Source organism: Corylus avellana, chromosome 4 (assembly GCF_965113065.1).
Source record: "Corylus avellana chromosome 4, dhCorAvel1.hap1.2, whole genome shotgun sequence".
NCBI classification, from domain to species: domain Eukaryota; kingdom Viridiplantae; phylum Streptophyta; class Magnoliopsida; order Fagales; family Betulaceae; genus Corylus; species Corylus avellana.
In genome coordinates, this window is record NC_142493.1 from 8,001,327 (window position 1) to 8,073,415 (window position 72,089).

The following is a 72,089-nucleotide window of genomic DNA, read 5'->3' on the forward strand; positions in this document are numbered from 1 at the left end:
ACTAGGAAAAATAAAAAACATTTATGCACAAGCAGATTATGGCTCTTACAATTCTTGTACACCTTTTGAACCCTAAGTTTGAGGAAATGTTAGGGTACAACTAGTATTACTATATTGTATTTTTGATGATCAACTGGAATGGATAGAGTGGATTGTGATGTTGAATGTAGTTGAGATGGAGTTTCTGTATTGAATGATACTAAAAATGCATGGTTTGAGCTATTCGAGATACTAAGTCTCCAATTACAAAGAAAAAAAAAAAACTTGATTAATCTTTTTCAATGATCTTAATATGGACTGACCTAGTGGCGGAACTAAAATTTATGGTGTGAGGAGATGGATTTTTTTTTTTTTTGGTTGGGGAGATACAGACTTATATAATACAAAAGCACATAAATATATATAATCTCTTTATATGTGTGTTTGTGCATGTTTATATATAATAAAAGCATAGAAGTCTTACATTTAATCTCATGGCATCCAAAACACACATTAATAGTATAAATAACTAATAAAATAAATTAAACACGATCTATAGGAAAAAAAGTACATTGCAGTGTATACTCTTTTTTCTAACAATTTGCTCAAGCTCCAAATAACAACAATGCTTAGAGTCAAGCCAAATAATGGTAACTGATTGTTGGTTAAAAGCCATTCAAAGAACCCAAATCATTTAACGTTTTCTTTTATATACTCAATCATAGTCCCAAACCAAATTGAGCTTCTGGTTATAAGCGAACTAGAATATGAAGGGAAACAAAATGAATGGGGCATTTTAGGTTTTTTATGTTGAAAGAGGCGGTAAACTAGAAAAAATAATTAAAAGGAGACGCAAATTTTTATTTTTTATTTTTTTTGGGGGGTTGGGGGGCGCAAAACTTAAAAAAAAAAAAAAAAGAATTAAAATGGGACACAAATATTATTTTCGGGTGACAAAAATATTATTTTGGAAGGACAAATTTATAAAATTGGTATATTTTAAGCAAATTTGTAAAAATTTTGGGGAGATTCACCCCTGGACTGACCCTTCTTTATGTTTGATCTCTTATACCATTTTGTATTCTCTCCACCTCTCTATAAATAGAGACTCTTTGCATTATAAGATTATCAGTAAATAAGAGCAACGCATCATTCATTTGGACATCCATACTTTTTTTGTTGTTGAGAAAACCATTCCAGTCTCATTAAAAGGAGGAGCACGAGCATAAACGCCTTTACAACTCAGAGCAAAGCTCATAAAGAATCATAGTTGAAGCTACAATGTTACATGTTATAGATGCATACAAAATAATCTAACATTTAAGACCTATCTATGACAAATCTTTCCCTAACTCATTACTAATATTCAGTTATAACAATAGATCTGTTCCAGACATACTCCACTCAATGCATAGGTAGCTCATTTTCCTCGGCAAGGGTGCATAAGCCCCCAACCAAAACTCTTCTTCCTAAACTCGCAAGCCAGGAAATTATTCACATCCTCAACTCAAAAAGGTTAGGACCATAAAATCAGGAAAACAGAAAATACAGAAAAAGAAAAGAAAAGAAAAAAAAAAAAACACAAATGCCCACAAACACCACCAGAGGCAGCCAGAAAATTCAGGCCAGAGCGCGAAACAACCACACGGAGCACTTGCGAGTCACGATTTGACGCTGGAATCAGAAGCCATTGGAAGCAGGTGGGCCCGGAGCGCGCGGTGGAGGGCCCGTGTCGAGGAGGGCTGACAAAGGAACCTAGATTGAGCATAATGGAGTCCGATCCAAGAGCCCCATCAACCCCGGCAAAGGACACAGCACCAGGAGGACAGTACACCGGCGCGGAGGACCAAGAACCCCAAAAAAAAGAGAAGAAGAAAACCAAAAAAAAAAAGTGGGGGAGGGGGTGAAAGAATCGGGGGGCGGGGGGGAAGAAGAGGGAAAGGGAGTGGGGGGAAAGGGAGAACTCAAGTTCTCGGACATCCATGCTCATTATGAAGAAAAACTTAAAGAAATGGTGTCAACTTGGTTTTGTATGAGAGGTAAAAGTTGAAATACAAGAAGTATATGCAACTCTAAAACATCCGAAAAAAGAATTAAAAAAGAAATTTTGCTATTAGCTAATAGGCAATAGTTAGCAACGTCACAGCAAAAATAAGTAGCAACAACAGAAATTAACCGGTTCGTGTTAATTGTTTGTGTTCTGCAGAAGCCATAAGATTCTGTAGTACTTTTCTTTCATGTGATATATTATATACAGTACACTTTTTCAGTCATTCGTCTAGTTTGTTCAATCATGGTGGTTAATCGAGGAGTTGGGCTATCTCATCATCATCATCTCCGATCACACACGCATTGGAGAATGAACCTTGAGGTGGTACTGATGCCCTCAAAGAGCAGAAAAGATCACTATTTCAGCATCGCAGAGGAAACAGCCCCAAAGCCTTCTTAAACAGCATAGAGCCCCAAAGCCTACAAAAGCCACCAATAGTTGAGAGAGAGATGGAGAATGAAACAAAGTGAACAAGTTGAAGGAAACAATATTTTTCCTGTTGTGGCGAAACAGAGGGGTTGTCTAAACTTTGGAGCTTTGGCAATAAAAAGTACAAGGAATAATTAAATGATATTGCTTTCTACATTTTCCTAGGCGATGAGATAATAAAGTGAAAATGGTTTTTTATGGGCTATCTTGGTATGCTTTCCAGATCTCTGGACAGAAATTATATGATATGTTTGTGCCCTCTTACACTACTCCTGTCCCCCCGGAAGTACTCCATTGTAAAATGATATATTGTAAAATATATGATATATTGTAAAATAGTAATGTTATGCAACTTTTTATTTTTTTATTTTTTATAATTGGTGTGATTTTTAAAATCATCATAAATCAAAATTTAATAATAACTAATTTTAAATCCAATAATGATTTTAAAATTTACATCAATTTTGAGACGATGAAAAGATCATCCTTACTATTACTTATATAGCCATGTCGCCTTCCTCTGCCATAGTATCCGCCGCCGATGCCATTGTTAAGTGATTTTATTTATTATCTTTTTTTATTTTTCCTATATTTTTCTATTCTATGTATTTCTATTTTTTGGCTACTTTTTTGTCCCAACTTTTATTATTATTATTATTATTATTTTTTTTTTTTTCTTGCCAGAGTTTTCACTCTCTATCCATCACTGATGGTCGTGTGTGGTTGTCTCAGCCTACTACTGAAGGTCATGTCGATAACCCTTCAGTGTTTTGTTTCGTTTATGAAACTTTGTCTACTTCAACTGCCTTTGTTGGCGGTATCAGTTACTTGGAAAGGACTCGTCAGTTATTTGACAAATTCTCAACTGTTCTCAAGAAGGCTTTGCCCCCTTTGTTTTTTATTGTAACTAGATAGCGCGAGATTCTTCATTATAATTTAATTTTAAAATTTAAATATATCATTTTTCATTATAAGTTAAAAAGACGTATAAAAATATATCTCACCTCTTTAAATAAAAAAAAAATTAAAATCTTTGTTCCTATAAGTATATATGATTTAAAATGAATAATATAAAGAAAAAATTTTGCAAGAATAATACATGGATTATAATATAGTTAACGCAATTAAGGATGCTAATTAATGACATGTGGATTATAGTGAAATATAATTAACGCAATTAATGACCGGTCTTTTAAGAAAAACCGGTTATATATATATATATATGACCTTTTTTTTTGGAGAATCCTAAACGTATTAATATACATATTATTATTTTTTTTTTAAAGGAATATTGAGATATTTATTAAGTCAAAAAGATCCGAAAGGATCACACAAGAAGAAGAGGTTGCTCCCTCCTTACAATATCACGTATACTTGGTGGGGTATCCCCCAACCAAGTAGAGAAAGTGACATGGGTGGTAGCCAATTTTACAAGCATATGCGCAGCATTATTGGCGTCCCTCAAAACATGTAAAAATCTAGCATTCTCCAAACCACGTAACTCTAACTATATACCTTCTATGAACTGTCCAAAGCTACTAAAACACTGCCCTTTTATGTCAATAGCTTCAATAACTTGCATGGCGTCCCCTTCAAGAAAGATATTATCAAAGCCCATTTCTTTGCTAAACAACATGGCATTCAGGGCTGCCATGGCTTCTGCCGTGGTGGGATCTGCTATATATTCATTAGTTACACTGCGTGCGGCTTGGACTTTCCCCCTCGAGTCCCTGGCGATAATACCCAGCCCCATTCTTTGCTTATTCACGTTTATTGCCGCATCTTAGTTCATCTTAATCATGTTTGCTGGTGGGGGTTGCCACTTTGCAATATTACGTTTTAAACAATGAGACTCTTCCACTGCAACGCCGTTGGTCACTTGATGAAACTCTTCCAGTGCATTCTGTACCTCTCGCAGGAGCTAAGTTGGATGGAGAAAAGGGCCTCCATGAACTACAGTGTTCCTGCGCTGCCAGATGTGTGTAGCAGTTACCGCAAAAATCTCCATTTGAATTCTATCACAGCGAGCTAACAAATTCTCAAAAATAGTGGAGAATCTGCCACTCATTCCTCCAGCTTTTTGCAATTTTATCGGACCACTACCCCACACATCAGTTGATGACGGGCAACTCCACAAAATGTGTTCCACCGTGTCATCTTCAGCTTCACAAATAGGACACAAGGTACTTTGGACTACTCCTTTTTTTGAGAGATTAACCTTGGTAGGGAGAAGATTATTAAGGGCTCTCTATAAAAACATCTTGACTACATTCGGGACCTTCAAGTGCCAGCAATTGTTCCATGCAAAACTACTTGTTGGTTTAGATCCCCCACTTCACATATTGGACATAGTTTCCATCTCTAGATGATAAGTACTTCGGACGGAGAAAACGTCATTTTTAGTACATCAACAAATAAGTCTATCTTTTGTTCTAACCGGGCTAATTGGAATGCTTTTAATCACCTTTGCTTCTTCCTCAAGGAAAATTTCATAAACAAGATTGGCCTTCCATTGTTGTGAGTTTGGATCAATAAGCTCAGATACCTGGGCTTGCCTCTCTAAAAGTATTCTCGGAGATTGGACCACATACGTGGTTGGGTTTGGGATCCATCTATCTCCCCATACGCAAATATCACTCCCCTCTCCAATCCTCCACATTAGTCCATTTTGGAGAATCGGTTGTGCAACCATGATGCTCCTCCAAACAAAGGATGGCCGGTTTCCCAACTTGGCCTCCAAGATAGAGCTAGAGGGATAGTACTTAGCTTTGAGAATTTTTCTTGCCAAAGAATCCGGGCATTGTAGCAATCGCCAAATTTGTTTTGCTACAAGAGCTTTGTTAAAAAACCTCCAAATCGCGAAATCCCAAATCTCCCTTTGCTTTGGATACCCCCATTCTTTCCCAGCTCATCCAATGTATTATAGATATATTCTCCTTTTGGCCCCACCAGAAACGTTGCTCATCCCTTGTATCTCCTTACACAAAACTATAGGGAGTTGAAAAACGCTCATGCAATAGGTGGGTATTGCTTGCGCCACTGCCTTGATTAAGATCTCCTTTCCATCTTGTGATAAGAACTTCGTCTTCCAATTTTTAAGACAATTCCATTCTCTATCCTTGATGCATTTAAAAGCCTCTGTCCGTGACTTGCCTACGAGAGTCGGTAGTCCCAAATACTTATCATAACTTTGGGTCGCTTGGAGACCCGAGAGCTGAGAGATTTCCAATCGTTTTTTCGAGCTAGTATTGCGACTGAAAAAAGATGAATGTCTTATCCTTATTTAGCTTTTGGCCCGAGGCAGCTTCATATCTTTCTAGAAGCTTCATTAACCTCCTCCATTCCACCGAGTTCGCCTTGCTAAAAACCAAGTTGTCGTCTACAAAGAAAAGGTGGCTCAACCTAGGGCCTTTTTTAGAAGTGGGCACCTCAGGTAACACCCCCTTCCTTTCTGCTTGGGCCAAATGAGAACTAAGTGCTTCCGCACACAGCAGGAAAAAGTATGGGGAACGGGGATCGCCCTGATGGATCCCTTGTGAAGTTTTGATATATCCAATTGGCTGTCCATTCACCAAGACAACATAAGATACGGAGCAGACACATTCCATAATCAATTTTACCCATTTCTCCGGAAATTCCATTTTCGCATGACGACTTCTAAAATCACCCACTCCACTCTGTCATTGGCCTTGCTCATGTCTAGCTTTATCCCCATGTAGCCCACTTTACTCCACATTCTAGTGTGCATGGAATGTAGAGTTTCATAAGCCGGCATAATATTATCAGAAATTAGTCTACTTGGGATAAAGGCACTTTGATTGTCTATAATAACATGTGGAAGAACCATCTTGAGCCGATTCGCCAATACTTTGGATATGATTTTATAAATGACATCACAGAGGCTAATAGACCTAAAATCAGAGACACAACTAGGAACTGGTTTTTTTGGGATTAGTGCAATATGCGTAACATTAATTTTCTCCTCTATCTTAGAACCATTAAGAAAGTGTAAAACTGCACGACATACCTCCGGACCCACCGTGGCCCAATTTTGTTGATAAAACCCAGCCAAGAAGCCATCCAGTCTTTGAGCTTTGATGGGTCCCATCTGCATCAGTGATCTATGCACTTCCTCCTCCGAAAAATCAGTAACCAGTTGCCGTTTCATCTCCTCTGTGAGTCTGCCTTCAACTGCATTTAAACACTCATCTATGTTATGGGGAGTATCCGTAGTGAAGAGTGTTTGGTAGTAGGTGACAAAGGCTTCCTCAATGGTGACCTAAGATGCACACGTACACCCTTCTTCGTCAATAATAGTCTCAATACTATTACAGCATTGGCGTTGGTTTGCACAAGCGTAAAAAAATTTTGTATTATGGTCTCCATCTCGAAGCCAATCTTCCTTCGCTCCTTGACGCCATTTGAGGTCTTCTTGTTCCATCAGCACATGCAATTCTTCTTTAAGGGCCCTCTCAACGTGCACATTCTTGGGGTTTGCCTCCACTTGGATTTTCTCCAATTCTTTTGTTTTCTCCTGAATATACCCTTCTGTTGGTTGCTTCTTCTTTTTGACCCATTGTTGGATGACCTTCTGGCAGCTATTTAATTTGTCCTTGAAAACTGACCACGGGTCCCCACATAATCTTCTCCCTTTCCATGAGTCTTGGACAACCTTAGTAAAATCCCCACACTTCGTCCACCCTGCTTAAAAACGAAATTGTCTACATTTACGCCCAGTTGTAGCTCCATTCTTGTTTCAAGGAATGAGAAGTGGATGGTGGTCGGAGCTGCAACATGCCATAACATCTACTCCCAAATCATTCCGAATTGCACTCCATTCCGTATTGGCCATAGCCCTATCCAATCGATCTTGGGTATAATCTACATCATAACGCCCATTATTCCATGTGAATTTTGATCCCTTGAAACCCAAATCATAGAGTTGACTATCTTCCAAAGCTCTTTGAAAATTTTCCATTTGCCATATAGGACGATAATCAGTGCCCTTTATTTCAAACAAAACTACAACTTCATTAAAATCCCCCACACATAGCCATGGAAGAGGTTTTAAATGGGAAAGGTGCCTTAACAACGCCCAAGATTCCTTTCTTTTTTCCATTTCGGGGTTGCCATAGAATCACGTTACTTTCTAAATGGGACCCGTCTCACTACCAAAAACAATTGTGTTAATGTGCCGTCGACTAAAGTTTTGAATGTCAACGTGAAAACCAGCCCTCCAAAATAAAAGCAAACCTCCACTGTGCCCCACACAATCAACTCCAAACATATATTAAAAGCCCAGTTTTATATGTAAAAAGTCACAATTTTTATTAAGCATTTTCGTTTCCATTATAAAAACCAAATAGGGTTTCTTATCCTTCACAATGTGGTAAAGGTCACGAACTGTCTTAGGGTTCCTAAGCGCTTGGCTGTTCCAACTCAAAAGACTCATTGAGAATGGCGGGGCTGCATCATAGCTGCCACCATATCGAAAATCTCATTCCCAGATAAGTCCTCCATAGTTTTTACCCGTTTCCTGCTTGAGTTGTCTTCATTCCCATGACTTGGAGCCTCAGTCCCTACCCTTGGTTTTGCCAACTTCGTGCCAATATCGCAGCCCCGTCTCTTTCTCCCCACTTGGGTAATAGGTTGGGTAATAGGCCCATTAAGTAAAGAAGCTGTCCCAGGGACTTTAGTACTAGCTCGGCCTAGAGACGCACCAGTAGAGTTTGCAAGCAACTTCCTCCCAATTGACTTGAATTCAGTCACGTGCCTAATGCTTGGTGATGTGGCTTCACCCAGACCCATCTTCTTAATGGTTCCCTCCTTATTTCCCTCCATTACATTCCAGACCATCTTTTCCCTTATTTGATCCCATTGACCAATATAAATGTTTGATGGTCCCCCATTATTTCTTTCCTCATTACTTGCTACTTCAACCGGATCCCCCAAATGATGGTACTGGTTAGAATCTTCATTAGTAACCTTTTGGAGTGGTTTGTTTCTTGCCAAAAATTCATCTCCTAAATTTCCTGCGGATACTTTCTTCATACCAAACTGTGGAGGATTTGTGCAATCATCGGTTGCCCGATTAAGATTACCCAAACTTTGTGAAAACTCGAAATACCCTCATCCCCGCCCGGGGGTGTCACTAGTCTGGTGGAGTTCCGGCCACCACCCGTCTCGGTGAATCCACTGTTAGCATCACCCTGCTCGCTCTCCAACTGGTGGCTGCACTACTCATTTCTTGATTCTCTCCTCACTCCTCGATCCCAAGAGCTACTACCTCCGTATCTTCGGTTCGGGGACTTGACTCTCAACCATGGGCCAAATTCAGGTCCGTTATCCCTCCCCTGTCGCCACTTATTTCCCACTATTGCACACACCTTATTGCCATGATGAATCACACCGTAGTTAAAGCAAAATTTCGGGATCTTTTCGTATCGAAAGGTCACCCAAATTGACTTGACCTTCAATTAGAGAAATCTACCCCGAGACAAGGGTTTGGATAAATCTAAAACTATTCTTATCCTCAGAAATTCACCCCACCCAACTCCATCGTCATTCACCACAACCTCCTCCGCCTCACCAACGGTTGCTCTAATCCGGCGCCTAGTCTCCTTACCCATACATCCCAGGGAAAGGTTGAAATTCCGAACCCAAAAGGCCACTTTTTCAAACTCCAATTGGTAAGGAGGCATCACCCCATAAAAATTTGCCAGAGAAAACAAATGCCCATCAAACTTCCACGGGCGTCCTTCCAAAATCTTGGATTTATCCCAGGAATGCTCGAACTCAATAAGAAACAAGTTTGGTCCTAGGGCTTTGAAGGTTACCCAGCCTATCGGATGCCATGCTCGGATCAATAGGGTTTTAATGATCTCCTTCCCTAGAATCCCTACTATCCAATCTGCCAACAGTTTCCTTACAACGCACAACGACCCTAGAGACACTACATAATCAATTTCCTACTCCGGGATATCAACCCCCATGCACTCCAAGTCCAACAGGTTGAACCTCTCCCTTTAGTTAGTTAGATCGTCTGTCATATTACTCATGGTTCCAGACAAACATCACAACCTCTCACCAAAGTGATAAGAGAGAAAGCTTCACCTTTAGGTTTCAGAGAGAAAACCTAGAGAGAAGAATCCTTAGCCTCTTCGACTTCTTGTTAGTAGCTTAATATACATATTAAATTGAGTAAACGTATTAATACATAATAATTTGATTTATATTATTTGTTTCTTTATTTGATTCGGACATTAATAATACTTAATTTATTAAATAATTTATATATGAAAAACTCTTGAAATATAATTAACGCAATTAATGAGGTTAATTAATGCCGCTTTTTCCTTAAAAAAACCGGTTAAAAAATCATGCCTTAAAAACCAGTTTAGCATTTAAAAAAAAATAGGTTCACGCCACATATCGCAATTTTAAGGCACTTCATATATATATATATATATATATATATGTTTCCCTTTCTCCGCACTAAATAGAAAAAAGTGAAGAGAAAAAAAAAAGGTAATCATACGAAGGATATGTCAAACTTATCATCTATTATTATGTTTAATCACTTTAATATCTATATGTTCTTCGGGACATCCGACTTTAATATGTATATAACATAATATTATATGTTATAGTTGAATTAGATGAACTAATTGATATGATGTAGGAACAAAATAAAAAAAATTTTCATTGCATTATTAATCAAAAATAATAAAAAACCGGTTCAAAAAACTTAAGTTGCATGGGTTCAGTTGGTTTTTTAAGAGGCATAAAGATTATTAATCAAAAATTTCATTGCATTATTTTTGGTTTTTTTTTAAAAAAATATATAATTGTATATTAATTATTAATTGTATAGATTGTCAGATTTTTATTCAACATAATGATTAGGTATTTATTTTTGATTTCATTAGCAAAAATAAACTTTATTAATAATATATATATATGATTAGCATTTTACGAGAAATTATGTATTCGATGTCCAAACCAAAGTGTAAAATTAATCACAACGGTCATCTTGGGGCTTATTTTTGCTTAGTGTCAATTAGTTTGTAAACTCGTTAATTGTTTGATATAATATGCTTCTTATTTGATATTTGTCTGATGCGTATCATTTTTGCTTAGTGTCCATTAGTTTGTAAAATCGTTAATTGTTTAATATAACATGCATCTATTCGCCTATGAGATTTTTTGTTTATTTGTATGATTTACCCGGATTTTCAATTTTTTTTTGTAAGTACTTTTTATGCTTTTGAAAGCAAAAGAAGGCAAAAATTTATTTGATTATTATTCTAAAAGGGAACTTTGAAACACCTAAGAGATAATTAAGATTGAATATAATGTGAGATGATTATTTGATTGCATTGTTGACTGAAATATTTTTTATTATTTTGCTATGTACTTTTTTTAAGGCTCATAATTATGTGGGTTTTATAATTTGTATGAAATATAACAGGTATAACACTAATAATATTAATGATTCTTACTAACTTTCTATAAATGCTTTGATAATCACAATCCAAGCTTTCTTTTCACTATTTTTTTTTCTTTATATTTTTCATTTAAAACTATGCATATAGGAACAAAGATTTTAACACGTTTTAATTTATATGGATTAAACTAATTAAAGTTAAAGGCCTTATGATAGTAAAATTTTATGCGACTTATACATTTATGCAATGTTCTATGCATGATTGTGTGTCATTATGTTGAGTAATTTATTGGTGTATAACCTTTAGCATGTCTTTTTATTTAAAAGGATGTGATAGTTTTTTTTTTTTTTTTACTACCTATAATGAAAAGTTTGATAGAGATGTGTTTAAATTTTGACATTAAACCATAACAAAGAATCTTGCGCATACTTTTTTCTACAACCAAAGTACTTTTTCGAATGTTCATAATTTTGAGTTTTATTTGTGTTGAAATCTAATAAGTATTACACCAACAATATTAGAGATTCTTTTTAATTTTACATTAATGTTTTGATTAAGAAAAATTCAAGTTTTCCTCTTACAATTATGAAAAGTAAATTTCATAATACTTATGAAAAGTACGATTATAATATTTTTAAATTTTATAATTAAATTATAATGAAGAAGCATTACGCGGGTTATAAGCTAATTATTTAATAACTCTGCAATTCCAATATATGTTTCCCATGGGAAACATATATTGATTTATGGCCATAAATAAGTCACTTCATCTGTATGTAACCAGTGGGAAGCCAGATCCTTCCATTTCTAGAATCTTATTGTTTTTCCAATGCTTTAAAAAGTCAATAAGATCCTGTGAGTAATTTATAGAATTCCATTTATTTTTTCAATATTTTAAAGTGGGATACCTAGCTGGGGGAGGATTGATTTGCTCCCTCTCACCCACCCTTGGCTCTGCCTATGTCTCCATAACATAATCAAGCATCTATATACTTAGACCAAGGCTCTGCCTAGTCTCCATAACATAAATTAAGCATCTATACTTAGACATCTAATGTTGTTTTTCAATTGAGATAATGCGTATCCATGTCTTCTTTATCTTTCAACGTCAGTTAGGGAAAAGGTAACCTGCAAGGAATCGAAAGATATACCAACATAAATAGTATGCTATGTCTTGGCATTTTGTCACAAACCAAGGCTATTGATGAGTTGAAACCAATATCACTGAAACCACCAATTTCATATTATATATGCTTATATGCTAAAACTGTATGTTGGGTAAATATGAGGTCCCTAAATATTAAAATTTAAATTAAAGTGATTGAATTCTTAATATTATAAACAAACTTAGTGTTGTGTAATGTTGCAAACTTACCCCAGCTTAAGAGAAGTGTCTTCGTTGTCTTGGTGTTGAGGAGGATAAGATGAGCTGCAAATATTGATGATTGACTCAGATGACTGACCTTGTTCAATTGCATGTATTTTAATTTTCAACTGCTTCTCCATCTGCTGAAAGAAACATCTCCCATCAACTGAGAAAGTAGGGAAACAAAGAAAACACAAAGAAATTCAACACCTGATACCTGTTTTAGGCACTGGTTATCCTCCATCAGTTGGGCTTCCTGCATTTAAAGGGAACTTTCAACACATGACAAGAGAACAAAACCAACAACATAGAAACCCAAAGACATATAAAAGCCAATGCACATACAAAGACCTTGGAAAAACGAAATCAAATTGTCCCCAATATGGTTTTTGTGGACTTGCATCAACATATATGTGCATGAAGATGTTTTAAATTCTATATTTTTTGAAATTATAATAATTGCATGAAATGTCTTTAAAAATTTAAAGTTTAGGACATGACCTTCCGCTTAAGGGCACTGATCTCCCCAAGAAATCTTTCATCCTGAAACACGTAAAAGCTTCTCACATTAACAGAAATTTCATCGCTCTATTATAATGCCAGCAAATAGAGACAACATAGAGAGACAAACCTTTGTATTTAAAACACGGCTCAAGCCTACTTCGAGAAGTTCCTCTAGTTTCTGTAGTTCTTCTACATTCAATCGTTGGAGCACTTCTCCTATCATCTGCCTGTTAGATGTAATCATTCTACCATTAATTTAGTTTCACAAATGGCACAAACAGTAGCAATGTCGTTACACTACCTCATTCCATGAGTCCTCTCCACGGTCTCATTGCTCGACAAGGTTTTAGCACTGTTGTCAATCTAAAAGGGCACAAAGAGTAGTCAATATTCATGAAGAATTTTAGTATATGATATGTCTGCAAGCACTTTTAATATGTAGGCATTTCCTGCCTTCGGTTAGATATTTAAGGGCTCATCATTTTGAAATTGCTACAAGTAATTTGTTCTAGGAAACACATCTAGCTTTCATATTACGAAACGATTTTCCTTTTTTATGTAAGTTTCAAAAAGTTTCAGATAACAGTTTAATAAACAATCCAAAATCATGTTTCCTTAGGATTGCATTAACGTTTACGTATAAATTAAGGAAATAAGACTGGAAAAAATTGTAAATAATGTTGTTAATTAGAAGAGTTTGTTATGGTTTACAGTAAGTGAGTATTTTAGTCATTGTAATATTTTTCGACCTAAATAATAAAGTATGTGAGGCTACATGAGGAGTAAAGAGCCTCCAGCTTCTCTCTAAACTTTTCGTGCAAACTACAATATGATATTAGAGTAGGTTTAGCCTTTAGGATCCTTGGTCTAAACCCCACATATGTGAAAAACTTTGTAAAGGTATATTCAAAGTTGATAAATTGTATATGTACAATGAAGTAGTATATGTACTACAATTTGACCTAATGGAGAACAATACCAGACATAATCAAATATTACAAGATATTCTATATACTAAGCAAATCTTCTAGTATCCTTCCTTGCTGTCCAAGCTATTCTCTAATTGTGCAACTTTCCCTCTAGAACAGATTAGATTACATGCGTATTCTTAAGGAAATCTTCTCTGGATGCTGTCATAGGTGGTCGTGGAATGCTCCAAATCTTTCCATATCGATTCTCTGTTTTACTGCAGTTGCTGGGATCGTTTGCATACGAGTCTGCGCTTGAGCGCACTGGATGTGCGCTCGATCCTTGGCAAGCCTGCTTGTTTGCGAACCTGCTTGCTTGCGCTCAAGCACACTGGATGTGTGCTCGATCCTTGGCCAGCCTACTTGCTTGCACTCAAGCCCTTGATAGCTTGGTATACTTTAACACCCACCCGCAAGTTTATGGGGGGAGCAACCACCAACAACTTGGACTTCAGAGCAAGGAATTGAGCTGATGGGAGTCCTTTGGTAAATAAATCAGCCACTTGATCATGAGTAGAAATGAATTGAAGTAAGATACCCCGATTAAGCACCTTTTCTCTAACAAAATGGTAGTCAACCTCTATGTGTTTGGTTCTAGCATGGAAGACTGGATTAGAAGCTAATGCTAAGGCACTGATGTTGTCACACCAGAGAACTGGAGGACCAGCTAGATATACTTGGATCTCTTTCTGTAGCATTCTAATCCAAAAAAGTTCTGTTGTAGTGATGGAGAGTGATCTATACTCTACTTTAGTGCTAGACCTTGAAACAACAGCCTGCTTCTTTGCACTTCAGGCTATAAGGCAGTCCCCTAGGAACACTGCATATGGTGCAGGTGTGTTGGCAGGGGGTGAGGCTGCAGGGTTGGTTATTGAGGGAGAGGCATGGGAACTAGGGGAAGGGTGGTTGGTGTCTACATTTAATGTTGCAGATGCAGTAGAGGATGAGGTTTCGGATGCTCAGGTTGCAGTTGGGGTTGGGTCAAGTGAGGTGGCTGCTGCGCTAGAGTTAGTCTCAACAGAAAATGGATAGTTAAGAGGTAATGAAATAGGTAGAAAGAGAGGAGCATCACCTTGTGCATTGATCTTGGAATGAAATTGTGTAGTAGCTTGATCCTTGGCAGGGAATGAATCTTCATTAAAGATAACATGCTTAGACAAATAAGCTTTGTTAGTCACAGGGTCCAAACACTTATAGCCGGCATAATTGTAGCATAGGAAGATGCAAGGTTTTGACCTATACTCTAACTTGTGCAAGCCATAGGGTTTGAGAAGAGGGTAGCATAAGCAGCCAAAGACTAAGCGTTTGGTAATCTGGATCACGGTTGTAGAGCTTGGAGTAAGGAGACTGATTTTGTAAGACAGATGTGGGTAACCTATTGATCACATAGACTACTGTAAGGAAGCCATCTACCCAGTACCTATTGGAGAGATGAGAATGAGCTAGGAGAGTGAGGCCAGTTTCAAGTATGTGTCTGAGTTTGCGTTCAGCTAAGCCATTCTGTTGGGAGGTATATGGGCACGACTTTCTGCGCACAATTCCATTTTGAGATAAGAAAGATTGAAACTAAGTTGATGTATATTCTCCTCCACCATTAGATTGGAGTTGTTTGATTTTAGTGGAGAATTGGTTTTCGACAAGAAGTTTAAATTTGACAAAGTTCTCAAACACCTCTGATTTATGATGTAGAGGATAAATCCAAGTAAATCTAGACCAGTCATAAATAAAAACTATATGGTACTTATAGCCACTGACAGATTGCACAGGAGATGTCCAAATGTCACTATGAATTAGTTCAAGAGGTTTAACAGAGACACGGTTAGAAGCATGAAATGGCTGTCTTTTGCTTTTGCCTAATTGACATGAAACACAAGAAGCTGTTTTATTGACATCATAATTGGAAACAGGGAGAGATTTGTCTTTAACAATTCTATTGACAATCTCTAAGGAAGGATGCCTTAGTCTAAAATACCACACTAAAGAGGTGGTCCTTATTCCTAAGAAAGCTATAAAAGTCTTGGTCTCTTTGTGAAGATTCCCTCACAGCCTGAGTGGATACAAGCCATTTTCACACCTCTCCTCCAAGAGCGTTGCATGGTTCAGCAGGTCCTTAGTAAAATAATGAGATGAGGTTATGATAAAGTAGCAAAAATTATCACAACAAAATTTTTGTATAGAAAGTAGGTTGGCTGAGGGTTGTGGACAGTGTTATATATTGGTCATTTTAAAGGAAGAGTAAGGAGTGAAAAAGAGAGTGGAACCAGTATTTTCAATTTGAAGTTCAATGCCATTGCCTACTGCCACCTTCTCTTTCTGTTGGAAGGGTTGCTGAATTTGCAGATTCTCGGCATCTCTGTCAGAATTTCTTGTCAAAATCGTGTTGTTTCGTGGTGGTTAGTTCTTGTAGTTTTCATGGTCGGCGACATTCTCTATGGTGCTCAATGGCTATTACAATGATGTTTGGAAATTATCGTTGCTTTTAGTGGTTTCTAGCGGCTTTTGATGTCTTTATATGTGGATTTTTGTGTTCTTCAACAACATCTGTGGTGTTTAGAACTGTACGATGATCCTTCCAGTAGATTATGTGGTGTTGTAGTTGCAATCACCGCTGGAAATTGTGGCCAACGGCGCCGCCAGCAATAGGGAAGAGTGGTTGATATTGGTAGCTCTCCCTGTCGTGGATATGGATAGCTGCGTTCTCGGTTTATTTACCATCCTAACTGGTTTTGCATCTTTCAATCTAATTTAGAATCTTTTCTCCCAATTCAGAGTGTTCTGAGATTGATCCAACATCTTTTAGATTCGGTTTGGTAAGTTTTGTTTGGTTCAATGTCTTCTTTGGCCAGTTTAGTGAGTTTAACCTTAGGTTCTGTGGTTTTTTATCCGGTTCACTTTTTCTAGGTCGATTCAGTGGTGTTTCATCAAGTTCAATGCATTTTTCTGCCAGTTTAAAGCATATTCCAACCCGTTCAATGAGGTTCTAGCTGAGTTCATGTGGGTTCAGTGGTTAAGTGCAATTTTGGGTGGTTATTCCTTTCTCTTAACTGGTTCAAATAGTTTTTCATCAATTCAAATATTTTTCAACATGTTCAAGTGGTTTCTTAATTAGGCCAGGTGCCTTATAACTTGATTGTTGACTAGTCGTTGGGTTTCTGTTGTTGGATCTATTGAGGATCAATCTAACATTATTGTAGGTTTTCTGTTATTGGTTGCATTGATCATTAATCAAATTTAATTTGTTGGTTGGTTTGATCACGACAAATGTGATTGTTGTTGGTTGTTGATTATATTTATTGCTGGAATCATGATCGTCATAGTTGGTTGTCAAGATCTGACTAGCCCTTGTGTTTTCCGGTGGGTTCTCACTAGTTATTGGTGTTTTCCGGCGAGATTCAACACGCCTTAATGTGTTATGGCGAGATCTGACTACCAGTTGGAGTTTTCCGGCGAGCATTCAACCGGCGTTGAAGTTTTTGGCAAATTTTTGTTCGGCTTTGGCTTTTTGTGGAATTTCAACTTGTTTATGGTTGGTTTAGCGCATTTTCTTGTTCATGTTTCTTTTGTTAAGTCTGTTTTTTTATTATGTGTTCCAAGTTGTTCTAGCTTGGAGGAGATTATTAAATTTTCTTTTTTTGTTTGCTTTGTTCTTCCTAGTTGAGCTTATATGTATATATGCTCCAGCTTGAAGAGGAGTGTTAGAATGTGGTATCTCTAAAAATTGGGGTTGGAGACAAAGAGACACCCTAGTCCCAACTAGTTGGAGTGACTTAAGAAAGGGAATAAGGTTAATGGTTTCTAAATATTGTCGAGTGTCCTTTTCCATTGTCTAAACATTGTCTACATATTGGGATGAGGTATCGTGTGATGTAGTTGTCATGGGTACTTGTTGTTAGAGTATATCATGGAGTTCAGGAATAATAGTCACAATAGAAGACTATCACTGAGTCATTCTTGAAGATTATCACTGAGTTACAGGTAAATAGTTAAAAACTATCACCTAGCTAACCTTGATAGAATAAAAGTCTATTTGTATTCAACATGATTCTCTTATAAATATGAACATGCTATATTGTAAATAACACTCAGAGAAATAAGAGCTTAATGCAGCCTTAGGGCTTGATTTTGTGGATGTAGGTCATAGACCGAACCACGTAAATCTCTATGTCACTATCTTATTATTTCTGCATTTGTATTTCTTTTATGATATCAGAGCCTACCACAAGATGAATGGGGGCTCATACTGCTTATCCCGTGACAAGAACCAGAAAAAATATTGGCCAACACGTGAGGGAGGGTGTTGAGGAATAAATCTCACATTGCTTATGAACAAGATCTTGGACATGTTTATAAGGAGTGGGTAACCCTCTCTTATTGAACCGATTTTATGAGATGAGTTGCCAAAGTTCAAATCTCGGCCATAGTAGCCGATGCCGGCCACAATTGCCGAAGTTCAAGTTCAAGAGCAACCGATGTTTCAATTTTGGTGCCATCAACTCCACTCAACTACCTTGGCTGCCACTAACTCCAATGAGTTTCCGATCACCATCTCGGCCTCCGTTGCCGACCAAAGAACAAACTCAAGTTTTCACAAGTTTACACCTTGATTTTGAGGGGGAATATTAGAGTATATCATGGAGTTCAGGAATAATAGTCACAGTATAAGACTATCACTAGGTCACACTTGAAGTCTATCATCGAGTTACAGATAAATAGTTAAAGATTATTACCTAGCTAACCTTGTTAGAGTAGAAGTCTATTTGTATTGAACATGATTCTCCTATAAATAGGAGCATGTTATATTGTAAATAATACTTAGAGAAATAAGAGCTTAATGTAGCCTTAGTTCTTGATCTTGTGGATGTAGGTCATAGACCGAACCATGTAGATCCCTATGTCACTATCTTATTATTTCCACATTAGTATTTCTTTTACTTGTCATCTTCTAATGGGTAGACCATGCCACTACAATAAGGTAGCCATACATGATGGGAAGAAAAACACTTGTAGTTTCATGTTTGATAACGTGAAGATTGTACTCCTACCAAGTCAAGCCAAAACCTTCAAGAGGGGATGTTTACTCTTAGCAAGGAAGGAATTTGTGGATGAGATGCTAGCCTTAGGAGTAGTCTTTGTCTTGTTTGGGTGAATAAGTAGTATAGGAGAAGCAGTGCCAGAATTGGTGAAGGGCTTATTCGAGGAAATTGTTGATGTATTTCGAGAAGATTGGCCAGAAGGTTTACCTCCTTTTAGTGATATACAACGCCAAATTGACTTGGTTCCAAGAGCTAATCTCCCAAACTGCCCACATTACTGCATGAGTCCCAAGGATCATGAAGGGGTTGAGGCGTCAGGTGGATGCCTTATTGTCTAAAGGCCATATTAGAGAGAGCCTTTGTCCATACGATGTTCTACCATTACTTACACCCATGAAGGATGGGTCTTGGAGAATGTGTGGAAGCTGCAAAGCCATCAATAATATCATAGTCAGGTACAGATTGCCTATCCCTCAATTGGATGACTTGTTGGACCAATTGAGTGGTGCTAAAGAGTTTACAAAGCTGGATTTGAAGAGTTGTTACCATCAAATTCAGATTCATCCTAGGAATGAGTGGAAGACCACGTTTAAAATGCTTGGGGGGTTGTATGAGTGGTTGGTGATTGCTAGTGGTGTGATTTCTAAGATGACTCACTTTAATGCATGCAAAAAAACTTCCAATGCGGTGCATGTAGCTCAATTGTATTTTCGGGTGATGTATAGATTTACAATAAAAAATTATTTTAAGTAAAGTTCGCTTACAATTGGTTTATAAATAGAAGCGTCGATATTAATTCTTTGGGGAAACTACCTTTTGCCCCCATGAACTATAGCGCTTTGGCACTTTCCCCCCTTGAATTGCCAACTGTACTACTTTGCCCTCATTAACTACTATTTTGTGCCCAAAACGTCAGTCAAAGCCGTTAACTCAAACGGCCAACCCGTCATTTTGCGCCACTTTGCCCCCATGAACTACAACGCATTGTCACTTTAACCGTCTAAGTTAACGGCTTTGATTGATGAAAGGGAGTTTTGGGCACAAAATGGTAGTTTATGGGGGCAAAGTAGTGCAGTTGGCAGTTGATGGGAGGAAAGTGTCAAGGCGTTGTAGTTCATGGGGGCAAAAGGTAGTTTCCCCTAATTCTTTCTATATTGTCTATGTGGCTAATCCTCGTGGACCATTGGATTTAGCACCTATTATTGATTTGAAGCCGGTGAATGCTAAAGTTGAAGATCTTATTACTCAGATTTAGGAAGTTCACAACGCTATAGTTCAGACGTTGCAAGATTCTGTCACCAACTACAAAGCAATTACTGATAAGAAGAGACGTGCTACTGAATTTAAGGAAGGTGATTTTGTGTGAGTTTTCTTGACGAAAGACAGATTATTGGTTGGGGAGTATAACAGTCTTTTTGCTCGGAAGATTGAATCGTTGGTGAACAATAAGAAGATCAATACAAATGCATACTGGTTGAAACATCCAACCCATATCAAGACATCCGATGTGTTCAGTGTCCAACATCTTGTCCCATACAAGGGAGACTCATATGATGAGAATGTAGATTCGAGGGCGAATTCTTTCTAACCCAGAGAGGATGATGCATATGAGACAACGTTTGAATTCATGAAGAAAATTGGAGAAGACGTGAGCGTTCGAATGAGAGCCCAAGCCCATTTAAACAAGCCTGTTGGATGAGTTTAGGACAGAATTCTAGGGAGTCTTGGTCGATGGCTAGTCGATACTCGTTTAATTGAGGTGACTTCCCCAGAAGCTCAATTGATAGATGGTTGATGCCAGTTTAACCAAATGCTGCAAACTACAAAACCCAAGACGTTAGGTCGATAGCTGGTTGAAGTTCGTTCAACTGCAAACTTTAATCTCAAGGGTCCATTCAAACAAGAATTTTGTCCTTCAAATGCGAGTAAGAAGTTCCATTTTATTTTGCCTTCCTAGTAGGGTTTAAACTTGTTTTTCTATATAAACTCACTTAGGATGGCTTTGGTTCTAGATTATGTGTATTTTTCATTAGTTTTCATAAAGAAATATTCAAAGGTTGATTTTTCTCCTATTTTGCCTCATGCTATGTTGTTCATTCTCAGTTTTCAATAAGAAACTTACAAAGGGTGAATTTGTTTCTATTTTCCCTCAAAACCTTAAACTTTCTTGGTATTGTTGATGGGTTGTGACTTGTGTGTTTCTTTTATTTGTGAACCACTACACCATGCTACATCAACTGACCTCATTAGATATAAGGCCGTTTGAAAGATGAGGCTCCAGTGACATTGTTCTTGTGCAAGGAAGGCTATTGAACCTGAGAAGCTTAGTTCATAAGAAAATTGATGCAGACAAGTTGTCTTTTATTATCATTTTATCAATAAGAGTACTTCATGAAAAGTTTTTCATCATTTTTCCTAAATTTCTTAGCATTTTCTATGATGTATAGAAGGGTTGTGAGTTTTGTGTTTCAATATTCCATTTCTCACTATGCCACGCGGCATTAGCTGGAGTTAGAGCCCAACTACTTTCCTTCCAGCCATTGGCGATGTGTATGAAAGCAATGAGGTGACAAGTAATGAGCATGCAACTAGAGACACATTAGCAGGGAATGTAAGAGCGATTTGATCAATTTGATGCATTGGTTGACCAACTCCCCACCTTTGCTGTTGCTAACGGGCGTCACCATTAATCAAATTCGCGTTTCACAGAGGACAATGGTGACGAGAGTGTCAAGGAAGTTCCAACTACTCCAATGTGGGGCATGGAGCAAGGAGGAAGTGTCCCTTGGTGTCCAACCACACTAGAAAATGAGAGGCAGAGTTCAAACTTGACATACTAAAAGTTTCAAGGTTGTTTGTAGCCAGAAGATTTCCTAGATTGGGAAGCCATTGTGAAGGAGATTTTAGATTTCAACGAGGTCCCTTATGATAGGCGAGTTCCTATCATGGCTATTAAATTCGAAGAGCTGCTACATGGTGGCAACAGTTGAAACATAGTAGAGTCCGCCCAAAAAGTTAAAGATAAATAGTTGAGAGAAATTTTTGAAGCATATAAGAACAAATTAAATATTTTTACCCCATAATTATGGGAGAACGACGTACCAAGAGCTTCGTAATCTGAAGCATGGAAGGCGCTTTGTGGGTGAATACACCATGGAATTCTACAATTGCTACCATGCATTAATCAATTGCAACCGTGCATTAATCTTATAGAATTGGACGATCATTTGGTATCAAGGTACATAGGATGCATGAGGAAAAAATTTGAAGATTGTTTGAACTTCGTTGATCCTGTTAATGTATCTTAAGCTTATTAAAGTGTCTTGTATTTAGTGAAAGTTTTGTCTAGAAGATCAATGAGTGTAGTAGGAGGGAAAAATTAATGGAGGTAGAAGTTGAACAAACCCTGCACCTACTAATCGTAATATTTTTTCAGCACTTGCACAGAATAAGGGGCAAGCGAATGTGCAACCTAATAGGGCGGCTTCTAATAATGCACCATAACGTTGTTTCAAATGTAGTGAGCTTGGACATAGGATGGCTGATTGTAGGAAATGTGTCTGCTATTTGTAAGGGATTATTTATTGGATCAAAGAAGCTTGTTGATGATAATTTGGTTGATAGTGCACAACAACCTACTTATGATGTTGGGGAAGAATGTGAGAAGGAGATTGTCCAAGGAGAAGAGAGTCCTTTGTTAGTTGTGATTAGAGCGTGTTTTGCACCTTGTAAGTGTAAGGAGGATGACTAGTGTCACAATATTATCTTCCAATCTACTTGTACCAATGGGGGTAAGTGTGTAGGCTTATACTTGAACTAGTGATATATAAGATCAATGGTGCAATTATAGAAACTTAGGATCTTTCATGGTAAATCCATCAAAGTTATAAATATGCTTTCGAATATGCATGGCCATTACATTCTAGCTAACATCAAAAGCGACATTATTCACCAATTACAAAGTATATATCTAACCTGCAACTCCAAAGATGGTTGGTCCATTTTGTTGAGATTCTTTGAATGCAGATTTTGTCGTCTTTCAATTACCTGCTGCATACTTTAAACAACAAATGAATAGTGATTTAGATCCTTCCTCCTTTGTTTCCCTAGAAGAAAATGAAAGTAAATATAAAGTTAAAAAATTCTAAAATATACTGTTTTTTTTTTCTTCTTAAAATTTAAGATAGATAATGTTTTCACACACTACAAAAAAATGTGTTATTAGTAACGTGCCTATTGTGCAGGATTTTTTCACACGTCACTATTTGGTGACGTGGCACTTTTTCACACGTTACCAAAGTATTTGGTAACGTGTTAAAGTTAACACGTTACCATTTGGTGACGTGTCAAAGCTGACACGTTACAAAATGGTAACGTGTCAAATTTGACACGTCATTGTTCCGAAAATTAAAAAAAAAAAATTGACAACTTTAGTAACGTGTCAAAGTTGACACGTTACCATTTAATGACGTGTCAGCTTTGACACGTTACCATTTGGTAATATGTCAAATTTGATACGTTACTAAAGTTTTCAAATTTTTTTTATTTATTTTTTCAAATTTCCCATTGGTAACGTGTCAAATTTAACACGTTACCATTTAGTGACGTGTCAAAGCTAACACGTTACCAAATGGTAACGTGTCAAATTTGACACGTTACTAAAGTTGTCAATTATTTTTTTATTTCTTTCCTCTTTTTTCTTCATCCTGGCCGTGCTTCTTCTTTCTTCTCTTTTTCTCTCTTTTGCTCTCACGCCCATGGCAGCTCTCTCTTTTCTCATATGGGAAGAAGAAAAAGAAAAGGAGAAGAGAAAAAAAGAGAAGATAAGAAGAAGATGAAAAAGAGAAGAGATCGAAGATCTAACATTTTTTTTTTTTTTTTTTCTGCTGGGTTTGGGGTGTTGAAATTTGTTTTGGCTGCTGGGTTTGGGATTTTGAAATTTCTTTTGCTGTTGGGTTTGAAATTTTTCTGGGTCTGAATTTTTTGGTTGGTTTGGTTTGATTTTTCAGGTTGAATCCACTTAGGGATCGGACATTATATACTTTAATGAGTAATTTTTCTTATTGATTTTTTTGTCATTTGTCTTAACTTTTAAACCTACTGATTTTTCTGGTTCTTTGGGGTTGTAGGTTTCTGATTTTTGGTGTTGTAGGTTTCCAACTCCACACAGTGAGTGAGTAGTAAAATTAGATTCTAAGTTCAAAACTTTTGAAATTTTTTGCTTAAATTAATTTTTGCTGCTGAGTTTGAATCTATTGATCTATTCCAAGTTCAATTAATTCTTTTTTTGTCAAATAAATTTTTATTTGCTGGGTTTGAATTTTTGAAAATTAGGTTCGAATTTGATGTTATTTGAAATCTGGGTTTGGAATTTTGAAAATCAAATTCGAATATGATTTTATTTGAAATCTGGGTTTGGAATTCCATGATATTATTTGAAAAAAAAAATCCAGAAATAAATTTGAAATATATTTTTTTTTAATTAATTTTTTAAACTTTAGTAACGTGTCAATTTCTGACACGTTACTAAAGGGTGACGTGTCAGAAATTGACACGTTACTAAATTCCCATTAGTAACTTCCAATTTTGCAACCTGCCAGCCACGTTACTAATGACACGTTACTAACCGTTAGTAACGTGTCAACAGGCTTAACACGTCACTAATGGGCCGTTACAAAAAAATTATATTTTTGTAGTGACATGAGAATATATATATTCTAAAAGATCCAAGCAAAGAAACTTCGGGCTGATGACTGAAGATGTATATCTCATATTGACATATATGCTGCTGTCTCTGACCAATTGTGTATAAAATTACAATATGAAGCATATGTGCAACTGAGTTTCTATAGCACATCTATGCACCCTCAAATTATTTATATTGATTGACAGACGATTTGTTGACTTCTAACTTGGATATTTCTTAAACCTACAATTGTAAACTTCACTTAGCATGACTTTGACTTCAGATTTGGTGCTAATGACTTAAGATGTTACTTGCAAGCTTTAGAATATACAACAAAAGCAACATGGGATAATAGTTTTCCATGATAGTTCATTATGAAAGCCTACAAATTTATCAACATCCCCATGTATGTACTCTTGATCTATGTTTAATGTAGCTGGAATTTTTCTACAATCTCTCTTCAGATATGATAAGATCCATGAGTCTTGTTTCGAAATAAATAAGGCTAAGAGGTGAACCATGAGATCAATTACCAGTTAACTAATTTCACTGGAGCGTTATACTTTTCCACCTATGAAATATATGTTGCTTTTATAGTTGGACTACCTTTAGATGTTGGATTGGAGATGGACCTTGAGGCAAATGCGGCCGTTTGACATAATAAATCGCTATTGTGCCTATGCCCATGACATCACACACTATCTCTCTAACATCTCGCTTAGGCAACCATCGAGGAACACTGGAGTGAAACTTTTATCATAATTTTGCTCAAGCGACCATCAACAGGAGTAAAATAAACTACCAGATACTTGTAGCGTCTCAGATTCCCCTCCTAGAGTATTCTTCCTCTACTCAAATGGTCACACATTGAGGAATTGAAAGGAAAGGTTTGTATTAGCCTTTCTAAGATGGTAAAGTTTCTTATGTTTAGGAATATACAACTCTTTTATTGTCATAATAACGATTGTGATAATAATACAGTGTCTTTTGGTCACATCAACCACTGCAATTATCTTGTCCATCATAATTGCATGTGTTGTTTATTATAGTTGTGCTAATGGAACTTGTAAACTTTTCTTTAATTGTAGTTAAGGATGATTTTAGAATTCTCAGAGGGACTATCAGTTTTGGTAATTATATAGGCGCTTCATTCATGATTTTAGTACCATCATAGTACCAAACTTCCCAATGAAAGGCCGAAATGCTTGGTTCATCACCCTCATGAATGTGCTAGGAGCGTTAGACAACCCAAAGGGCATGACCAACCACTCATAAACCCTCTTGAACGCCGTCTTCCACTCATCACCCTCTTGAAGGCCGTCTTCCACTCATCACTTTGCCGAACCCGAATTTGATGGTACCTACTCTTCAGGTCAAGCTTTGTGAATACCGTCGCCCTACTCAGATGATCCAACAAATCATCCAACCGAAGAATAGGAAATCTATACCTTACCATGATTTTGTTGATGGCTCAGCTATCCACGAACCATCTTTCTTGGGAGTGAGCAAAGCTGGTACTCCACATGGGCTAAGACTCTCTCAAATATGCCCCTTGGCCAACAATCCCTCCACTTGTCACCTCAACTCTTTGTGCACTTTGGGGCTCATATTGTAGTGTGTTCGACTGGGGAGACTAGATCCGGGCGCCAAGCCAATTTGGTGTTGAATGTTTCAAAGAGGTGGTAGCTCCTCGGGTAATTTTGCTGGGAACACATCGGCAAACTCCTCCAACAACCCTTTAACTGATTCCGGCACCACTCCGTCGGTGTTGCTCTCCTTGCCAACAACACAAACACAATCTTCGAGGCTAGCATCTCCGTGATAAACTCCCGCTTTGCCAAGAGAGATTGACCCTTCCGTTTTGAAAGGTTAGGATTGTCTCCCGGACTCGGTAGGAGTGTAAGCTTCATGTTATTCACTAGGATTGTCTTCCTTATGAATCATGTCTTTAAACCTTTTATTGGACTATATATTTTTTATTGTTTACTTTGATGATATCTTAATGTACAGCAAGCAAGAAGATTGATCAACACTTACTGCATTTTCGCCAAATTTTTTAGAACTTTAGCACTTTTGCACAACCAGCCTGGTGTTCTTGGGTTTTGTGATTTCTAGTGGGGGAATTATGATGTATTGGAGAAACGTGGAAGTAATCATAAGTTGGCCTATGTTGTGATAGAATAAAATTTAAAATCCCAAAGAAGTAGAAAACAACAAAATAGAAAAATAAATTAATCACATAAGACACCAAGATTTAAGTGGTTCAACTTAACAAGCTTACATTCACTGAAGAAGACGACCCAAAAAAAATTTACTATCAAAAAATAAGAGTACAAAGAGTAACATGGAGAAAGCCACTCAAAACTCAAAGCCCTAATACACCCAAATTTTACTCTCGAACGAAAAACTCTCCTACACAAAGTGAGGAAAGCTGCTCTTCCTATATGTTTCTCCAACTTGCCCCCGTCAAAAAGTCTTCCTTTTATAGAAGCTCAAAGTCTGTTAAGGCAACAACTCCAAAACCAGAACTAAGAAGGACACAACACGTTGGCTAAGAAAGGAATCCAAATACAACATGGAGTAGTACATGTCCTGTTGGCTGCAAACGTTAACTCCAAAACCAATTCGGACAAGCAAAGACATATGGGCCCACAAAAGTGACTTGACTTGAAAATTCAAAGTCTATTCATGGTATCCAAAGTTTTCATGAGTTAGTTTCTATTTTATTAATGTTGTTTTATCAGAATTTTCAGCACTATTATTGCACCTATAACTTGTTGCTGGAAAGGAAGAGTTTTCAAGTGAATCCAAGAAGGTGACTGAGTCTCCTATTGTGAGTCTTGATACTCTCCTTAGTCAAGAAGGTAAGTACAAGACAACACAATTTTGTGGCTTTAATTTATGATGACAATTAATTGTCTTCAAAATCAAATGTTGTAATCCCAAAGTATGTTCCTAAATGCTTTGCACTTGTACAATATCAACTGTTTTAACCCCAAAATATGTTCCAAAACTAACCCCAAAATATGTTCCTAAATGCTTTGCACTTATTGACGTCTCTCTTTTTTTCTCTTGCATGAAAGTTGAAAACCAATGTTTCTATAAGTAGAGAGAGAGAGAGAGAGAGAGAGAGAGAGAAAAACCTTGGGCTGGAGAAGTCAAAGAGCTTTCCGGTAGCAGAAAAGACAAGGAGAGCCAGATCGGCGTCGCAGAGAGTTGAGAGCTCTAGAGCCTTCTTAAACAGCCCCCTCCTCCTCTTAGAGAAAGTCACCTGCCTTGCCGTCGTGTTCTCGATCTTTTTCATCTCTAATTTCCTCCTCGTCATTCTTGCAGAAAGAAGGCTACTCTGCTGCTCTGCAGGCCCGAGTTGGAATATGACAGTTGGTAAATTACCATTTTTAAGCCAAAAGAAAGAACCAATTTTTTTTTTTTAGAAAAAAACCAAAATACGAAAGAAAGTGAGAAAAACGTGTCAAAATGCACAAGATGTGAACTTTGCCTAAAATATCTCACAACAAGCAGTAGTCTATAAATCAAAAATTAATGTTGAGAAAGAGAGAGAGAGAGAGAGAGAAACGGGAAAAAAGGAAAAAAAGGAAAGATGGGTCTTTTTGCATATAACAGAAAAAAGAGAGGCACTTTTCCAAATTTAGCCAAGAAACTCAAACCAAACCCTAGTTTTCAGAAGCACAGCGGGAGTGAAGAAGAGGAATAATGAAGTGCAGGATTTGTTTTAGTTATAGGCATGACATTCTCAACTCGTACTCATCGTATAATTAAGGATTCCCTTTCTATTTAGTTAGATTCCTCTTTTTTCTGGGATTTGTGGGGACAAATAGCAACACGTCTAATAGAAATAGCCAGTGGGGGACAAAAGATTGAATAGAGATTTCTGGTTGCCAAATTGAGACACCCAAGCGTCACATGTTTTGTTTTTGATTTTTTTTTTTTTTTTTTTTTTTTTTTTAAATTGAAGAAGATGGATATTAAAGGAGAATCAAAATTTGAGGTATTAGCACTAAATTTGAGGTATTAGTATCAAATTTGAGGCATTAGCACTAAATTTAGGATGATCAAATCCCTTTTGGGTGATACCATCCTAAAGCGTTAACCTTCTACTTCTAGGTTTTAGTTTTGAATCCAAAAACAAATTTTAAGATATTAAAAATTAATTATTAACTCATAAAAATTTAACTTAAAAAAAAATAACAAATTTTTCTTTTATTATTTTTTTTTTAATATATGTCTGACGCCAGACAGCCGCATAACAGGACTCAAAGAACATATATATCTAAGGGTAAATGAAAAGAGCACGCGGCGTGCACGTGCTGAAAATCTTTTTTTTTTTTTTTTTTGCATTAAAATATTTAAAAAAAAGTTTTTCCATCTATTTTCTAGTGAAATTATATTGTTTGACTTTTCAGTCCGAATCAATAATTGTTATCGATAGGGCTAAAACAAGAATGAGTGAGGGGCCAAAGCTTGAATAATAAATATATTAATATTGAACTTTAAACCAATGTATGCATAATAGAATTAGAAACCATTCTGTGTTAAGAAAATATAAGCAAAAGAAAAGACACTATATGATAATTTTTTCTTAACATATTTTAATTTTCAATTCATTCGTGCATGTATCAAAATAGAACTAAATGTTCTTTTATATCCCATTTTCCCCCTCTCCCGCTTTGATTAGATTAAAAAATAAATAAATAAATAAAGCAATTCACTTTCAATATATAACATCTAAGAATCATTCAAAAACTTATTTTCAATTTTGTTGTGAATCCTAGCTCTGATAATATTCATATATAGCTGAATGTGTTTATTCTGTTGTTGCAGTAGAATACAATAATCGAAAAACAAATTGATAGACAATTAATCTTTTGGGACCACTTTTTTTTTGTTTTTTTCTAAGCCGTTGTAATTGGGACCACTTTTTGGGTACACATGGTGCAGTGCTCAATTACTCAATCCCTGCAAATTGCTTTCATTTCATGACTTTTTCTTCTTAAAAAAATGTAAACTCGCAGCAGAGATCGAAGCGTCGCTTGCCTTGTTTGCTGAGCTTTTAATTAATAGATGTGAAAGGGTTAGCTAGGGCTGTAAATGAAAGTTAGGACATAACAATTATGTATCATTTTTTTAAAAAAAATGTTTAAAACTCACTCATGATGTCCTAAGAAGGACTGAGAGAGAATATGAGTTTCAGACATAGGTAGGGAAATAATTCAGGTTTTCTGTTCGGTTTGGTTCGGTTCAAAAGCGGACTTCAAGTTTTCTGTTTTGCCTACTGATGGAACTGACGTTAGTAGGGGAATAATGTACTGCCTACCGGACTCCAGTTGTTAGTGGCGGTGCGGTGACTAAGGGTGGCAGCTGGTGAGCGATACACGGTCAATCTAAACAACCCTACCCCCTTGCGACCGTCACTTGTCCGTCAGAAATAATTTGATTGTCATTATTATATTATAGTGCGTCTAGTATTTCATAAATTTTAACGTTTTAAATTTATTTGATTTATTTTTATGGTGCGGTTTGTTTCTGCATAAACATTTTTTTGGAAAAGGTTTTTTCTGTTTTCTGATGTTTAGTACAACCAAAAATCTTGAATACTACAAATATTTTCGGTTGACCAAGACAACCTCTTTTGAGTTACTTAAATTCTTTTTTCCTTTTTTTTTTTTTTTTTTTTTTTAAACTTTCGTAGATCTTCCCCTTCTCGCATGCCCTTTCTCTATCATAGTTCATTCTCCACCTTTGCTAGAAGTCACTATCCTTCGCTGTCTACTGCCATCAAACACCATAGTTCACCAGAGGTCGTTGGTGAAATCCCGGAACAACTGGAGTTGTAGCTATATACCCAACAACAACCCCAACACGTAGTGGAATAAATAACAACAACAACAACGGTTTATGAGATAAGATATAAACTTGCAGGGTTAGTTCATCATGCCAACAATATCAAAAGAATTTATCAACAAATCACAACAAAATATTTTTGTTGAAAAAGAGGAAAACCCTTGCACCAATGGAAAAAACTATTCGGGGCAGCCAAACCCAAAATTCCACTAATAATGAAGAACTAGCTACAACCCATATGTAAACTTACAATCCCAATTTCTTTACCATACATTGTTGTAGGATGACATGATGTTCACGCAGTCTCTACTCCAACATGTCCCATGTTTATTGATCTTCACCTAATTGAATCCTTATTGATCCTCACTGGTAGACTTTGGTTGTACAATCTTAGCACATTACCCTATTGTGCAATCACAACACTGTACTGATCCGTTGTGCAGTCACAACACGTTGTTGGCTTCTTCAATCCTTCAAGCGATCCAAACGATAATCTTCTAGAGACTCTTGACAATTCACACCAAGGTCTTGAACTCAATCTCTTACAAACTTGGAGTTGTTATAAATTTCATGTTCCTAAGACATAAGTGTAATGCCCCTGAAATTAATTAACTTGTGCTTAATTCAACGGTTCATCTCTTAACCTTATCCCTAGCAGAACAAGACTCAGGGACATCTACTCCTCAAAACAGAGGATATTAAACAGCGGAAACATCAAGATTCTATAAACATTAATCATTACAACCAGAGTGTCTACCAAGAAACATCAAAGTAGCTAAAATCATACTATACACATCATCATTACAAAGGATCTATACTATACCTTAATATACAAGCATATATCAAAGCTCTAGGTCTACACTATAACTCAAAAGTACTAGTTACCATAAGTACTCGCCTAAGCTGGCAATAAGTCCGACGACTTAGTGAGCATAAATGCACATGATGTACCCGTCATTATATGGTGAACTCAAATGTTTATAAAGCACATGCAACATGAGATGACAGTTTATCATGGATGTGATATAGATCTAGATATAGTATATGCATATGATATAGAGTAACAGTAATAGTTCAACCATATGGTCTACCAGAGATATTACCCCTTCTCATCAGGGTTAGTGCTGTCCCGAGGGACCTGCAATACAACATCAGTGCCCTAAATATTATAAGTTACCGTACATAATATTAGTAGCACGACTGAGTTCGGCCTCGGGTGGACAACACCAATAATGATGTCCATCCTGTAGTGACCACCCCTTAGGGAATGGTTGCGCCTTGGTCATGAAACCATTGGATCCAAAACCCACACACACACACATTTGACCATAAAGTTAACTTGTATAGTAAGCCCATGGCTGTTATCCCGCATATACCGGTGTACCATGTCATACCATGCAATTAGTCTTATCAGTCTTTTACATGCATAGTTTTATAGGCATCATCCTTATCTTATTAATCAACACATGGTTTTACAAAAGAGAGTTCACAGTAGTTCCAAAATATATTTCATAAGAGTTGCAAAATATGCATGTTTGATATATATAAAATAGACGTGCAATACGGAAAAGTAACAAGAAGCATTCATGTGAGTTTGTACTCACTTGGGTCGTAAGGTTCCTCCGTAAAATTTCCTTAAGGCTCCATAACCTCGAATACTGAGAAAAGACCTATCATCAGTTCTAATTCCAACTAAAACGAAGGCTATCAGACGACTTGCCAAAGTGACGTTCCCTGGAAGACTTTTGACTGTACGTCCGGGTCTGTGACCATACGTCCGCCCAAAAGGCTTGTACGTCCTGTCTTGTGGTCGAACATCTGCTTAGAGAGTTTCAGGTAAAACCTCATTTGGTTCAACCGTCCTAGGGCCTCCTATCTCAAAACAACACCTCCATGCAATACAAAACACGGTAAATCAAGATAACTACTAAACCGCCAAGATTAAAGCATAACCTAGCTAGAAACTCAAAACCAGCAACAAAGCTAGCAATTAAACAAGATAACAGCTAAGAAACGAGCTAGGTTTAAGGATATTACCTCCTTGAAGTGAAACCTCCACGAATCACCTCTCCTTCTCCAAGAACTAACAAAACTCACAAAGGCACTCACACAGGGGTTTTTGGGAGCCTGAGGGCGAGAATGGGCATGTGAGAGTAAGGGAAAAGGGGATATTTATAACAGAGGGCGCTACCAACTCTTCTGAAAAGTAACGGACATCCAGTACTGTTTACACAGTGGTCCAAAGACTGTAGCGTACATCGAGGTATTAACTAGCGATCAACTAAAAAGTAGAGTACGACCAGTACTATAGGAGCGTATGTCTGTGTACTATTTACAGCGTATGGTGTACTATTGTCAATGTACGTACGGTGGTCCCCATGCATACGTCCGCACTAAAAACAGGAGCATACGTTAGGCAACCATAGTGTACGTCCTTTACTAACAACAAGAGCATACGTTTGGTACTAATGGGCGTACGTCCGATCAAAAAGTCCAAAACTCTCAAAATGCCCTTCTAACTGTCCTTAGTGACCCAAAACCCAAATTAACCTCCTAACTAACTATTCTAGATGTCCTCAATGACCCAAAACCCAAATTAACCTCCTAACTAAGCTACCTAAGCTTAGTTAATTATTTAGGTCATTACATTCTCCCCTCCTTATAAAAATTTCGTCCTTGAAATTTCATAGCCCCAAAACACAAGAAGGAACAGTAACATCACCTTAACGTCCGTAGTCTTATAAGGTTCATGCTCAGCTTCATCCTTGGAAAAATCTTATCCCATCTGTTCTTCTATCACTAAGCTCCTTCATCCAATAAAAGGTGATCCACGTCGGCATCCTCAAAAGTTGTTGCAAATCCACTTGCAAGTCCCCAAGGTTGTTGCAGTTGATGTTACCCACACTATATCGACCATCGTCAAACTTCACGACCAAAATGAGTAGCTTCACATGGAGTCGAGCTAGTGGGTATCTTTGACATGAAGCCATACTTCCTAGTCGGAAGCAAACTTATCTTAATCAACTACTCTTAGATAATCCAAATATAACGGTTACCCATAACCATAACGAATAGGCATACAATCCAAAAGAAATTAACCATACGAATAAAATCCTTGAACCTCAATGTAAAAACATGAAAGACATCGTACTTAGTGTTTCCTACACCGTACTAGTCCTCGTCAATCTTGACACCCAAGTCAAGTAATTCCACATATAGTCCGAATCGGTGGTTATCTGTGCCATGACCCTATAGAGGAAAACAAACTCTTCCTTACTCGACTATCCATTTAACCAAAGCAGGAATAGGTATACTGTCCAAGTACAATCTCAAGAAAGAGTCATACACAATCAAAAAAATGTGGATAACGGTTCCGCATGTCCTACTTCACTTCTCACTATGATACTTTCTTGACACCATGATTACGCCACAGTACCCTAACGATAAGAATTTTCTTGGTGCATAGCACTTGCTTCTTTCGATCCATGATCCTCACTAGCTCCTCGGTGTACATCAATCCTTCCTAGATCTTCAAAGGTTCGTACTCCATCACTAAGTCTAGATTAGCGATATACTTTCTTAATACCGAGACATGAGAAACATTATGTGTTCCATCCAAGTCTAGGGTAAGGCAACCCTGTATGCCAATCTCAACTTTCTTTCCAAATCACATCACTACCCTCATCGATGATATCTTAAGGAACACACGATCTCCTACTTCGAATTTCGAAGGTCGTCTCTTGTTATCAGCATAGCTCTTCTGCCGACTCTAGGATGAAGTTATCCTGTGTCACTTTGTCACGAGTATCTTGAATCATTTCAGGCCTCAACGTCTGCCTCTTACTAATGTTGTCCCAGTACAAGGGCAACTGACACTTATGTCCATAAAGTGCTTCGTAAGGCGGCATTCCAATAGTCGCCTGTAGCGAACTCGATCAAAGGTAGGTATTACATCCAACTACCTTTGAAGTCCAACACAAAGCCCATGACATGTCCTCCAGGATTTGGTTAGTCTGCTCCGATTGACCATCCATCTGTGAGTGGAAATTGGTACTAAACTTCAATTCTGTCCTTTTTCTCATCCTTGTACATCTTGGTACTTTCGGGATGTACTGTATACGGAGAATGATGAGTCATGCTCATGATCTCCTTTCTTAGTTCTTCGTCTTCCGACACATACTTATTTGAATGGGTGAGAAGCCCATCATCCTAAAGGCAAAACCCTAGTGCCTTAGCAACTGCTTGATCTTGGTGCACTCAGGATCCTCCAATTGAGCGACCTTAATCCTCGCAAGCAATTCTGAGTCAACTACTAAGTTCGACAAGCGTGCAGGTGCACCCTCATCTACCACTTCTACTCTCATTCTAGCGAATTCCATAACCAACTAGGATTGAAAAATTCCAAGTGCTGCAAGCTCTACCGTCAACTTCCTACTTAATGCGCCAACTACTATGTTAGCCTTGCCAGGATGATCTTGCGATCATAATCCTTAGATTAACTCTAGCCACGTCCTTTGCCTCAACAAGCAACTGTACTCGATAGCTCCTTAGTCCATCAAGGTAAGAAAGATCCCCTAGAATCTCTTAGCTCATATATACAAGATCCAAAGGTACAAGATTCACCAACTGCCCTTTACCAACATACTAGAATCCAAGTTCAAAAATATCAAGCCTTAACATCCTTATAAAGGGATAATTAACAAAATCATGAAGCGTATTATCAACACATCAATCATAGTGTAACAAGCATCATGCATTAACAAAACTCTTAGTCAATGTTACACTTTTAGGTCCAAAACCCCAAATCAAATGCAAGTACAAAATAAAATACAATTGGTTGATGCCTGAGTATACATCTAGGAACTCAGCCCCTAACTCCAAAACAAAACGACCTTGCATGCTTTAAACAATCCTAGTGGTTACACTTATCCCATGTCCTGCCATCGTTTCCTTCCAAGGAGACCAATACCATTCCTTTTGGCCTGATTGCAGTTTCGAACGAAGTGCCCCAACTTGCCGCATCCATAGCACAAATTCTTCCTTGATCTGCATTTCTAAAAATGCAGCTTGCCACACCTATGGCACCAACAACTCTGTTTCTTGCCAAACCGCGACTCTTGGGGTGTCATCCTCCTCGAGCTCCATGTGTACTCCAAATAGAACTCTTCCTTGATCGGGTCCATGTAATAGTCTCCTCGCTTCCTAATTCCATCACTAGCGAGTTCCTTTTAGCATACCACCATCGCCTTGCTTCTCTAGAGAACTTGTAGGCTGTGTACTTGACTCTTTGCTCCTCAGTGCAATCCATAACTCGTAGCAGTTCCTCTAAGTTCGTAAGCCAATCCCTCGCTTCTCTAGAGTTCAGGTTCCCTTTAAACATCGGGAAATGATGCTTACAAAACTCCTTGAAAGAGCAACCATTGATTCCACTTGGAGTCCCTTGTCCTCATACATTGACCAAAGCTTCCACCAGAAGACTTGCCACAGTTTACAATGCTTGAGTGTCGTCCTGAACGTTCCTTGTCTTTTCATCAAGCTGGGATGGTCCCTAACCATCGTTGCTCCCAATGGGTCGTATCTTGGTAGTCACAACGATCATCAGCTCTTACTTCAACGCGTCACGTCGCATCTCACTTAAAACGTCAAACCTAATTGCAAACCTATCCTTACTAAGGGCCTAGACTACTACCACCTTATCCAAAGTCCTAATGTAGATCTAAGCTTAAGACTTTATGTAACTATCTTTGTGCAGATCATTCCTAATCTTCAAAGTTGCACCATCAAAGCGGTCATAATCCTGACTTCAATACCACATCGAATTCCTAAAATCCTCAAGTCTAATATGCTCGAGATCATAGGTATCAAAACTCTGTGTCCCTAGTATATGTTAAATCAATCATATGATCTAGTAGACCATCTCCTAGCACCTAATAGATCAGTTCCTAGAGTCCGCTAAGCCAAAAGCTCTGATAAATCAAGACATAATACTTAACAGATCAATTCCTATGGTCCGAAGAGCAACTACTCTGATACCAACTGTAACACCCCGAAAATTAATTAACTTGTAAATAATTCCACGGTTCGACTCCCAGCCTCATCCCTCGCGGAACAAGACTCAGAGACCTCTACTCTTCAAAATAGAGGATACTAAACAAAGCATTAATCATTACAACCAGAGTGTCTACTGAGGAACATTAAAGTAGCTGAAATCATACTATACACTTTATCATTACAAGGGATCTATGCTATACCTTAATATACAAGCATATATCAAAGCTCTAAATCTACAGCATAACTCAGAAGCACTAGTTACCATAAGTACCAGCCTAAGCTTGTAATAAGTCCTCAAGCATCTCCCGGGTCGAATCTTTCAAGATAACCGGATGCTTCGCGGTATCGATCTTCTGCTAAACTATCTATAACAACATAGTTGTACATATGGAGAAAAAATTGAAATAATACAAGGGTAAGTATGACGACGTAGTGAGTATAAATGCACATGACTGATAAGCGCCGAATGTTACACATTCAAGCCCCTTAATTTGTATATGTTAATTCCTTAGCATTGTTATTTGTTTGATTTTGTTTTGTTTTTGTGTTTTCATGTTTTTAATAAAGATACAAGAAAATCATTGATTTTGGGCTCAAAATGCAGTTTACTGTAGCAATTCACTGTAGAAATTTACTGTAGCGGTACTGTAGCAATTTTACTGCAGTGGAGTTACTGTAGCAAAGTTAATGTAGCACGTTACTGTAGCTACGGTACGCTCGAGTGCAGCTACAGTGCGCTCGAGCGCAGACGCGCGGCAGAGGCAAAATTGAGTCCGAAATTAATGAGGAAGGTTTTTCTAGGTCTCCCAATCCGACTGGAAAACTGAATTACGATTTTTCTGGGATTTCTATAGCTTTTAGGGTTCTCATAATCCCTATAAATAAATCTCTAAGCATTGAGAAAAAAGGGACACACTGCTTCCTAGAGCTAGAAATCAGAAATTTGTCTTTGGAGATTAGAAGATCATGAACGGCTAAACCCCTTCATGGGGTGTTGATGTAACCCTATCTAAGTACAATGGTTTGATTGTATTTAATTTCTAGATTTTCAATTTATGCATGTTGATTGTATAACTATGAGGATTGCTACAATTGATTTCTGTTCTTCATATTAAATGCAATTGTTCTTAAATTCCAAAATCAATATTTGTGAAAGTCTTCTCTTGTCTTAGAAAGTATTTTACTTTTATTGATCTCAAATCATTCTTGTTTTCTGTGATTATCAGAATGATGGTTATACAATGGGTTTAATTGACATATGATCAATAGGATTTGATAGGCCATGCCTAGGGAAGACGGATTGTACTACACCCTAGTTTAGTGTAATTTAGGTAGACAATCCGTGCCAACCGAAGATGGGTTAGACTTATTCAATGATTATATGTATCATGTTAAAGAATTTGATAATTTATACCTAGGGAAGATGGGTCGTACTGCATCTTAGTGGTTAGGTGGACGATCTGTGCCAATCTAAGATAGATTATGCTTATTCTTTAATAAGGTAGTTTCTTGTTTATTTATAACATGCATAGAATGAATTTCTGGGATTAATTATGATTAGCCATTGTTGTGCGGATAGAGGTGAAGTCAATACCCTACACTCTCTCTCTTATTTTAAATCTCTTTTATTTTCATGCATTTTAGTTTTAAAGAAAATCAAATCAATTCTCTTTTTAATTAAGTTAATTTTAATCTTTCGAATTTTGATAATAAAACCCTGCACTCCTTGAGCTTCGACACCCTCTCTATAGCCGTATCCTACAAATATTCATCCTATTGCGAGTGGTAATTTTTATAATTGATATTTTTGGACACAAAAATACCACATCAATGACGTACCCGTCATTATATGGTGAACTCAGTTGTTTATAAAGCACATACAACATGAGATGACAGTTTATCATGAATGTGATATAGATATAGTATATGCATATGATATAGAGTAACAGTAATAGTTCAATTGTATGGTCTACCCGAAATATCACCCTTTCTCAACAGGGTTGGCGCTGTCCCGAAGGACCTGTAATACAACACCGGTGCCTTGGATATTGTAAGCTACCATGCATAACATTAGTGGCATGACCAAGTCCGACCTCGGGTGGTCTACACCACTAATGATGTCCGTCTTGTAATAACCACCTATTAGGGAATGATAGCACATTGGTCACGAAACTATTGGATCCAAAGCCAACACACATACACATTTGACTATAAAAGTAACCTGTATAGTATGCCCATGGCTATTATCCCTCACATACCGGTGTACCATGTCATACAATGCAATTGGTCTTATCAGTCTTTTACATCCATAGTTTTACAGGCCTCATTGTTATCTTAGTAATCAACATACGTTTTCACAAAAGAGAGTTCACAGTAGTTCCAAATGTATTTCATGAGAGTTGCAAAATATATATATATATAAAATTGACGTACAATGCGGAAAAGTAACAACAAGCATCCATGTGAGTTTATACTCACCTGGGTCATAAGGTTTCTCTATAAAATCCCCTTTGAGGCTCCATAACCTTGAATACTAAGAAAAGACCTATCATCAATTCTAATTCCAACTAAAACGAACTTAGAATATGAAAATAGAGGCTATCGGACGACTGGCTAAAGTAGCGTTCCCTAGAACACTTCTGACCGTACGTTCGGGTCCGTGACCGTACGTCCGCCTAGAAGGCTTGTACGTCCGATCTTGTGGCCGTAAGTTTGCTCAGAGAGTTTCAGGTAGAACTTCATTTGGTTCAACCGTCCTCCTATCCTCCTAAATCGATTTCTAAGGCTACTAAAAGTCTTCCTAGGACCTCCTATCTCAAAACAACACCTCCATGCAATACAAAACACAATAAATCAAGATAACTACTAAACCGCCAAGATTGAAGCATAACCTAGTTCGAAAGTCAAAATCAATACCTAAGCTAGCAATTAAACAACATAACAGCTAAGAAACGAGCTAGGTTTAAGGATATTACCTCCTTGAAGCAAAACCTCCAAGAATCACCTATCCTTCTCCAAGAACTCGCAAAACTCACAAAGGCACTCACACCGGGGTTTATGGGAGCCTGGGGGCAAGAATAGGCGTTGTGAGAGTAAGGGAGTAGGGGGTATTTATAGTAGAGGGCGCTACCAGCTCTTGTGAAAAGTAGCGAACATCCGGTACTACGAGGGCGTATGTCTAGTACTATTTACACAGCGGTCTAAAGGCTGTAATGTACGCTCAGGTATTAACTAGAGGTCAACCAAAAAATAGAGTATGTCTAGTACTATAGGAGCGTACGTCCGTATACTATTTGTAGAGTACGGCGTACTATTGTCAGCGTATGTACAAAGGTCCCCATGCATACGTTTGCAATAAAAACAAGATTGTACGTCCGGCAACCCTAGCGTACGTCCTCTACTAAAGACAGGAGTGTACGTCCAGTCAGAAAATCCAAAATTCTCAAAATGCCCTTCTAACTGTCCTTAGTAACCCAAAACCCAAATTAACCTCCTAACTAAGCTACCTAAGCTTAGTTAATTATTTGGGTCACTACAATAAGACTTTATAGAGAATAAGCAATAATTTAATTAGAAAAACATTTATTTTGCGGCAACGGTGCCCAGACACCATAAGTGATCATCCAAACGGAACTAGGGTTTTATAACCCTAATCGCCCTGCCTGTTTAGACTCAAATCACTCTCGTTCAAACTTGCCCCTTCCAAATCCCCATTGTCCATAGTGTTGTCTAGACATCCCTGCCAACAGGATGTTTCTGTAACTCCTCTTGTTTGGACACCCATGAAACCCAAGGGCGCCTATTTGCTCAACTATTTGGACTCTTCTTGTAACTACAACTTTCTGGAATGCCCTTCATAGTGTGTTGTCCAAACTTTTCTTCTTCTTGTCCCAACACCCAGCTTTATACTTGTCTTCTTTCAGCGGTTTCTGCAACCCTTATATTGTTTTGTACAAGCTATGTTTTATCTCCAAAACATAAAATATTGTTTTGGACACCAAATAAGCCAATCTAAAAATCTTTACAAACTCTACCTTTTGCCATTCAATGACAAAAACTTTACAGACACATGCGAGTTACAATCTATTCTCTCAAGACTTGATCCTAATATATGAAGCCATGAGTAGATCATAACTCGCTTGAACAATGGGTTATAACACCAACACAAGCAATAAGATAAGCATACTAAGAGAGAGACACGCATATCAAAACATTTCATTATGTATCACGCACGTTCCACCACCATAAAAAATTGAATAAAACGAGAATCCAAATAACTAATGAATTGCAATTTTATGAGGGCACTTGATCTCATTCCTCCTCTGGGAGTATGGTGCAAAGAGTGGTCCTGACATGCAGCTTGACTTGGTCGAAGTTTGTCTTTATTTGCCCAAGCTTCCTTTTAATTTCTTCAAAACTCAACCCTTGACTTGTGAGTAACTTTGTCATGATGGTCAGTTGACTCATGATATCAGTAATAGAGGCCACTAAAGAGGAGGAAAAAGATGCTCTAAGATCATGTTTAACTAGTGTGACTAGCTCATCTTGAGGATGAAACTAGTGAAGCTGAGAATTTGACTTCATTACCGTATCCTTACCAAAACATCCTTCAAAAATTTCAGTTGGTTCAATTGCTACAATGTGTTAAAGCTTGAGCTTGAGAATCATTGTTATGAGTCCTCCAAAAGGTAAAGCTATGGAATGATCATCATCCAACTCTACATTATCAAAACCTTATGTGTACACAAGCAAAACTTATCCCTCTTCAGTATAGAAAATATCAACTTCTCTTTTGAAGTTCAATTTTGGCCAATAATCTTCCTGGGCCCCTCAAGTATCCAATAAGAACACAATGGCAGTCAGATCTAATCTCACCAATTTCACTTCTCTCTTTGTAAATTCTCCTCACACTTTCTCTCCCATCACCAAGTCCTCGCTTGCTTTGTTCTTTTCAACAACACTCTCAGCCTCAGAAGTAGCTCAAGCTCAAGCCTTAGTAACAACAGCTCAAGAACATACAGACCCATTTAAGCCATTTCGACTAAAGCTATAGCTTTCTCGTTTGGGTCTGGCTTGAGGAGAGCGCGATGAAGATTGTGGCTGAGAACTCAATTGTTGTTTACTCAAAAACATGGTGCTCGTGGGTTCAAATCTTTCTCTTCCAATCTCAATTGCAGTTTCTTATGCTAATTTTGGCGTCTTGTGTCATGGGTTTGGTGTGGTTTTTAAAAATTTGAAATGAGTTTTGTTGGAATTTGTGTTGAAGGTAGTTTTTTGAATCAATAAGGTTTTGTAAAAAACGACAACATTTGAGTTGGTTAAATCTAGGCCCTTAAATTTCTTTACAACAGATGTGATGTAGTTATAAGTATAAAACTTAAGTCAAATCCTCCAAAATAAACCTAAATGGTTCAACCATTAAGTCAGACCTTAGAACTCCATGCTCAACCACTATGGAGAGCTCTATCATCTTTTCTTTAAGAGCATAACTCTCTGTTTTGGAGGCTAAAACTAATGCTAAGACAAACATATCCTGCACACATGAAATAAACCATCCAACCATCCAACCATACAAATTGCACCCAAATCAATAATCCAAGCACATGCAATGCACCTTTAATGACCAAGTGAGTGACAGTTGAAACCAAACTAAGACTCAAACCTTGAACCTATTCTCACAAACCGTGGAACTCAACCCACACAATCTATAAGATGAATGGAATGAAGTGCATGATCATACACACCAAGCACACAAGGTCATAACTCATTAATGCTATGAAACTCCACATGAAAAAGCACTGCCAATAATTTCAAAACCGCACAAACCAAGTTTATTTAGTTTAGAGAATACTCATGTCAAAACTCATGCATAGGTGCTCACACATTGCTTTCAAATGGCCACAAGGCATTATAAAGCATGAATATTTGAACCCAAAACAATTTTAACCCCAAAAAATGTACAACAACTCCTTAAAGGCACTTTAACGAACAAGTTATGTGTACCTCAAATAGCAAATCAAACAATATCATGTGAGAAAGTGAACAATCTTTTAAATACACACTCACAAACCTTCCCAATTACTCATTGGATCACATTTTTACCGGCAAAACATGAGCGATGCAACCAACAAACCCAAATCCGAAACACACAAGCAAGAGAAATGGAAAATCAAACAATCAAGTCATAAATCCACAAAAACTGTAGATATGTTGGCCGATCTTCATCTAACTAAATCCTTACCGATCCCAACCTGTAGACTTTGGTTTTGTAGTCCCAACACGTTACCCCATTGTGCAATCACAATATTTTACTCTGCGATGTAGTCATAACACGTTATTGGTTTCTTCAACCCTTCAAGCGATCCACATGATGATCTTCTTGAAGTACCTTCTTCAAGTAACTTGTGTTGTATCACACAAAGACCTTGGACCCGATCTCTCACAAACTTTCTTAGAGTTTCTCTAAATTTCTTGTGCCTAAGAGCATTCACAGTGGGCTTAACAAAATAGCCAAAAGGCTATTTTGTTGAGCCAAAATGCTAAAAGCCGGCTCAGCAATGGGCTCATCAAAATGTTGAGGAGCTACAGTGCTCAGCAAGTTTGTTGAGCACTGTAGCTCCTCAACATTTCTCATATATTAATAAAAAATTCTTTCATTTTTCTATCCTCTAATAAAAAACTATTTTATCACTTTCTTCCTTTTTCTCTTCACACGCCTCCTTCTTCTCCTTCTTTCTATTCCCGAGTTCATCTATCTGTCGTGGGTATTTTTTTTTTAGTAGTGATTCTTTTGGAAAGTTTGTTTATTGTTTGCTTTGGGTTTTGATATTTCGAGGATTTGATGGTTCATTCTGGAAAACAATTCTAAGAGGAGAGAAAGCTAGGATTTTGCTGCTGAGGAAATGGGTTGCATGAACCAGAGTTTTTGTGTAAGAGTCTGTATTGGGTTGTTGTTGATTTCTAAGGCTAGATTTTGTGTTGGGGTCACTGACCCTCTTGATCGTAAAGTATAGAGCTCACATTTTTCTGATTATGTTTGTCTTGCAGTGCTCTGTTTGGTTCTCGGGAAAGTAAAAGCAAAATGATTAAAGGTGGCATCTTTGATTAACATTTTATTTGAATTAATTGAATAAAGAAAGAATAGAGAAATAATATTTAAATGATAGAGAAAGAATATTTAAATGAGTGTAAAGTTAAAATGCTGAGTCGAATGTTGGTGCTTTAAAAAGTGGCTAGCTAAAATAGATAAAGGTGGTTTTCCTTGGCTAAATTTAGCCAAAAAGTTGTTGAGTCGGATGTGAATGCTCTAAGAGATAAGACTCGAGAGAGAATAAGCAAGCCTTTAAATAGAAAACTACTATTATGATGCGATGGCATTTGCACACAATAAGTGAGAGTTCAAACGCAACTAGGGTTTTGTAAGCTTAATCGCCCTTCTTGTTCGGACTCAAAGCGGTGCCAACCACTAGAGGTCGCCACTGTTCGTGATTGCCATCACTGATTTTCCATACTAGCCAAACGCCAAAATATTTTTGGTTGAAATCATTTTCCTTAAAATATTTTACTAGAAAACATTTTACGTTGAAATAAAAATACTAGAGCTTAAGTTTTTTATTTCCAAATGTTGGAGTTTGCCATTGAGTTTTCCACAACACAGCTAGAGCTTAAGAAGCTAAAAATATAAATGGGGCGAGCCTAACTCCAAAATGTCATGTTAACTCATCTTTCTTGCAACTGCCATGCCCTTTCACTTTAATTGATATTTGCCAATAAAAAAGATTCGAAGTCTTAAGCATTAAAAGATGAAACGATTGATCATAGAAAGAAGAAATTTGGTGGGTAGAATTGAGGATCGCAAATAACAGTCAAGTTGGCCTGTCGTGGAATCTCTGCTTCAATCCATGCCTTCCTCCATTGAGATTGCACCCTACTAAGGATAACCACTTCATCCCTATCCACAAAACATGGAGTGGGTTGTCAGTGACGAACGTTAGGACCACCCATATTGTTCACTTGGTTAGTGAGGACCTCTATTTGTTCCCACAGGGTCTCCATCTGATCCTCCAGGCGTCGATTCGATTGATTCTTCCTCTCTACCGTCTCCCTTGGCACTTTATTTTTGTTGGACTTATCTATCTTTTCTTTAACCGAGGAGTGCATGACAATATTCTACTGCTAACTCCACCATATACTGTGAGCATGTTGTGACTTGAGAAGTCGCAAGTATCATATCGTTAGAGAGGTAATATATCGGGGAGATGTAGTTGTAGCAAATATTCTATTGGCTGAAAATTTGGCACCTTTCACTAAGACCTTGCCTCAAAAAGATTTTCAAATCTCATTTAGAGGGAAATGTGCCTAATTTGAATTGAGGGCAAGTGGGAAATTGTTGGGGATAATGCCATAAATCCCAATTAATTATGTATGTCATTTTTGTTTGTAATGAAAAAAGTTGTTATTCAGTAATCATATATATATATATAAGCTGAATTTTTCTTCAAAAAGGTGTTAGAATTGTGACACGTATCCTAAAGCCATCATTTTATGTCATTGAACCGATTTCCCCCTTTTTCTTTTTTTTTTTTTTTTTGAATTAAGTGTCTTAACTCTCTCTATTAATCTCAACTCATAATTTTTTGTCATTGAATCGGTCATTTAAGTAAAATTGAATGGTCATTAAATTAGCTTAATTTATCTTATGGGCATTTAATATGCCTAATTAACTCTTTAAACCCCTAATTAACTCTCTTACGTCGAATAGAAAGAAGAAAGAAACTATTTTACTTTTAATTAGCGTCAAATTAGCTCTATCATTAAGTGTCATTATAGCATTAAGTGGTGAGATGTTTTTGAGTTTATTTCAAGAATTTTCCTTGTATGTGATTTCATTAAGTTCAAAATTTTAATGTACGGAATTATTTTCTCACAATTTACTACTCTCCAAAACTATAGAAGGACAAATTTAAAATTTTAAACATACTACATTAATTGCCTAGCCATATAGGTATTGTATGCATTAATTCTAAAATAAATTATAATAGGTTGGCCAATAAAACAGTGAAGAAAGAAAATGTATGAGTAGGTTAAAAGGTCGTTCTCTCTAGCCGCCAAAGAGAGGAGTGGGATCTGGGATGCCATGGGAGGAGGGACCAAAAGCTCCCTCCTCCTCCCCCACCCTTCTACTCCCTTCTTAATTCTCCCCTTCTCGCCTCTTTGGAGGTCCCCTCCCCTTCTCGCCTCTTTGGAGGTCTTTCTATCTATCTCTTTTGAGGCCATGCTTCACTTCATTGGAAGCATTAACCGCCTATTTTGAGGCCCTATCCCATAAATCAAATCTCTCACCATAGTCAACACCGGTTTTCCACCATGTCTATTGTATCTCTAGCCAGATCTATCAAGGTTCTCAACTCAAAATCTTTCGAAGATAGATCTACTTTCTTACGCCAGACCTAGCATGATACGAGCCTCCCCACTGGCCACCTCCTGCCCTGCCATTCGCCAATGTTTTCTATTTTGAGGGTTTTGTTTTGTTTATTTTCTCATGTTATTTTTTGTTTCTTTGTGTTTCATTTTTGGGTTTGTTTGTCTTCACTCTAGATTTGATTTTAGTAGCACTTTATGGGGTGAAGGTTTAGTCATTTTCTAAGAGCCTTTTCGGGATTGCGTTTGAGAAATAGTGCGTTTAAGTCAAAAAGAGCTTTTGAGCAAAAGCTTCATTTTTAAGATTTTGCCAAAAGTATTTTTTGGCCATTTTTAAGCTTTTTGGACCATTAAAAGTGCTTTTAATTTTTTTACCAAACGAGTAATTTTTTTCTCAAACGGACTTTTAGAGTATTAAAAGCACTTTTAGGCCCCTCAAACATAATCCCAAACCGGCTCTAAGAGTGTTTATTCGAATCCTTAAGAGTATTAGTATTGGGTTTCCGGTCTGTCTTTTGTTTTCTTCTGGTTGTTTTCTAGGAATAAATCATTGATCGATGGGAAAGAGTTTTTAGGCATATAGAAGAATTGTCACTATGGTAGAGGAAGTAAGGGGAATTGCGTTTGGAAATGCACTTGTAGCAAAGATGGAAAAGCCCATAAATCAATGACCAGGCAGTGGCTAAAGACGTGATTAGCCAAAATTTGCAGCAGATATGAAACTAATGGGGTCAGTGTATTTAGAAATATTGTCTTGTCATAGCTCGAGGAGTTATTGTATGTGTCATAGATAGTGTTTGGGTTGTGGAGATTCCAATTGTATCTTTGAAATTGTACTAAGGGAGCATTTTGCCCAATTTGATTGTTATATCAATAAAGATATATTGTCTTTATTGTTATATTGTCCTATAACAGCCCCAAGAGGCTATTGTGTGGATCATAGATAGTTTTTGGGTTGTGTAAATTCCAAATTGTATCTTTAGCATTGTGATGAGGGAACATTTTGCCCAATTTGATTGTTATATCAATAAAGAGATATCGTTCAAAAAAAAATTCGGTTGAAAGCTTATATTATGTAATACCCAAAAAATAAATTAGGGTTAAGTACACTCTAATTATGATGCTAGGGTTGGTTCTCATTTGGTAAAGTGTAAGACCTTGGACTTCTTAAAGAATTTACTGTTGAACCAAACGTTACCGAATGGTAATGATTAGGATAATGAGTATGCGATCGATTACGGTGTGAAGCTTAATGGTTAATTCTAAAAGGACAATAAAGCATTGGAAACACCGTTTTAAGAGGGAAACCTTAGATTTTTGGATCCCAAGAAGACATTGGAATGGATATCATGACATTTGTCTCGAAAAGAGCTTCCCAGAATGGGGTCGCATGCACAATTCCGAGACCTACAGCAAAAGTTATGGCTGTTTTACTGAACATTGCACAATCGGTCAAACTGCTAAAAAAGTTAACTGGGAACGTTCGCTGGAAAGCACCAAACATTCGCTGGGACTGAACTTTCACTGAGAAGTACTGAACATTTGCTGAGAAGTACTAAATGTTCGACAAGAAGCACAACACCTAACGTTCAATGAGAAGTACCGAACGTTCGACAGGATGCACACCACCGAACGTTCACTGGGAAGTACCGAACATTAGGCCCTAAACCAAGAAACCCTTGGGCAAAATAGTACAGCATACGTTCAACAAAGGACCACTCCGAACATTCATTGACCAATGTTGACCCACTGGGTAATGTCCAAACATACGCCTGCAACTCTAAAACAATGTGTAATAGTACACCGAATGTTTGACCCTAAGTACCAAACATTCGGTAATGTGTTGAACTGTCATAGCAGTGACCACAACATAGTTGATAGTTTTGAACTTCTAGTTATGTTATTGCCCTTAATCTTGGTTTAAGCTTGGGTTAGTCTTTAATTCTTGTTGGATGTATTTTACTATGTATGGAGATGTTATTTTGGGCTAGGAATATATTACGAACCTTGTTGTGTCCTTAGAAGTTGCTTATGAGTGATTAGTGTTAACAATACTATCCTAGCACCTCAACATTCGAATCAAGATAAGGCTATTACTTGACATTCAAATCAAGATGATAAGGCAAGTGACACATAGAAGAAAAAGAAGACTAGACACTCAAATCAAGATGATAAAGCAGAAGATTAATCTCTATCTCTTCTGTTGTAACTTTCTCGCTTTTGTAACCTTATCTTTTGTTGTTAACTATACTTATGTGTAAGTCTGTATATACTTCAATATACTCATGGGATAGATAATTTTGTCTATTACGCTTTCATATAATTTATGTTTTAATTAGAAGGTTGTTTGGTTCAAAATGAGTTTTCTGCCAAGCAGAGAACGTTCACACATTTTTGGCTGAAAGTTTGGCTTCGAGCCCGAACATTCGCTCTGTTTGGCAGAACGTCCACTGGCTAAGCAAGAACTCTATTTTAGACATTTATAAGTCTAGGACTCATTTTAGCTCAGGTTTAGAACTAATGATAAGTCTTTTCTCAGTATTCAAGGTTGTGGAGCTTCAAGAGGATTTTATGGAGAAGCCTTACAACCTAGGTGAGTACAAACGCACATGGATACTTGTTATTTATGTTCCTGTATTGCACGATTACTTTATATATACCAAACATGCATATTTACAACTCTCATGAAATATATTTTGGACTATTGTGAACTCTATTTTGTGAAAACGTATGTTGATTAAATAGATAATCAAATGATGAGACTTGTAAAAGCATGCGTGTAAAAAACAGATAAGATTAATTGTATCGTATGACATGGAACACCGGTACGTGCAGGATAACGACCATGAGCTTACTATACAAGTTAACTCTATGGTCAAATGTGTGTATATTTATGTGGTGCCCCAGAATTTTCAAAGTTATTTAAATAGATTATTTTGATGATAATGTTATTTTAATATTCATTTTAGCCAATGATTTTTGGAAATTTATGGTGTTACAAAGAGTGATAATGAGATAATGGTAATTGGTGAAATAATAGGATAGTAAATGGTAAGAAGAATTGTATTGGTAGGTAGAATAGTAAAGGAAGGTAGAATAGTTAATGGTAGGTATAATAGTATCGGTATAAGGAGGGTAGAATTGTAAATGGAATGTAGAATAGTCAATGGTAGGTATAATAGTGTTGGTAGGTGGAATAGTAAAATGAGGGTAGAATTGTAAATGGAAGGTAGAATAGTATTTGGTTTTTCCTATAAATAAAACTCTTCCCCTTCACAAATTTCACCACTCCCCTCCCTTCTCTTCCACATATTCTTCCTTCTTTCGCTTTCTACTCCGTCTTTCTTCTTTCTGAGAGTGTTTACTCAGAGCAGAGAGAGAAAGGGCGAAACAAAGCGCAGCAAGAAAGAAAGAACACGAGAGAGAACGGACTTGAGAAATTAGTTTCAAAAGATATACTAGTGGTGTTAGTCAGATTGGAGCAACTAGATTCCTTCAAACTACTTTTAGCTTCAGTCTAGAGGTAAGTAAATTCACTACCCCTTCTAAAGTTATCATGTCATGCAATTTATGTATTTTGTAAATATTCATTTTTATTTACATATTATGAAGTCATGTGGCATGCATGAAAGATTTGAGAAAAAGAATTTTTGTGAAAAGATGTTGATTATAAGAAATAAGAATAATGATAAGCCCTCCTACATGTTGCCCTAAGATGCATCAAAAGAAGTACAAAGAAAAGTACAAGAAATGAGTTAGATGTTTATGAAATGAGGGCACATATATGGAGGAGAGTATTTTTTGCCCCAAGATAAGTAAGGATGAGAGGAGTTCTGTATCGATACTCGGATGGAGGCGAAACCACTGAAGGAGGCTATGCAAGAAGGTGGTATTCCATCAACATGACCGTTAAGTACACCAAGAAAGAGCTAATTGACGGTCGGGCATGGCTGAGACCACAGTTCAGTGCCATGGTCAGAAGGACCCGCAACCCTCTTACACAGAGGTAACAGTGTACATAGGCCCTAATATGAGAAAATGATAATATAATTTCATCGATGATATACTATGATGATTTACAATGATGATTTATAATGATGCATTATGATTATGATTTATAACGATAATTTATTACTAGATGTAATAGTATGTATATTCTACAGGAGATGCAATCGTACATACATATATTATTATGGCTGGTTGTATATATATTTGTGAAAACATTTTTTTTCAAAACTGAGGACAAGGAGTAAAACTATTTATGTTTGTGGACTTTACTTCCTAGGCCCCTTTGGGCTCATTCAGTTTTATTTCTTGTTTTCAGGTAGAAAGGATGCTGAAATAGGAGGCCCGAATGGGGGTGGGAATAATTATTAACTTTCAAAGTCTTTTCATATAAGTTATTATAATAATATGATATTCCGCAGCTAAAGTTTCATGTTTTCTAATTTCGCTTGTAATAAAATCTATTGAAGAATGTTTTATACATTTATCATATCCTTTAAAATCAAGTACTCTAATAGACCTTATAGATTTTTGCAAAAACTTTTGTTGTAAAAGAAGAAAAGTGGCAAACTCAGCCTTAACGGGCAGGGGATGTTACAATTTTGGTATAAGAGCAAAGGTAATAAGGTTCTGCAGATTTTTCAATAATAATAATAATAATAATAATAATAACAACAATAATAATGAATTAAATTTGGGGTAATGGGAAGCCACATTCCGGCCAAGTAGAGTCAGTCGTTGTAGTCACTACTAGATAATACAAGATTCTTCTCTAAATTGTTTAATGGTTGTTATATTATCGATTGTGAAGAAATGACATCCCCGACTCACAATAACCAAGATAGCAACATCGAGTTCAACGACTCCGGAAGTGAAAAAAAAATTGCTATCATTAACCATGAGTTAAACCCTATAACAACGTTGGCAAGCTGGTCGTGAACCTACTAGATGAGGCTCGACGCGGGAAAGGATCCACTGGCAAAGGATAACAAGGTTGCATTTTTGAAAGGTTTCGTCGGCATCAACCCCCTACCTTTGAAGGAAATGCGGGTGCAAAAGCTGCGGAAAATTGGTTTCTAAAAACAGAAAGGCTGCTAAAGGTGATGGACTACGCCGATAATAAGATGGTTAGGTATGCTACTTACCTCCTAAGTGATCAAACAAATCAGTGGTGGGAAACCAAGGAAGGACAAGTACGAAGCCGGCTAGGAATAAGGAAGAGGATCCCATTCTCTGGGAAGAATTCAAGAAAGAATTTTATGAATGATTCTTTTCTCAGACAATTCGACAAGCCAGTGCCCAAGAATTTACGAACCTAGTTCAAGGGTCAATGACGGTAGAGCAATATGCTGCCAAATTCATTGAACTATCATGATTTGCCCCTTATCTCTTGTCGACAGGAGAGCTAGAAGCAAGGAAGTTTGAAAGAGGACTGCAACCACGCATTATGAACCTTATGGTAGGATTCTAAATTGGAAACTTATTAGACCTCGTCAACAAAGCTGCGATAATAGAGCAGACCCTAAATGTAAATTCGTGGTATTCCAACCAGAATGCAAATTCGGGGTATTCCCACCAGAGGAAGAGAAATGTCCAACAATGGAACCACTCAGGAGAGCAACCCAGTAAGAAGAGATTTCACCAAACCCCACAGAGAAATTTTACACCACAACAATCCCGTCAACAAGGAAACGGTGGTCAACATGCACCACGTCAGAATTGTGGGAAGCTTCATGCCGAGAATTGTCTGTTTGGGCAATCAGTATGTTACAGATGCGGGAAATCTAGACATATCCTAAGAGATTGCAAAGCTCCTGCCAACAATCCTAGTGGTCAGAAACGCCTTGAGGAATAGAAGAACCATGCAAATGCTCGAGTTTATGCTCTAACGCCTGGTGATGCATCAGTGTCCAATGAAGTGGTGGCAGGTACCCTCCCTATTTCTAATGGTATAGCTTCCGTTTCTTTTTATCTTAGAGCAACGCACTCATTTGTATCATACTCCTTTGCTAAAACAAGTAACCTAAAGCTAGAATCATTAGATGTAAGCCTATTAGTGGCTACCCCAGTAGGAAAGACAATCGTATGTACCTCGGTAGTTAGACATTGTCCTATGTCGATTAAAGGTCATGTCATGCCAGCAAATCTTATAATATTCGAAATGAGCGTGTTTGATGTGATCTTAGGGATGGATTGGCTATCCATGCACCATGCGTGCGTGGATTGTTTCCACAAGGAGGTAATATTTAGACCGTCAGGTAAAGAAAAGTTCAAATTTTATAGAGATCGAACTATCAACACGTCTAAGTTGATATCCGCATTGCATGCAACTCGATTAATCAGGAAGGGATGTTTAGGTCTTTTGGCATGCGTGACAGAAGAGAAAGCAAAATCGAAGAGATACCTGTTGTACGGGAATTCACAAACGTTTTCCTGGATGAATTGCCAGGAATACTTCCTAATAGGGAAATCGAATTCACTATAGACCTACTACCAAGCACTGCACCCATATCCAAGGCTCCTTATCGGATGGCACCACAAGAACTCGCGGAGCTCAAGGATCAACTACAGGAACTACTCGACAAAGGTTTTCTTTGTCCGAGTGTATCACCGTGGCGAGCACCTGTTCTATTTGTGAAAAAGAAGGATGGATCTATGAGATTATGTATTGACTATAGGGAATTGAATAAGGTTACAATCAAAAATAAATACCCGCTCACAAGGATTGATGATCTCTTCGATCAACTCCAAGGGTCGCAAGTATTCTCTAAGATTGACCTTCGTTCCAGTTATCATCAACTCAAAATTCGGGAGGAGAACGTGCAAAAGTCAGCGTTTCGGACAAGGTATCGACATTATGAATTCTTAGTAATGTCTTTCGGTTTAACTAACGCCCCAGCTGCATTTATGGACATGATGAATCAAGTATTTTGAGAACTTGTTGACCAATGTGTGGTAGTATTTATCAATGACATCTTAATTTATTCAAAGACTCGGGAGGAACACGAAGAGCACTTGCGAATGGTGTTGGACATCTTGAGGAAGCAACAACTTTATACAAAGTTCAAATACTGTGAATTTTGGTTAGATAATGTGACTTTCTTAGGACACGTTGTCACCAAGGATGGAATAGCAATGGATCCAAGTAAAGGGAAGGCGATAGTTAATTGGGTACAGCTGTCAAATGCCCATGAAGTACGAAGTTTCTTAAGACTTGCTAGCTACTACAGGAAGTTTGTAGAAGGATTTTCTAAACTGGCGACACCGTTAACCAGATTAACAAGGAAGAATGAAAAATTCCAGTGGACGGAGGATTGCGAGCGAAGTTTCCAAGAGCAGAAGCGACGGCTAGTCACCGCACCAGTTCTCACTCTTCTGTTAGGGACAGGCAGATTTGTGAGTTATAGCGACGCCTCTCTTAAAGGCTTGGGTTGCATGTTGATGCAACAGGGAAAGGTTATCGCTTACGCCTCAAGACAATTGAAGATCTACGAACGCAATTACCCAACTCATGATCTCGAGTTGGCCGCAGTAGTCTTCGCTTTAAAGATATGGCGACATTACCTGTACGAAGAGCATTGCAAATCTTCATAGATCACAAGAGCCTGAAGTATTTCTTCACCCAAAAGGAGATCAACATGCGACAAAGGCGCTGGTTTGAACTACTAAGCGACTACGATAGTAAGATCAACTACCACCCTAGAAAGGTGAATGTAGTCGCTGAAGCTCTCAGCAGAAGAACCACGGAGGGAACATTATCGGCAATGTTCACGATGCATAAGAAGTTACTCCTTGACCTGGACAAAGCAGGGATAGAGATAATTCAATCTTGCATGGGCAGCCTAACCCTGGAGTCAACCTTATTGGAACAAATCAAGACAGCACAGCTTTCAGACAGCGAGTCAACTATAATTCATGATGAAGTGGAGAAGGGGCTACAACCAGATTTCCAGATCTCCAAGGATGGAGTGTTAAAATTTTGTGACCGAGTGTGCGTTCCCAATAATCCAGAATTGAAGAAGGTCATCTTGTCAGAAGCCCATCAATCCTTATATACAGTCCATCCGGGAAGCACGAAGATGTATCGAGACTTACGCAGAAGTTATTGGTGGAATGGAATGAAGAAGGATATCGCGCAATACGTGGAACGATGCTTGACGTGTCAACAAGTTAAGGCAGAACATCAACGACCTATAGGGCCTTTACAACCTCTCCCTATTCCTGAATGGAAATGGGAATGTATTTCGATGGACTTTGTGTCTGGTTTTCCTAAGACGCAAAGTGGTCAAGATGCGGTTTGGGTCATTATTGATCGGATAACTACGACTGCACACTTTCTACCTATCAAGATGAAGTACAGTATGGATTGGCTTGTAGAACTCTACGTCAAGGAGATCGTACGACTACATGGAGTTCCCGTATCCATTGTGTCGGATCGAGATCCAAGATTTACCTCAAGATTTTGGCAGAGTTTACAAGAGGCGATGGGTACAACACTAACTTTTAGAACATCATTTCATCCTCAAACCGACGGGCAGAGGGTACAAACAATTCAAACTTTGGAAGACTTGCTGCGATTGTGTGTTCTTGATTGCCCCATGACTCCTAAACCTAATAAAATATGACATAAATACCCCCAAAACCCTAAACCTAATAAAATAATGAAATAAAGACTCACAAAATCCTAATCTTATTAAAACAATGAAATAAAGACGGTTTAACCTAAGTAAAACGCGGAAACATAGCATAAGGCACCGTGTGCGATTGATCGCAGGCACAAGGGTGATCGATCGCACAACCAAAGGCCTGGTGCGCATAAGTGTCCCCGTGTGCGCTCGATCACAGACACGTCGGCTTTCGATCGTACTTCCAAGGGCTCTGCGTTCTGCATCATTCTCCCCTTGTTGGAGAGAATTTGCCCTCAAATTCGGTCGGTTCTTTCGATGGTCCTTTGGATGTCCAATCAGCTCATTAGCAGACTGTGACGATGATGTTGAAGGCCACGCACCTCACCTTGCCATGTAGACTTGCTATGCTTTTCTCGTGCCTTGTCTTTCCCATATGCCAGGAACACCTTCAAATAACTAGCGACGACCTCGTCACTTTTTGATAGAACATTCCCCTCCGCCATATAGATCTCATCATAAATTTGGTTAGAAGAATTTGACAAAATAGCATCTACCCCGATGAAATCAACATAATTAATTAGCATAACACTCAAATCAAAGGCTTTATCCTCGGGACTCTTATCAAGCACATGATGTGTAGAATTGTCATAAAAAATTGCAAAACTATAAGAAAGATTTACCTCTTCCAAGGGTTCCTCTTATTCATGAAAAATTGCAATACTCTCTGAAAGGTTTACCTCTTCCACTTGTTCCCCCAATTTTTCAAGCTCTTTAGTGCTCTTGATGTGGAGTGGATGATTAGGAAGTTTAGACCCCGGCACCAACTTAAGTTGAGGTTGAATATCTCGCAATGGTGGCACCTCTTTCGGTAATTCTGCTAATAACACGTCGACAAATCTCCCTAACAGCTTCGTTATGGGGGTCGGTACCACTTCCTTAATGCTGCTTTCCTTGTCTGTCAACTCTTGTTTTGCTACAAAGGATTGACTATCCCCTTGTGAAGGTTTTGGCTCTGCTCCTTGGCTAAGTAGCAATGTCAATTTAATTTTACCAAACATGAAGCTGTACGTGTTCTTTGTTTCATCATGGATAGCAGCTTTATCATATTTACATGGCTTTCCCAACAATAGGTGACACGTCTCCATTTCGAACAGATCACACCAAACAATATCCCTATACTTAGCTCCAATGGAAAAGGACACTAGACAACGTTTAGAAACCGTTACCTTGTTTCCTTTCATGAACCATTCCAACCGATAGGAAGTAGGATGTCTCTTGGTCTCAATCTCCAACTTGCGAACTGCTTCCTCCGAGACTATATTCTCGTGACTTCTTGGATCAATGACAAGCTTGGCCCCCTTGCCTCCCATGGTGCATATAGTTTGAAATTGTCGGCATGTACGTTTAATGTATCGGGACACCGAATGACACTGATCTCCACCCCCCCCCTTAGGCACCATCTTTGCCATCTTCCTAGGTACTTTTTTGTGTGGAAATTTTATATTTTTTTCTGTTACCATGAACTATTTGTGGGTTACAAGCAACCTTGGAATTCCGGCGTCTCGGGTTTGAATCTACTCACCCGCTGATTGGCATGAGCTTGTGCAAGGTGCTGATGTCCCTGCGTTCGGCGCTCCGCAAACAGGCTTTTAGATTCATTCCCATTGTGACTACACTAGTCTGATACTTGGGTAGTGAGGTCTTCAATTTCATCCTTCATAGCCCTGAGTTGATCCTCCGTGTGTTACCAACGTTCAGCGATAGATTTGCCTTCCACCTCCGTGAATCACTGTCTTGGTTGGCGACGACAATCGTTCAGCCCACAGCCCATGTGCCTTAAACGAATTGCTGGTTGCTCCTTACGTGCTGCCTCCGTGCGCACGTACACCTCGTTCATGTCTATACAACAGTCACTACTCCCTATTCATGGAAAGTAATTGAGCTCTGATACCAACTGATGCAGCGTAACCTGGTGGGCTGCAGTGAAGAACATCAATAACGAACGGGATAAATAATTCTAGATCTTGAGTCTATCAATGATCTGAGAATTCTTCTCAAAATATAATCTATCTATGATTTTAAGGAAAATTATGAAGAAAACTCACCTATGATTAATTCTTATTCAACAAAATTCAATAAACAACATAAACTAATAAAGTAGAGGCTATAAGCATGTATTTATAGCCCCAAGACTCCTAAACCTAATAAAATATGACATAAATACCCCCAAAATCCTAAACCTAATAAAATAACGAAATAAAGACTTCCAAAACCTTAATCCTATTAAAACAATGAAATAAAGTCAGTTTAACCTAATTAAAACGCGGAAACATAGCATAAGGCCCCATGTGCGATCAATCACAGGCACAAGGGCGATGGATCGCACAATCAGAGGCCTGGTGCGCATAAGTGTCCCCGCGTGCGCTCAATGACACTTCCAGGGGCTCTACGATCTGCATCAACATGTGAGCTCAAACTTTCTTTTAATATGTGAAGCCCTACATGTGAAATATTTAATTTAAATTGGAGATGAATTGACGTGAGTTAAGCGGTCCAACATGTAAAATATTTAATTTAAATGAGAAGTGAATGATGGAGACACGGTTTGAACTCAATACCTCTGCTCTTATACGATATTAAAGCACCACTTGTCTTAACAGCTTATGCTTATAGAAATAGAAGAATTTAATCATTTAATCAATACTTTAACAACTCATTTTCATATTTCTCTTACTCGTCACAAACCAAACATTAATAAAAAGAAAAAAAAAAAAAAAAAAAAAGCTAGTTGAACTATTACTTCTCTGTACTTTCCATTTCTCATTTCATTTTCTTTACTTTGAGTTTGTCATCAAAAGAAAAACTACAAGCATTCATAAGTTCTTGCTTTATACCATTAATTCATGTCAGAAATATTGTACACATAGAATAAATTATTTGGCACCTCTAATGCACCAAAAACAAGATTTAATGTGGTCGTTCCACGTGCCTTTGCTCTTGAGTCTTCAACATTCTTTTCCGGCCGGGTGATAGAGTAAGCTACTAGAATAGTACTTACTATACCTGCAATCTAAGTGGCTCATCACCCAGGAAAATCAGAGAAAAAGCTTGTATATACAATACAAATAGCATATGTTCATGGTATTTAGAAACTCAGCAAAAGCACACAATCGTGTATTATCCATGACCATTACCTTAAAAACATTTGCCAATCATGTTCTCTCAATGCATCAAACCTTAAGGATGTAAAAAACATTCAAAACAACATATTTTAAGAATCATCCATCAAATCATGCAATGAGTTTCATCAATGAACACACAAGGTTTATGCTATCTTGAGAAACATATCTCAAAGACATGCAGTCAAGCATTGTTAGTGAACTCACCTGGTCCACAATGAATAATGAAGTACACAATCCCATGAGTTTCAAAATTATCAAAACAAGGTTTTAGAGAATTTCAAAATCATACACCAAATCAATGTTTCTATAAAGTCCACAATGATCCCAAAAACAATGAATCAAAGGAGAAGTTTAAAGAAAATCAATTGGGCACCAAATCCTCACAAAAATCTGATTGTGGCATTTTATCATGCATGTATCATGAAATACCAATAAATCTGAAACCCAGGATTATGAACTCGAGAAGAAATAAAAAACTCAAACCAAGGAATGAGTGAAAATCATGGAGGAATGAGCTTTGATGAAGAACACAAATATCTATGGGTGACTATTCGGACACAAGTACGAGTTGTCCGGTGATCACCGGTGCCCAAAGAACCTAATAAACAGCTCAAAATCTCGCCAAAAAATTTCTCTTCCCTCATTACAATGCCCTCAACATCTGAGTTTCACAAACATCAACACATCAATTGTCAAATATGAATGCTATTACACGACAATTTCATGCATGTGTAAACAATGGCATGACACTTTCAATTCTTTTGGTGGACAAAATTTATACACACATTGCAATCAAGATATGATCAAATGAATCATAAATTAGGTGTGTGTGCGTGCATCACTCCACAAGCAAGTTTCTGACCTTACTTGATGCGGAAGTAGACTAAGCCATAAGGCACCTTATGAGTAAGGTTAATAAGGTCATCTATCCAAAAGTTAAACCCTCTTGCTAGGGCTTAAACACCATTGTCGATCCTTTACACTTCCCCCTAAACCTCAACACAAAGCTTAAGCCATTTCTGCAATGAGGACAAGATAAGCACATTTAAGACAATAGTGGTTAAGGTCCTTTTTAAAAATAGTGCAACATGCATGCTCGTTGACTTCCCAAACATGGTTGTCTTCCAAACCCACATGCACGCACTACAAAAAAATTGTATTTTTTCTTGACATGCAGTTTCTGATGTGTTAAGTGGTCTGACACGTCAGTAAATTTTACTGATATGGCCTTTTTGACGTGTGTCAGGCGTTAAAATTTTGGGTATCAGAAACAAAAAATTTCTGACATGTCACTTTTAACACGTCAATAATTTTTGACGTGTCAAAAAGTGGCATGTCAAAAAAATTTCCTGACATATCAAAAAATTACTGACGTGTCAGAAATTGACACGCAAAAAATTTTCTAACGTGTTAAAATTAACACGTCAGTAAATTTTAAAAAAATTATTACAAAAAATAATTTTTCTTTTTTAAAATTTTTTCTGGAATTTTTTTTTCAATTAAAAAAGTTATTACTTTAAATTATTTTTCAATTAAAACAATTTTTTTTAAAAAAAATTGCACCGTTTCTCCAGCTCTCTCTCTCTGGCCAGCTCTCCCTCTCTTCTTTTCTCCATCATTTTCTCACTCTCGATCTCTCTCTTCTTTTCTCCAATTTCGTTTGATCTCAAGCTCTCCCTCTCTTCTTTTCTCCATTAATTTTCAAAAACCCAAACCCAAAAAATCTTCAAAAAATCAAAAACCCAAATCAAAAAATCAAAAACCCGAATAAAAAAATCGACCTGAAAAATAAAAAATCCAAACGTCAAACCCAACAAATCTTCAAAATCCCAAAAAATCTTCTTATCTTCACTTCTTCTTCTCTTCTCCTTTTTTTTTTTTTTTTTTTTTTTTTTTTTTTTTTTTTATCTTCTTCTCTTCTCCTTTTCTTTTTCTTCTTCTTCTTCTTCTTCTTCTTCTTCTTCTGCTTTTCTTCTGTTGCTTAGACTTTTTCTCTTCTCCTTTTCTTTTTCTTCTTCCCTCTAGAGAGAGTTGGCCGGCTGCGCAAAGAGAAGAGGGAGATTGAGAGAGGAGAGAGAGAGTGTGGGGAAATAAAAGAAAAAGGGAAAGAATAAATCTTGAATAAAAGAATAAAGAATAAAGGGAATAAAGAATAAAAGAATAAAGGAAAGAAGAGAGAAAGAAGAAGGAAAAAGTTGAATATCCCGCTTTTTTTTTTTTTTAGTGACGCGCCAACATTTAACACGTCAAAAATTTGTGACGTGTTAAAATTGCATGCTCTAAAATTTCTGACATGTGAAAATAACACATCAGAAATTTTTGACGTGTTAAAAAAGCACGTCAGAAATTTTTGACATGTTAAAATAGCACATCATAAATTTTTTGACATGCTATTTTAACACATCAAAAATTGAAAATAGCAAGTCAAAAATTTCTAACGTGGTAGTTTCACATGTCAAAAATTTATGACGTGATATTTTTGGCCACGTCAAAAAAATATTTACTGACATGACAAAAAATTATGTACTGTAATCACATCAAAAATTTATTATTTTTTTGTAGTGGCGGGCCATGCGGCCCTAAACAAACAGATGGAATCTGAACCAAATTATGAGTCATAAAACACATCAATCAATCAATCAACAGATATATGCACATACAATCCATCAACATCATTTATTTCCCATGACAAAATCATGCACACGTATATGTAGCCAAGGCATGCGAGTCTATTCATACAAGACAATTGAGAAAATAATGATTTTCAACACTCACTCACTGAAACCTTCCTTTTTCATTTTCCCGTTTTCTCCTTTTTTTCTCTTTCTTTTTTTTAATACTTTTTTTTTTCCCCTCTAAACCAGAAAACAATTGCAAAAAGGAAACATGCAAGAGTTGCTTAGCTTCTAATCACCCATTTAGTTAAATGCAAGGACATATATCCATCTGTTTGGTCAAGTTGTTGCATCGAAAGTAAAACTATATGCTAAGTAATATTAAAATTTATAATTAGGGTTGAATGATTAATACATTAACTACATATTATAACCAGAATACCAGACAAGCAAAATTCCCAACTTGAGAAAAGTGCCGTCGATGTGTTGATCTTAGGGATCCGGGGGAACAGCTGAGCTGCAAATATCGGTTATATTACATTTGTTATAATGTTAAACTGATTCTCCAACATTTTCAACAGTTGAGAAAGTAGAGAAAGAAAGAAATTCATGACCTAATACCTGTTTTAGTCTCTGGTTATCCCCCCATCAGTTGGACTCCCTGCATTTAAAGGGACAAAAACAAACACAACTTACAACCCAGCAACAACCTCAAAAAAAAAAAACAAAGGTAGGGCCAACGGCACCTACAACACATCACAAGAGAACAAAACCAACAAGATAGAAACCTAAAGAGTAAAACAGTTTTTAGAAATACCCCAAACTTTAAAAATGTTTCTGTTAGTGTTGTTATTGTGCACAACAATGATGAACAATAGAATCGAAAAGAGAGAGAGATTAAGAGAAAGTCAAAACATAGATTTAACATGATTTGACAATGTGCCTACGTCCACAGAGAGTGCGGCTGTATTTTGCTATTAATGATTTAAGATTACGTCATAACATATATATAGGAAAACCCTAAACCTTAATTGTACAGACGTATTTTAGAAATCCCCGCTATCATGACGTTTACTCTGTTCCCGTCTACTTGGCCTTCCACTGGTGTTTTAATACACACTCCAAGTCTAACTTGGAAACCAATGTCTTGGAACAAGCTTGACATATTTCTGCTTCTTTTAGAAATAACCTCAAATTCCTCTTTTTCCCAAATCAGATAAACGTTAGCTTTGTGACAGTCCTTAATTTCCCAATGCTTGAGCAGGCCACTGCACCTACAAAGACCATGGCTAAATGAAGACAAACTTCTTTGTATCCCAGAATTGTCTTCATGATTTTATTTTATTTTATTTTTTTAAAAAAAAAATATTTGGATGAATAATATGAGCCCATTATGTTTGTAATGCCATTATTTTACTAATCAAACAATCAGTCTACAACACACACTCCAGACTTAGCTGGAACTCGGCTGCATAATTGTTAAGTGTGAAGCAATTTGTAAAAGAAGGTTATTTTCTTGTGTTTGAAGATTTATCATGTTATCTGTATAAAAACAAAGCCAAGCAGGAATTGTTACTCCATTTCCCTACCAAACAAATATATTTTGCAATATTTCTTGTTGAGAATAAGGTTGTATATTAAATCACACGGTATAATGTACAGAAAGGGCCTATATATATAGGCTAATAATACAGACCTAATAGAATAAGGAAAGGTAAACTTAGTAGACTTAGAATACCAAAGAAAGTAAATAACAATAACATAATATTATCTAATAGCCCCCCACAAGCTCAAGGTGGAGTGCGAGAGACCAACTTGAGGTTGGACACAAGATCATGAAAACGCCCTGGAGGATGTGACTTTGTAAAGATGTCTGGGAGCTAATCACGGGACATGACAGAATGAAGCTGTAGTGAGCCCTGAAAAAGATAATGACGAACAAAATGACAATCAATCTCAATATGTTTTGTCCATTCATGAAAAACATCATTATGAGCAATCTGAATAGCACTCTTGTTGTCACAATAGACAGGAGTAGCAGAAGAAAGAGACACCCATATCCTGTAACAGCCATTACAACCAAAGAAGCTCTGCGGTAGTGTCAGCTAGAGCACGATATTCTGCCTCGATGCTAGATCGAGCAACAGCAGTCTGTTTCTTACTTCACCAATAGATAAGCGAGGTGCCAAGTAGGAAACAATAACCAGTGGTAGAGCGACGATCTGTTGGATTACCCACCCAATCAGCATCAATATAAGCATGCAGCTGTAGAGGAGACTGAGAGGAGAAATAAAGCCCATAAAATAATGTCCCCTTCAGGTACCGGAGAATGCGTAGAACAGCTGAGAAATGAGTGGAATGAGAAACAGCCATAAATTGACTCACCTGATGGACAATATATGAGACATCAGGTCGAGTGACAGTAAGGTAGACAAGACTGGCAACTAAATGCCGATATAAGGTTGTGATTCGGTTGAGACGGATGAGTTGGCTGGCGTTTTGGGTTGTGGTACTAATTCTCTACCCTTGAAGTATCTGGGTCTTCCGCTAGGGGCTTCCTTCAAGTAGTTGGCTATTTGGGATGACATGGTGGAGAAAATTGCTAGAAGGTTGGCCTCTTGGAAGCGTTCTTATTTGTCCAGGGGGGCGAGCTCACCCTCATAAAGAGCACCTTATCCAATCTCCCCACCTATCTTCTGTCTCTGTTCCCCATCCCTATTTCCATGGTGAATCGCATTGAGAAGATTCAACGGGATTTTTTATGGGGAGGTTTCAAGGATGAGCCTAAGTTTCATTTGGTCAGTTGGCACGAGGTTTGTTCTCTGATTGCTGAGGGAGGTCTAGGGATTCAGAGCTTGCGCCTTTTCAATCAAGCCCTCTTAGGGAAATGGTTATGGAGATTTGCAAATGAGGAAGAAGCTTGGTGGAGAAGTATCTTGGTGGCTAAGTATGGGGTGGTTTGGGGTGGTTGGCATTCAAATGTCCCTCGTGGAACGCATGGGGTGGGGTTATGGAAACACATTTGCGGGGTTTGGAGGTTGTTTTGATGCCACTTCAGATTAGTCCCTGGTTTGGGGGGGAAGGTCAAATTTTGGGAGGATTGTTGGTGCGGCGAGACGCCTCTCAAAGATGCTTTTCCGGGTCTTTTTAATATTGCCCGCAACAAGGATGCTTCTATTGCGGATATCCGGGAATGTGTAAATGGGATGGTGCACTGGAACGTTACTTTTACCCGTAGTATCCATGATTGGGAGGAGGTGGCTTTAGCCTCTTTCTTCTCACTCTTGTATTCGTCTTCGATTCGGGGGGAAGGGGAGGACCGAATGTGGTGGATTCCTTCAAGTAAAGGGAAGTTTGAGGTCCATACTTTCTACAGGAGGCTTGCCTTTAAGGAGCCTAACCATTTCCCGTGGAGAAGGATTTGGCGTACTAAGGCTCCTTCGCGAGTGGCGTTTTTTGCATGGTCGGCCGCCCTTGGGAAATCTCTCACGCTAGATAATGTTCGGAAAAGAGGTATTGTTGTGATTAATCGTTATTGTATGTGTGAGGCGGATGGGGAGTCCGTGGATCATCTCTTCCTTCATTGTGGGATCGCGCGCAAGTTGTGGGAGGTTATCTTCTCTCGCTTTAACTTGAGTTGGGTTATGCCTAGAAGCGTCATGGAGATGTTTGCCAGTTGGTGGGCGGGAGGTAGAACTAGTAGTGCCGTGGTTTGGAAGATGGCTCAGCTTTATCTCATATGGTGTCTTTGGAAGGAAAAGAATGCGAGATGCTTCGAGGATTTGTCGATGAACCTCGAGGATCTTATTCACTTCTTTTTGTACACTTTATTCACATGGACAGCAGGCTGGCTTGCTCCTGTAGTGATCAATTTTTCTGATTTTCTCTTTATGTTCTCTTCTTCTTTCTCCCCTACTTAGTTGCTCTCTTGTATACTTCCTGTGTACTTGGGTTACGCCCCTCTGTGCTCTTAATGCATTATTACTTATCAAAAAAAATGCCGATATAAGGTAAAATCGTGAAGAGGCTCGCCATCATGAGGAGTGAGACGAGTATTAAACTCAGTCGGTGTGTCAACAATCTTACTGTTTGATTGGCCCAAGAAAGTAAATCAGAAATATATTTGGCTTGTGTTTAATAATAACCATCAGAAGAAGAGGAGATCTCAAGACTAAGAAAATAGCTAAGAGGGCCAAGATCTTTCATTTCAAAGTGCTGACTGAGAAACTGTTTAAGTTCCTGAATACCAGTGATATCATCTCCAGTGATAATCATGTCATCAACATAGAGTAGAAGAAGTATGGCACTCCGGTCTATGCGGCAAATAAACAAGGTTGAATCATAAGAACTGATGGAGTAGCCAAGACGAGAGATAGTGGCGCTAAACTTAGCAAACCATGCTCAAGGTGCTTACTTAAGTTCATATAGAGCTTGACGAAGATGACAAACCTTGTTTGTAGGATGAGATAATCCAGTTCGAGCGAGAGAGACTCTGGCAAGACATTGGTGGTGGGAGTAGGAGAAAGAGGAAACTCAAAAAGGGTAGTAAATGGAGGGAATGATGGCATGCTGAATTTTTCGACTTTGTGGAATAGTCGATGCTCCCAAAAAACTACATGACGGAAGATGCGAAGACGACGAGACATAGGATCATAACACCGGTAGCCCTTTTGTTCCACTCCATATCCAAGAAAACAACACAACCGAGAACGAGGCTCGAGTTTGGTGCGCTCATGACACTGGAGTAAAACAAAACAGGCAGAATCAAAGACATGGAGATGGTGATATGAAGGGATAGAGCCAAACAACCGCTCGTGAGGAGTGCAATTATCAAGGATAGGGGTAGGCAATCTATTGATCATGTAGATAGCCCTGGGAGTGGCTTCACCCCAAAACGGGGTAGGAACAGATGTGGAAATGAGAAGAGCACAGACAGTGTCTAAAATGTGCCTAAGTTTACATTCAGGTTGACTATTTTGTTGTGAGGTGCCTAGACACGATAAGTGAGGAACAGTGCCATAATGTTTGAGAATAGCTTGAAAATCATGTTGAGTATATTCAAAAGCATTATCAGAACGAAAAGCTTTGATGGGTTTTGAAAATTGGGTTTCAACCATTTTCGCAAAAGTACGATAAATGTCCAATAATTAGAATAAGATTTCATTAAAAAAACCCAGGTGTAACGAGAGAAATCATCAACAAAAATAACAAAATAATGTGAGCCACTCATTCAAGCAATAGGAGAAGGTCCCCAAATATCAGAATGAATTAAATCAAAAGAAGCATTAGCATGAGACTCACTATTATTAAATGGTAAAGCCGGTTGTTTACCAAGTTGACATGAACTACAATCAAAAGAATTATTGGAAACTGAACCTAGCAAACCCTTTGAAGCTAAAAATTGAACGCGAAAGGCAGATGCATGACCAAGACGCGAATGCCAAAGTACAAGAGATGGTGATGATGAAGAGGTAGCAGCAGAGACGCCTGTGGCGGGGAGACGTAAGGATGAGAGTTTGAACATACGCCCAATTCTACACCCGGTCCCAATGGTCTGACTCGTACGAGGATCCTGTACATGCACACCAGAAAAGTAAAAAACAAGTCTATATCGAAGTTCACACAGTTGGCCAACAGAAAGAAGATTGAAGGACAATTCAGGAACATGAAAAACTTCAGGAACAGAAAGGGAAGGTGTATTGGTAGTGCCTATATTTTTAACAATCATAATGGAGCCATCAGCTGTACGAATCAATGAGGAATGAGGTGAAGGTATAGATGTGGTAGAGAAAGTAGGGTGAGGTGTCATGTGATTGCAACAAGCAGAGTCAAAGAGCCAAGGGGAAGAGGTACCTGGCAAAACTGAGAGCACAGAGGAAGATCCATTACCAGAACGAGATAGGACAACCTGGTTGACTATTGTCTTGAAGTCAGCTGCAGATAACGAGACACTGGATCCTAATGCGTGGCCAGAGGGAGCAACTGAAAAGGGAGCAGCTGGAGATGAAGCAGCTGGAGATGAACCACTCTTAGTATGAGCAATTGCTACTATGGGTGCATTAGATCTTCCCTTACGCCAACACTTGTCAATTGTGTGCCCTCGACGTCGACAATAGCGATAGTAATTATTATCGCGAGACTTAGGAGGGAGTCGAGGAGTACCTGACCTGTCATAATATTCTCGTTGGAATGACGAGGAGCCAGAGGTTGGTGCAGCCAATACTGTATGACTAGGATGAGAGCGCATAGTCTGCGATCTAGTCTCGGCATGGACAAGTTCGAAGATGGCAGTGTCCAAAGTGGGAAGAGGAGAACGATGTAAAAGTTGCACACGAACAGACTCAAAATCATCACACAAGGCCATCAAAAATTGGTGAAGGCGATGTTGATCTCTACGGGTAACATACATCTCAACATCAGTGGGATCCTTCCAAATAGGATCAGAAACATCAATTTAGTTCCACAAGAATTGCATGCGAGCAAGAAAATCATTTATAGTTTGATCAAATTCCTTCCTCAGATGAAAAAGCTCAAACAGAAGCTGATACTTGTCAGCACCATCAACAGAAGAATAACGAGAAGCAAGCATATCCCAAGCACCCTTTGCTTCATCAAAGCTGCCAAAGAGCGCAGAAATAGATGAGATAGTGGTATTATCGAACCATGTAAGAATCTAATGATGCTTATTATCTCAATCAATAAGACGAGTGGTGAAAGCCTCATCTGACTCAGAAGCCCCTTTAACTGGCTTTTTGACCTCCCCAGTCACATAAAGCCAAAGCTTGCGGCCTTTAAGAAAGCCACGCATGGATTGGGACCATACCATATAGTTTGTGCCATCCAATACAGCCTGAACATGATGAATAATCTCGTTTTGTGCCATCTAGAAGGCTCAAAAGCAAAAACAAACCACAAATTTGAAATCAGTATGAAAGGTCAACTCTGAAAGTCAACAAAAAATCAACAGTCAACCAGTCAAAGTCAATGCTGACGTGGCAAGGACTGACTTGGTGCTAATGATGTGGCACTTAGGTCTAACGTGGCGCTGGTGACATGGCACTCAGGGCTAACGTGGTTGTACTGATGTGGCACTCAAGGCTGACATGGCTGTGATGATGTGGTCGTCAGGCTGACATGGCTCTGCTGATGTGGCAGTTGAAGCTTTTGGTGAGTGTGGACACGCACGACTGGAGGCAGCGCGTGGATCTCACATGCAGAACTATGAGTGGCGCATGGCGTACTGTATCTAGATTCTGGTTGCAATTCTAGAGTCACCGGAAGCAGATATATCAATCGGTGGGCTGAGAGAAGCAATCGGACCACCGTGGCGGCCAGTGGCAAAACGGCAGTGGCGAAATTGCCAAAACTTTGGGCGGCGCGTGAGGGAGCGTGAAGGCTCTAATGGGGCTGTGTGCGGCGACTCTGTGACGGTTGGCTTCCAGGCTTTTAAGCGGTATAGTGATCCGCTGAAAACTTCGAGGAGAAGATAGAGAACCATGAGGGACAGAGGGAAGCATGCGCCGGATAACACTAGTGGCGCAGAAAAAAAATTTTAGATGCGAAATTTTTTTTTTTAAGTGATTCAAAACCTGTGCTCTGATACTATGTTGAAAATAAGGTTGTATATTGAATTACACGGTATAATGTACAGAAGGGGCCTATATATATAGGCTAATAATACAGACCTAATAGGATAAGGAAAGATAAACCTAGTAGACTTAGAATACCAAAAAAAGTAAATAACAATAACATAATATTATCTAACATTTCTAACAATAATAACCAGCAGTTGAACCAAACTCTATTCCTCTGCCAAACAAATTCGGAAATTTCTACTTACAAAAACCAACATCTTGGCATCACAGCAGCTCAACACCTACCAACTACCATTTACTCAAACGATTTCCTACACTCAGCAAACAACTACATAGACATTTACAGACTTCTTCAAACAACCTGATAAACAGCTCTAGTTGCAAAGGATTCGATCTTGAAACCCCCCATCTACAACACAAATGCTTATTTATTGTTAATTTTTTGAATTTGCCAGCACCCATTACTCAAGTCCTGATTTCCCAATAAATTCAATTGAGAATTCGCTTCTCTAGTTTCACCACATTACCATGCCTTATTTCATTAATTTGCTTGCAAATGTGATAAACTACGGCCCCAAATTAAAGCTGATTTACACAAGATTACTCTTAAGCTTTTGCCTTTGAGAGATTATCTATCACACATCTTCTTAATGCCTATTCCAAATTCTCTTATCAAAACTACACTAAAAAAAGAGATGATCCCTTCCTTCTATACACCCTCGGCAGAAAGAGCATAACATGTCTCTTCAATGACCCTGGCCAATTTAGCAATATCTCCCCAGTAGTCAAGCTGTTTTTGATTGCAAGCCACAAGAATGTCTTAGAATAGTTAGAGAAAACCATACCAATTTTCACCATTTAACTTCAACATGCTTCGTTCTAGCTAAGAACATCCCATGTTTCAATACTCGAATAAATTCCTTTCTTAGAAATTACTCATATATATAGGTTTCTCAATTTCAGTTCTTTCTACCCAATCCAGCTTGCTTTGTATTCTAACCAGCTCTTCCGATCTTGCCGGAGGCCAAAACCATTCTCTACCTACCTTTTAAAACACTTTCCAGGTTAGCATTAACTGAACTTCCTACATCATACACTGCTCCGAAGCCACCAATCCATCCCCTATACATTGAAGATGTATATTAAGTTGTATTTTGGTTTTTCAAGAGTTATTTAACATACGGTAATCTGACCTCTTGATTTTCATACATGTTTTACTGTTCAAATCTTCCTTAAGGATGCTTAGTTGTTTATCTATAAAAAAACATGATTTGTTAAAGAGTTCTTTATATAAATGAATCTAATTAATTACCTGAGAGCATGAGGATTAAAATGATAACTTTATATTCCAGAATGAAAAATAGTTAAATGACTATAATATAGTGTTTTTAGCCACTCATTCCATGATGTTTTAAGAATGGGTTAGGTGTAATAAATAAAAGTTACCACATCTGAATGTTTTAAACGATCTATGAGGATGGATTCGGTTAATATGTGAATTAATGATGTGTTTGTGTTCTAGAACTTCTGAGATTAGGTAAAAGCTAAGTGGTTCAATGAAACTGGGGATTTAGGTTGATTTTCTAGGTTTATAGTTGCTGTCCTAGGAGAACGGGCATTCGACCCTCTAGAAAAGAATGTTCGACGATGCCTAAAAATGGTTAATTACGGTTTTAATGACATATTAGGGTTTCAACTGCATGATTAGGGTTTTATGTGCAAAGATTATGACTTTTAGTGTCTTTGTGTCTATATTAGAGTGTAATTGACAGTATGCAGCAATATACAGAGTATCAGTATTGTATTACATGTCCCTCACAATAGCGTTAACCCTATTGAAAATGGATTAAGGGCTCGAATAGGCCATACGGAGGAAATCTGTGATCAATACTATAATCTATTTATTATGCATGTTTCTCCTTGCATGTATAAGAAATTAGTTACCGAAATTATACCTATTTAACTTTAACAACTTTAACAGATACAACACAAGCCATTTCTAAAACCCATGACATGATTGATGAAAATTAGAAATTGCTACTACTTAAGGCTCATTACATAGCCAACTCCGTGATAATTTGCTTACTAAGTTGTGAACTTACACAGTTACTTTTCACTGTGAAACATGTCGGTGTTTTGCATATTAATAGGTTTACCAAATTTTAGAATGGAGTATTTTGCTAGGCTGTAGATGCTAAGTGAATGACTCATTAGGTTAGTAGATTTTATTAACCGCCTAGGTGGTTACAGTGAGTATTTTTAGCCAATAACCGTTAACCGTAACTACCTTTTCACCCCTAGTTGGAGATGCTAAGTGAAGGATTTATTAGGTTACATTTTCTTAGTATAGTTAGAAGTTATTAATTGTTCATGGTTACATTTTAATTGTAAGCTATGTGTTTATATTCAAGGATAGATGATGAATTGTCAAAAGATATTTAGTGTTAAATTATATCATTTTCCACTATATGATATACTCTAATAAGTTAATGTTCAAGATAATAACACCCGCTAATTACCAATTAATTTGAATTGAGGCATTGCCAGTAACATTCTAAGTTCATTAAATAAATTGATTAATTTTGGGGGCGTTGCCTAAGAAAGTATGAAGGTGTTTTACATTCTATATTTTTTCAAAATTATAATAATTGCATGAAATGCTGTAAAAGATTTGCAGTTTGAAACACGACCTTCAGCTCAAAGGTACTGATTTTTTCTCGAAATCTTTCATCCTGAAACATGCAAAAGCTTCTCGTGTCAACAGAAATTTCAGTGCTCCATTATAATGCTAGCAAATAGAAACAACAAACCTTTTCATTTGAAACACATATCAAGCCTACTTGGAGAAGTTGCTCTAATTTATGTAGTTCTTCTATATTCAATAGTTGGAGCTCGTCTCCCTTCTTCTTTGTGTAAGGTGTAATCATTTTAACGTTAATTTAATGTGTAAGGTGAATGTCGTCATTACAGTAACAACTTGATAAATCAATGTCGTTACAATACCTCAGTTCATGAGTCTTCTCCACAATTCCATTGCTCAACAAGTGCAGGTACTGTTGTCAAGCTAAAAGGAGACAAAGAGTTGCAATTCATGAAGATTTTTAGTATATGGTCTGTATGCAAGCACTTTTATCATAGAAATAGTTACCAAATTATCTAGGCATTTCTTACCTTTCATTAGTAAGATTTTTAGTAGTTTGTTCTCAGGGTTGTTCTAGAAAATGCATCTAGCTTTCACAGTATGGTACCACTTTCTTTTATATGTAAGTTTCAAAGATTTTCATTAAAATTTCAGATATCAGTTTAATAACAATCTTGAATCATGTTTCCTTATGACCATGATACAGCTATACCTGCATTAACATTTATGCATAAATTAAGGAAATAAGACTGCAAAACAATGTAAATAATGTAAACCCATAAGTTTAGAGGTATAAATCAACTATTTGAAAAACTTTTAAGGTTTTTATTGTTAATTAATCGTAATATAAAATCACAAAAGGGGAGGGTATTATGTTGTGGATAATGTGTGGCGTCCCACATCCCCTCAATATGGAGAAGTAGATGAACTTATATGTTTACTTGCACCATTCATAACAACAACGCGCTTTAAAGTCATGATGTTATTGATCTCATTAGAACTCCGAAGTTAAGCGAGTTTATACGAGAATAGGACCAGGATGGGTGACCTCTTGGAAAGTTTAATTCGGGGGAGTCAAAAGAGAACAATATTGCGTGTCATTGGGAGTGGAGCATTACATAATGTGTTTGTATTATGGAAGGGATTGTAAGGAAATGAAGGGAAGCCACTTTTTTGGAACTATCAAGTGCATATTTGTTATGCGGATGACCTAATTATCTTATATAAGGGGAATGTTCCCTAATAAAGGAGTGCCTAATTATCTACTACGATTGATACTGTTAAGGATTTTTTTTTTTTTTTTTTTTTTTTTTTTTTTTTTTTTGTAACAAACCAAAATCCATTAAAGCATAATAAAGTTATAGGACAGACACTTAAAGCTAAAAAGCTTAGACATATAAACCCAATCTAAACAGACTACAAACTCTTCAAAGTATGTGAAGATGGAAGTCATCTGCGAATGCAGTCCGAGAAAACCCTTGCTGCAGCGCAATCTGATGGATACAACCATCGGGAGTACGAATACTCCTATCAAGCATCTAAACAGACTTTCAAAAAAGCCATGGAGATTTAGATGCAGAGTAACCATGGAAAAAAGGTTTCCAAAAGGAAACCAAAAAGAAAAGAAA

At 37.6% G+C, this 72,089-nt stretch overlaps 1 protein-coding gene and 1 long non-coding RNA gene across 5 annotated transcripts in view; both read right to left on the reverse strand.

Moving 5' to 3' along the window:
- Nucleotides 1-2,067: 2,067 nt before the first annotated feature.
- On the reverse strand, nucleotides 2,068-27,894 carry LOC132177028 (MADS-box protein SVP-like). Of its 4 annotated transcripts, none has more exons than XM_059589229.2 (8): nucleotides 27,606-27,891; nucleotides 22,752-22,833; nucleotides 13,077-13,138; nucleotides 12,903-13,002; nucleotides 12,773-12,814; nucleotides 12,489-12,527; nucleotides 12,281-12,414; nucleotides 2,068-2,448 (listed from the first exon to the last, which is right to left on the reverse strand). In XM_059589229.2, exons 1-8 carry the CDS (start codon nucleotides 27,785-27,787, stop codon nucleotides 2,391-2,393), a joined length of 699 nt encoding a protein of 232 aa, XP_059445212.1. In that variant the 5' UTR covers nucleotides 27,788-27,891; the 3' UTR covers nucleotides 2,068-2,390. The 4 variants fall into 4 exon arrangements, with proteins under 4 accessions (XP_059445212.1, XP_059445214.1, XP_088371417.1 ...); XM_059589231.2 differs by having other exon boundaries at nucleotides 12,281-12,411; nucleotides 27,606-27,887; XM_088515291.1 differs by having other exon boundaries at nucleotides 22,752-22,882; nucleotides 27,606-27,696.
- Nucleotides 27,895-60,470: 32,576 nt separating this feature from the next.
- The window catches only part of LOC132177029 (uncharacterized), a 14,937-nt gene continuing 3,318 nt past the window's right edge, over nucleotides 60,471-72,089 (reverse strand). The window contains exons 3-6 of the long non-coding RNA XR_009439728.2: nucleotides 70,824-70,884; nucleotides 70,511-70,552; nucleotides 60,847-60,886; nucleotides 60,471-60,742 (exon numbers count right to left, since the gene is read on the reverse strand). This is a non-coding gene — a long non-coding RNA (uncharacterized LOC132177029). The remainder of the gene's footprint in view (nucleotides 60,743-60,846; nucleotides 60,887-70,510; nucleotides 70,553-70,823; nucleotides 70,885-72,089) is intronic.

Coding starts and splice junctions, on each gene's coding strand:
- LOC132177028 (XM_059589229.2), bottom strand. CDS start 27,787: ATGACGAGGAGGAAATTAGAGATGAAAAAGATCGAGAACACGACGGCA. Junction 13,139..22,751: donor AACCATCTTTGGAGTTGCAG/GTTAGATATATA, acceptor GTGCCCTTTTAG/ATTGACAACAGTGCTAAAAC. Junction 12,815..12,902: donor GCCGTGTTTTAAATACAAAG/GTTTGTCTCTCT, acceptor TACGTGTTTCAG/GATGAAAGATTTCTTGGGGA.